This window comes from Hevea brasiliensis, chromosome 14 (genome assembly GCF_030052815.1).
Source record: "Hevea brasiliensis isolate MT/VB/25A 57/8 chromosome 14, ASM3005281v1, whole genome shotgun sequence".
Taxonomy (NCBI): Eukaryota; Viridiplantae; Streptophyta; class Magnoliopsida; order Malpighiales; family Euphorbiaceae; genus Hevea; species Hevea brasiliensis.
Genome location: NC_079506.1, coordinates 20,093,700 through 20,162,997, shown reverse-complemented (window position 1 = coordinate 20,162,997; position 69,298 = coordinate 20,093,700). Strand labels below are relative to the sequence as shown.

The following is a 69,298-nucleotide window of genomic DNA, read 5'->3' as shown; positions in this document are numbered from 1 at the left end:
CTTGAACAATAGTTTGTTCAAGAAAGAGGCAAAGGAAGGCAAATAGAGTTAAAATTGGAGAATTCTGACCAACCAACAGATCAGATGGATATAGATCCATCTAGTCAAACTACACCCATTGATGAATCATCTACAGCTGTTCCTCGTAGAACAACCAGGGTATCTCACCCACCAGTGAGATATGGTTTCCTTCATGAAGAAGAACAAGAGTTGTCTACTCATGAAGAAGTAGATCATGGAGATGATCCACTTACCTATGAAGAAGCTATATCAGATATAGACTCTTCAAAATGGATTGATGCTATGAAATCCGAGATTGATTCCATGTATAAGAATCAAGTTTGGGATCTTGTTGACCCACCTGAAGGTATTGTACCTATAGGGAACAAATGGGTTTTCAAGAAGGTATTGAATACACGGATTAACTCATTGTCAACTATTGACTTGCTATCAGGTGATTTGAGCTGGATTACAGGCCGACCTCGTTTATATCCAGCGTTCTTTAATAATCTTGCTGTCAATCCCTGCAACAAGAAAGTTCATCCACTGTGCTGTTACAAAAACAAATCAATGCCTTCCAATTATATGGCATAAAATCAAGTTGGTATACCGGTAATGGCAATTTGCTTTTATGCTTCGTTTCTAGCACCACGTCCAGAGTGGTTAAATTCTTATTATTGACGGCCTTTTTATCTACTCGGTGGTGTTCTGTAAGACAACAATCTTCAAAGCCAAGAGCAGCCACTAGATGGACTGGAGTGTTCCCTTTTTCATCTTTCTGATTGATTAGGTTGGCCAGGGAAGGTTTTTCAGTAATAAGTCGCATTCCTTTAAAATCGCCGCTTTCCACAAAGAAATGGAGAACATTCCGGCCTCTATTGTCAGTCGCAACAATCAAGCAGATCGACATAATTTTTTCCACTACTTTAAATGGCTATTGCCATTGAGAATCGCAAAATGAAGAGGTGTCTTTCCATAATTGTCGCCAATATAGGCAGTGATTTATTATCATCTTCCAAAGAACATTTCCACAATTGGAAGAAGATTGAAGTAGGAAGCATAATGCAGCAGAGTCCATCCTTCTTTGTCTTGGTCTCCAGTCGATCATTGTTTTTATCAGTATTTTTCTTGTCAAATCTGTAATAAGATTGAGCTTGATCAACCTAAATTAAAATAAGAAAAAGGGAAGCAAAAATAATTTAGGTATTTCTCTAGCTGTAGCGAAATGAACTCACTGCATCTGCATCTCCACTAATCACGGCCGTGCAAAGTCGTTTCTAGCTTTGGGCCCCGTGTATGCTTGGTGAGAGACATATCTCCAATATCTTAGAAGCAATGCTATTGCTCTCTCACCGCTGCAAGGTAAAGCGGGCTTTCTCGTGGCATTAGTTATGTTCGCAAATTCGTGGATTTTCTCCAATCAATATTTCCACCACTTGAGGATGATTATTTCTCACGACCTCATGTAAGGTGAGTCTTCATCTGTGCTAGTCTTCTTCAGCATCTTATCACTTGTTGATACCTCTTCGCCTCTATCAAGGTCTTCGTATTGAGCCTTCTTGATGCTATGACTAAGAAATTCGACTCTATGTGTGTGCCCGAACCTTGCTGCAATGTGCAGCGGAGTTTCGCCTCTGATATTTGGTTCAGCTAGGAGTGATGGACATTTGCTGATAACTAGTTTCACAAATTCAATGGATTCTTCCGTTTTATTTTGTACAGCTGTGATATAAACATGTAGGACTGTATTTTTGTTCAGGGTACGCAAAAGATCTAGAGGGCCTGTGTAATGTTGAACGGGTTGATTTGGCCTTCTGCTGCAGAATTGTACCATTTAGCATCCATGATAGTGATTATGTCTTTCCGTTCGGGCTGATCATTGATCTCAGACTCTAATTGGGTTTCGGGCAAAGCTTGGGAATCCGCCATATATGTATCTAGTTAGAGGTTGCTGGCAAAGCTGAGCAATGAAAAGTACTGAACAGAAAAATGCGTTTGAAGCTAGATTTTTGTAACACCCTTATCCCTATTGAAAAATCATTCTTCCCTTGCTTTACAGGACCATGGAGTCTAGCCGGTCGGAACATCTAAAACTATTAAGTTGATACTCAACATCTGTCTTACATCGCCTGCAAAACTGATGAGTTGGGGGCGTAAGCTTCTGGGGAAAAGTACAGTGAGTTGGCATTTACAATACACATCATGTAATAGAAGGAACTAGAGAACAAAAAGCTAAACGAATAAGTTCAACAACAAAATTTTTAGAACAAGCTGAATAAAGTCAATAATAAATTTCAACATACATACTAGCAAATTCTAAGATCTCCATATCAATCTCAAATTAAATTCTTCCTAGTCTCTAATCATTCCTCACATATGTAAACATATTAATAATTGGCTCTTGACATCCAAAAATATGCCAAGGTATCAAAATAGATATCAAAATTATATTCATACTATATTAACCTCGCAGTGGCTGCTTCACCTGTCTATGGGTAGCCCTTTCCTATTGCAATAATTAAACTATTGACAAACCTATAGTAGGAGCAAATATGCTAAATACAATTCAATATCTCATAGTGATACTAAGGCATATCATAGTTGTCAAGACCATAGACCATCAAACTTACCATCTCCAATAACATAATTATGCTGAATAAAAATTCACTGTTAACCAAACTAGCTAAATAATTAATCAATCATCAAATTAATCCACAATCTCATAATATTTCCCACAATTCCAAAATATTAAACCATATATGTTAAATTTTGATGTTATCTCTCCATAATATGATACTAATCTCATCGCCTTTTGCTATTTTTCTCTCTTTCTTATAACCTCTAACTTTCTCTCCCTAGACTTGCTAATATGCATGGAATAAATTGGAGTAAATAATGAACAATTATATTTTAAAACTAAGATGACTCGCAATGAGGAATCAAAATATCAAAATACAATAATGATAAAAAACAAATCATAGCTTTCAAAGATCAAGAATTAATTGAGAAGCAAATTCATGCTATATATTGTAAATATTATTCACATGTATTGCAAGATACCAACTTACATATGTCACTTTTCCATTCATATAAATCATAATATAAAAGCTCCTTTTAAACCATAACAATTTAGTAATAAAAAACAAACACAAACTTCACTTTTTATATTAAATATCTAATGAAAATTCAACAATATTTTCTCTTAAAATTAAACTAAATTTCATATCACAAACTCAAATCCACCATTCAAAAATTATATCAATATATCCATATTCCCACTTATATCTTCATATAAATATTATTCCCAACACTTTCTACTCAAATCAAAATCAAAATATTCTACAATGTATCCATAACACCAAAAATCTAGTTAAGCATATATAATTCTTTCTCAAAAACATTTCACAATTACATAAAAATTCAATAAACATTATATCCGATCTCATAATAATTTTAGTTCCATTAAAATCACTTATTTAATTTAACCCAACCATTAATATCCAATCTAGTAGCTTGAACATTCAAATTTGTATATAATGATCCAACCGTATGATAAATCCCAAATTTTAACCATATATTGAAGACATCCATATACAACATCAATAAAAATTTTAGTATCAATCACCGCTAAATCATGAGATATCAAAATATTCATCCAACCCTTCAAAATCTGAATTTTTCAGAAATCATTCTTACTCAGATAACTCACATAAAATAATTTATATCTCATAAATCAAAACTCTAAAATTCACCAAATTTTAACACAACAGCCCCAACATCCTATAGATCATCTCTACCAAATTTCATAATTTTCTAAATATTCTAACTATTTATTTTTCTCAAATTTCAGTAGCCAAAATTCAGAATTTTAATTGCAGACAGTCTATGTTCAATAATTTATTTTTCCAAATCCAACCGTTGAAAAATTACCAAAGTTTAATCATAACTTCTACACATATAGACCTTAAACATATACAAAAATTGACGGTGAAAGATGAACCAAAGTCACCTGAACGGAAGACAAAACTATTGCCCCTGCTCAACCTCTATTTCTGCTACTATTCACCTTTTTTTTTTCTCCCTTTTCTCTTTTTAATTTCTAGTATCCTAAACCAAAATCCTTCTTTTCCCCTTGTTGGTGTTGTTTCTTGCTAGAGAAACTCAAAAAAAATCCAGCCATCTTTCTCCCTCTTCCTTTCTCTTATTCTCCTTCCTTTCTTTTTTTCTTTTCCTTTCCTTTCCTTTCCCCTTTTCTTTCTCTTTCCTGATTCTTCTTTTTTATCCTTCCTTTCTTCTTCTTCTTCTTCTTCTTCTTCTTTTTTTTTTTTTTTTTTTTTTTTTATTTCTGGAGAAGGGCTGCCAGCTGTTCCTCTTTTTAAATAAATTTCATTTTGGTCCTTGAATTCTCCAAAAATCCTATTTTCCGCCTCAAAACTTCTAAAACTTTTCTTTCAAGTCCAAGTTCAAATTAAAAATTTCTCCCCAAAATTTTGTAAATTTTATTTCTATTTCTAATAACAATCATATTTAATATTTTCTCAAAAATTGAAGCATTACAATTTTTCTCTTCACTTGTAGCACACACTTGCCAGACAACTTCCTTCTTTAAGGAGCCTGAAAAGTGAGACAAATTTAGGTTTGGTAATGGGTTAATTTAATGTATTAAAATAATACAATTTTTATTTTAATAGTTAGTTTATTTTTAAGATTAATAACAAGTGATAATGATTTCACTAATTAATAGTTGAGTAATAATAATGGTGGTTGTTGGGTGGTGGTGTTGGTGGTAGTAATTAGTAGTGATAGGATGGTGATGATGATGATTGCAGTGGAGGTAGTTGTAGGACAGTGATGGCTAGGTGGTCATGGCAACAGTGATAATCAACCAGTGATTGTGTGTGGTAATGGTGTTGTTGTGGTGATGGCAAGGTAGAGACGGTGGTGATGGCAAAGTAAGGATAGTGGTCACTGCATCAATTTTTTTTTATCAAATAAAATAATTAAATATATAATGCAACGTAATGCCAAATGTAGCCTTGGCGCTTTAGCAACGATAAGGCCATAAATGAACTATTGTAATTTAGAGTTGGTATAACGTCCCTATATTTGGCTTTAAGTTGAAAATATAACGTAGGCGATTTCGTCCTGTTTTGCTTGAAATAAAGCGTCATTTTACGCCCAGCGCTCAGCCTTTGGTCAATCATGATATTTCTATTTTTTTTCATTTTCTTTCAATTCCAAAATTTGTCAATGATATTTCTATTTTCTTTCATTTTCTTTTAATTCTAAAATTTGTCAAATATTTTATGGGTCTTAAAAATTAAGAAATTTATACTAAAAATGCAAAAACTATTTTCCAAAAATTTAAGGATATTATACTTTTGAGTCTTGAACTTGCAAAGCTTTTAAATTTTAACCATTATAATCAAATAATTGGAATAGAGAGTTAATAGGCTTAGTTAATCTTATATATATATATATATATAAAGTTAATAAGAGATAAATATTGCTCTTACAACTTTTTAATCCTCATTAATAACATTTAGATATTATAAGAGAATAAGTTAATTTTTAACCTCCTTAATATTTAACTTTTTTTGAAGTTAAATGTTAACTTTATGAGACTAAATTAACAAAACTTAATAAATGGAGCAACATAATTCTTTGATTTAAGTTTATTTTATTAATCACTAATTATCAAACATTATTAAATGTTATACCATTTATTATTTTTTACCTCATTAATAATTACTTCTTTAATATTTACGGTAGTAACACTTAAAATTTCAATTTTTAACCTTATACCACATACTTTATCATATAGAAAGCATTTATAACTCAAAGAAATACCCCAATATTCACTATAACAAACGTTAAAATTGTCTGATAAGACCGTTCAGGTTGTCGTTGCACACCCTCAAGTTACTATCTACTTTGGTTACCTACCTCACCTAGCTTCCTTCATACAACTAATTCTCAAAAGGTCCTTGTCCCATCGTCTCTTATTCTACCTTAGGGACAATAAACAGACAAAGTCTATTCTAGATCCTACAACTCTGAGCTCCATGTTCAGGCCCTTAACATTGCATCAACTATGACCTGCTCTGAGTTCTGCACTTCTGGGTTTTATACCTAGACAAACATCCTCACTAATATGGTATTGTTCTAAGCTCTCTATTCTTACTCCTCTCTTTTTTTTTTTTTGCCCGTTTACCTTTCCTAGAACAACACTTTGCCTTCTCTATATCTTGACTCTATACTTCCTAATCTTATCTTAATTTGAGCCTTCAATTTGTTCTTCAGCCAACTCCTTTATCTTACCCAAAGCCGAGCTTTGATATTTTATTCTTTAGCTCTATTCTCTTTCTTAACCTAACTATCATGTCAGAAACTTATATCCCTTCACTGTCTCTATCAAGTCATCAAAACCTTGATGTTACTCAGAATTGGTCCTTTAACCACTCTAGCTAGTACTTCTACTAGCATTTATGTTATCTCTTCTGCTGTATTTGATCCAACTATTTTATCTTTCTCTTCTACTCTTCTTTTAAATATATACATATTCTATAATTTATCTATGCTAACTTCTGTCCTTATCCTTTCCTTTACTTAGAGTATACTTTTGTCTCGAGTAGTAAAAAGTTAAGGAGGAACTTAGGGAATAATAGTCATATATTCACTATGTGATTTTTGTTTTTGTCCATTAGACTACATACTATCCTCTATTACCTCGAGGAGGGGATCTATAGGGATTCTATTTTCCAATATCAACTCAATTAGCCAAAACTTAAGATACTAGGTACCATAACCTGTCATGCAATTCACAGACCTTTCATCCATCATGATTCGATCACTTATAGTTCCTATAATGGAACTTGTACCCTCTCCAGGATACCTGAGTAAATAACTCTTTACCACACTCTACAGTCCCATCTGAGATACTATTCCATAGGTCACCATCATCAGTAGTAACCTTCTATCTCTCCTGAAAGGATAAGACCATACCCTATATCACAACTGACTGCAAAAGAGATATTGCATCTGCCACCTTGCCACAACCATGTCAGGCTATCTGCTCTCGTATCATGCTGTAAACCCCTTAAAGTGTCATTTCACAGGCTATGAACATCATTCATAACATCTTGTCTTCTTTTAAGGAAGCAAAGTCATACTCTGTGCCTTGCTGTCATACAAAGAAGATACTATTTTTACTAAACTTTATGCAGAATGAATGAAAAAACTATCCAGGATCTCATACCAAAGACTAGATGTTCTCACTCTATGGGTGTTACCTTTATTTTGCAACTAAACTAAAACCTATAGTCTTATGGCAACTCCTGATATAACCCTAGCTCATGCTAGGGTAACTGAGTCACTGACTCTAGTTATCACCCAACTATGACCTTTGATATTCTAGCTCAAGAGTTTTAAACCCCTAACTAGGAGTTTCAAACTCTCTTGCAGAAATAGAACTCTATTTTGGCATAACTGTACCAAAACAGAGGCTGTTGCAAATAGCCTCATTATGGTGCACCACGGGGAAGCACGTAGCTCTACATAATAATCCCATATCGAAACTGTAATATGCAGCTTGCAGTACAAATATCAAGAATATTGCATAGTTACTACGATACATCCCAACACACTAGGTTTCCTAATCTTTTATCTTTCTTGAACCCACTAATATTATAAATTTATGCTGACTAGGCTATCTACTGATGACAGCTCGCAATGGTATCCTCACCCTTATTTAGGGTAACTATACTATCAAAACTCACCTTTATATACTCATAATGGGTGTTGTTGGTCGAAAAAGAAAGCCTAGAGGACAAAAAGAAAAAAGCTAGTGGTCTGAGCTACCATTGGCAAATCAACTCATCTCTTCTTTATAGTTTAATTTGTATTGAGTAAGAGTGAGTGTTACAACATTGAATTGCATTTAAGAGAGGTTGTACAAGCACCTATTGAAGCTTGAGAGAGAAAGTGCGTGTGATAGCACTTGTGAAGGTTTCAAGCTACCTTGGTAAAAGCTTGGTGTGGAAAAATTGTAAAGGGCTTTTGGTCTCTTGCCTTCAAAAGAGCAAATAGTGGAGAGAAGACTCAAAGAGGGTTCTTTGAGAGAGTGGATGTAGACTAGTTAAGCCGAACCACTATAAAAATCATTATGTTTGATCTCTCTAACCTTGACCTCCTTACTTTTGTGCAATTTAAATTTTTCTTGTTATACATGATATTGAATGTTGGTTGAATAGATTGAATTGATAAACTTGAGAATATATTGAATGACATGAGAAATTAGTTGTATATTGTATGATGCATGTTCTGTTAGATATTGCCATATACATTGATTGAGGCTTGAATTGCAACTTAAGAACTCATTGTTGAAACACATATCACTATCATTTTGTATAGAGAAGCATCTAGTTGAACAAAGCCACAATTTTTCATTAGGCTACAAGCAAGGGCCGAAAAATTGTTAAAGTCCAATTCACCCCCTCTTGGACTATTTTGGGACAACAGTTTTGAAGGCTGATCTTCTAGTTAAAATTGCTGTTCCTTCGTCAGGGCCATTGTTATTACTGTAACTGCCAGGCACAGTGTGACGCCCCTCACCCGTCTACAGTGTAGCCGAGCGATGAGTGCCACATTCGGTGCCGGAGCACCCTATCTTGTCTTGTCATGTCTATTGTAAATTTTAATGTCATTTAAATCAAGTAATTTATGTGTAGAATTTTTTTTTTTTTTCAGTATATATCTTATTTCTGTGGAGACCCGAACAGATCCTCCTCTGTTTTATTAGCATCTGGCGGGTTCCACTATCACGTGTTAACATATTCATAGTCATCTCACATATTCTCTTTTATCATATCATTCACAACTATTTATGAGATCTCAAAATGAAGTGCCATCTATTGCATTCATATGGAAATTCATAGATAATAAATTATAAGTTTTCATTTCAAGTCCAAAATAAAATACATCATAAACTAGTAATTACATCATGACTAGACATAATGAACCAAAATACTAGTCTACACATGGGCCCTACCAAAATACAAAAGACTGGTGAGGTGACTCTGATAGGTGGCAGATCTGGTCGAAACTCTGTTCGAATACTACTGTGGCGGCTGCTGATCTTCAGTACCTACGCGATGGAAAACCAACGCGCTAAGCATAACGCTTAGTGGTACATAATTTATAATAATAATAATAATTAAACAATTGAAATAATATTTACAAATCATAAATTCTGGGTCTTTTACATTTTTTTATTACACTTTGGAATCAATTAAAATTATTGGGGTCTTTCCTGTTTACTTATTGTATATTCAGTATTAATTAAATTATTATCAATGCCCAAGAAACCTATAACAAATTATAAAAGCTGGATACAAGGGAGTATACGGGTTAGACAGCCATATGTCTACCCTGTATACATCTATCAGGCACGAGGCCAGCTGTCGGGCACGAGACTACCGTCGAGCTTGTAAAGCCAGAAATAAAGTAGGCACAATGGCCAGTAAGTAGGCATATAGCCTGTAGAACAATCATATCAGACATATATTGTCAGTTCATGATTTGCTCTATAAGCAGTACTGCTATCTGTGGTCCCTAATTGGTATACCAATTTATCCAACTAAATAAATAAGTCTAGGTATACTATGGGCAATTAAATATTTTTAATTAATTTAGCACTATTCACTGTTACTATTTTTTTGCACTGTTCATTGGTACTATTAATTTCATATTAATAGGACATTAGTCCCAATTTACATATTCATATCATTTTTAATATTTAATTATCCTTATGAGTATTTTAATTTTCATATATAGCATTTTTCCCATGAACCTTTCTTTAGGTTCATGTTGATGTGTCATATTTATCTAGGAATTTGACTAGGTTAGGATGTCTATTTAGTCACAATTCCTTCATAATAATTGATCCTCTATGTTTAAACTTGAATTTCAGTTTTTGAATCACTGAATTTGGGGTTATAGAACTCAAGTTATGGTCAAAATACCATAACTGGTCCATTTGCCTCTAAGCTGTCCAGAATTTACAATTTCTGGTCAATAAACTTTAACCAGTCATTTGATCATTTTATTGTCATTTTTAGACTTAGGTTCCTTCACAAGATATGTTCCTCTATGTCTTAGGGACTCCCAGGTACAATTTCATAATTTTTCAAGCTTGGTATAGTGAGTTATGGTCAATGTATTAACCTGGACTCTCAGTCCTATAAGGGCAAAAATCAACTTCAGGGCAGTATGTTTGACCCTCTTTTTAGGGTCTTTACACTTAGAATTTGGCAAATGTGTCTAAATCAATATTGTATCCCTAAGTATCATGTTTCTACATCATATTGGCAAATCTCAAATGGAATTTCCTAGTGGGAGTTATGGCCAAATGAACACACAGGTATCAAATGGCATTCTGGGTTCAACTTAACATTTTCTAGATTTCAATTCCTAACTTTGGCTAATATTTTCCCTAGGATGCAATGGTTTCTAGAGCTTGGTCAAAACATAAAAATTGTTGTGCTATGTCTTATAAAACTTTTGGCACTAGTTTCACTCAATTTGCAGCTTTGGAGACCAAGTTATGGCATTTTTGCCAAAACTGGTCAAGCATACCAAAGGAACAGTATTTTGGTCATTTTCTGGGTTGGCAGTTTCAGTGACCCAAATTGTGCTAATAATTTGAATTGGTTAAAGGCAAAACTGAGTTAAGTGGTCTTCATAAAAAGTGTAGCCCTATGTCTAAACTTTCCATGGTTAAAATTTTAGGATTTTTGGACCAGTATAGAGAGAGTTATGACCAAATGAACACGTACTGTTCATTTGGTCATTTTCTGGGTTGGCAGTTTCAGTGACCCAACTTGTGCTAACAATTTGAATTGGTTAAAGGCAAAACTGGGTTAAGTGGTCTTCATGAAAAGTGTAGCCCTATGTCTAAACTTTCCATGGTTAAAATTTTAGGATTTTTGGACCAGTATAGAGAGAGTTATGACCAAATGAACACGTACTGTTCATTTGGTCATTTTCTGGGTTGGCAGTTTCAGTGACCCAACTTGTGCTAACAATTTGAATTTGTTAAAGGCAAAACTGGGTTAAGTAGTCTTCATGAAAAATGTAGCCCTATGTCTAAACTTTCCATGGTTAAAATTTTAGGATTTTTGGACCAGTATAGAGAGAGTTATGACCAAATGAACGCGTACTGTTCATTTGGTCATTTTCTGGGTTGGGTTGCAGGGAAATCCGAATTTGGACAGTATTTAGGTCAAGTTTTGGACAGAATTTGGGCATGGTTTCTTCATAGAAAATGGGATATTTTGGGTCTAGTTTCACCTCCAATTGGCCTCATACCAATTGGGGTCACACAATTTTATTTATGGCCTAAAATGTACACTGCCCTCAACAAACACAACCTGCAGAAAATTAACACTTCCAAAACTCAATCTCCTCCAACTTCCTTACTTCAATTTGCATGCAATACACTTCTATAAGCAAAAATCTCATCCCAATAGGTCAATTTCAACATTTTACACAAAGTCCTCAACATTTACACAAACCCTAATTTTCAAAGTTTCAAATTTACACAAACACTACACAATCAAACACCCAAACATTTAAACTTATTACACATTCTCATGGAACCATTTTTCATCACTTAAAAGCAATAAATTTCAAGTTCCATGGCTGCCAAAAATTCAAGGGTTCTTTCCTCTAGATTTTCTTTTTGTTTTAATGGTATTTATGCTTAGCTAAACATGCTTTTCATGTTTAATAAAGAGAAGAAGAGGGATTAGTGCACTAACCTCTTGTGACCCACTTCAAACTTTAATCTTTCTTCTTCTAATGGGTATCTAAAGCTTCCTTATGGTGTGAGCTAAATTTTTTTGTGAAGGGGTCTATGGGTTTTGGGGAGGAGAAAGCTTGGAAAATCAAGCTTTAAGAAGAACAAAAATGGAGGGAGGGAGACACTAAGGGAGACGGCAAGGAGGGAGAGAGAAGAGGAAGAAGAAGAGGGTTGGTGGGTTTTGTCTCTTGTGGGTATTTATATATATATTTATGTGTACTTTATTATTTTTAAATTTCATAAATCTATTTCCTTTCTTTTCTTTTCTTTCCTTTCTTTTCTTTTCTTTCCTTTTCTTTTCTTTTCTTTTCTTCTTCTTTCTCTTCTCATTTTTCAATTTCAAATTCATAAAATTAATTTATGTTAATTATTCTATTTCCAAATTTTAATTTGACATTTAAGTCAAAATTCACATCTAGGGGTGAAATGACCAAAATGCCTTGAATGGTGCATATCGGGTTATTTTTATTATTTTTGTACCAAATAAATAAATTCTCTAAATTTTATTTTATTTCTCAAAATTTTTCCTATATTTTTTTAATATTTATTTCATTAATTTATGCCTCCTCACTATAGTTTAAGTGTAGTTCCAGACATTTTTATTGTCCGTACAGACATTAGTCATCAGAACAGTAAAATGTACGGACTACCTTTGGTGAGGACGTTACAATTCTTCCCCTCTAAATAAAATTTCGTCCTCGAAATTTACACAGTGTAATTAATCGAGGGACCGCTATCTCCTTGTCTTTTCACCTTTTTGTGTTATAATACTTTACTTTTTTTTTTTTTTTTAGTCTGTCTTATTAATCCTAGTTCTACAATCTTATCCTTATCTCGATTTACTATTGGAAATACGTAGCTCTACACAATAGTCCCAAGTCGGTACTGTAATCTGCAGCTTACAGCACAAACATCAAGAGCATTGCATAGTTACCACGGTATATCCCAATAGACTATCTCTTTTTTTTTTTCAACCAGTTCTGTGCTCATCTTCTTTCATCTCACATACAGCCCCCTTCTCATTTCCATCTATTATCTTTAACACGATCCTTTTCGGTTGATAATCTATAATCATCTGGTGACCTAAAGGGTTGGTGACAAGTATGTCATCTTCTGACCCATCTATTGGTATCCTCTTTCAACAGGAGGTACAATGCATATATAGGGGTGAACATAATTAGGGTCTATCAATACATACTTAAAGGTATTATAATTAGAGAATGTACCTCTAACAACGTCTACTAGGTCTGGCTCCTCTCGAGCCATAGTGTACACACAGGGTGCTACTTCAACCTCGGGTTGTTCTATAGTCTCAGAAGCTCTCTGTGATGTACCAGCTATCTCTGGTCTCATTGGTCTTCTACCCCTCTGTACTGTGGGGGCAGACCTCTGAGTCTATGGTCGAGCTGTGGGAGCACTCCTCCGTGGGCAATCTCTCAAAAAATGCTCTGTGGACCCACATCTGAAACATCCACCCGTTAGCAATCTACACTTTCCTCTGTGGTTCTTCCCACAATGTGTACAAACTGGCATCGGGGTTGATCTCCGTGCTATAGGACCCGCAGAATTGCCAATTGATACACCCGTTTGACCTCCTCTCCTCAGGGTAAATTGGAACCTCTGCCTCTGTTCTCTGCTCTGAATCTGACCCTCAGACCCCCTGGGTCTCTTGCTCTCTGTAGCAATCGCATTTGGATCGGCAGTCCGCACCCTCTCTTGCCGCTTGTCCTCCCGAATCGCTCATCATTTTTAACTCTCTCTATTGGGGTCCTATATACTAGCTGGGGAGGTGGTGGCATAGCTCCAGTGACCTGACGGAGCAATTGAGCCATTTGCTCTAGGAAGGCCTATTGTGTCCTTACTAAAGTACCCAACGATGGTTCTGCTCTACTGCTATTGCGCCCCTGACTAAACGCAGGTGCAGGTGCGTGATTCTCTACTTCCTCCTCTATGGGTCCTGGAGGTCCGTGCTCTGAAGGATCAGATGCCATCGATCCTATAAAACATATAAAGAACAAATCTATATTAGTGTCACCTCGACTCTATCTAAAGGCCCATGCATGTCATGCAACTATTTCTTTCTATCTATCTAGGTCTAGGACCGCCTAAACCTCTGCTCTGATACCACTAAATGTGACGCCCCTCACCCGTCTACAGTGTAGCCGAGCGATGAGTGCCACATTCGGTGCCGGAGCACCCTATCTTGTCTTGTCATGTCTATTGTAAATTTTAATGTCATTTAAATCAAGTAATTTATGTGTAGAATTTTTTTTTTTTTTCAGTATATATCTTATTTCTGTGGAGACCCGAACAGATCCTCCTCTGTTTTATTAGCATCTGGCGGGTTCCATTATCACGTGTTAACATATTCATAGTCATCTCACATATTCTCTTTTATCATATCATTCACAACTATTTATGAGATCTCAAAATGAAGTGCCATCTATTGCATTCATATGGAAATTCATAGATAATAAATTATAAGTTTTCATTTCAAGTCCAAAATAAAATACATCATAAACTAGTAATTACATCATGACTAGAATTACATCATGACTAGACATAATGAACCAAAATACTAGTCTACACATGGGCCCTACCAAAATACAAAAGACTGGTGAGGTGACTCTGATAGGTGGCGATCCGGTGAAACTGCTCGAATACTACTGTGGCGGCTGCTGATCTTCAGTACCTACGCGATGGAAAACTAACGCGCTAAGCATAACGCTTAGTGGTGCATAATTTATAATAATAATAATAATTAAACAATTGAAATAATATTTACAAATCATAAATTCTGGGTCTTTTACATTTTTTTATTACACTTTGGAATCAATTAAAATTATTGGGGTCTTTCCTGTTTACTTATTGTATATTCAGTATTAATTAAATTATTATCAATGCCCAAGAAACCTATAACAAATTATAAAAGCTGGATACAAGGGAGTATACGGGTTAGACAGCCATATGTCTACCCTGTATACATCTGTCAGGCACGAGGCCAGCTGTCGGGCACGAGACCCGCTGTCAGGCTTGTAAAGCCAGAAATAAAGTAGGCACAATGGCCAGTAAGTAGGCATATAGCCTGTAGAACAATCATATCAGACATATATTGTCAGTTCATGATTTGCTCTATAAGCAGTACTGCTATCTGTGGTCCCTAATTGGTATACCAATTTATCCAACTAAATAAATAAGTCTAGGTATACTATGGGCAATTAAATATTTTTAATTAATTTAGCACTATTCACTATTACTATTTTTTTGCACTGTTCATTGATACTATTAATTTCATATTAATAGGACATTAGTCCCAATTTACATATTCATATCATTTTTAATATTTAATTATCCTTATGAGTATTTTAATTTTCATATATAGCATTTTTCCCATGAACCTTTCTTTAGGTTCATGTTGATGTGTCATATTTATCTAGGAATTTGACTAGGTTAGGATGTCTATTTAGTCACAATTCCTTCATAATAATTGCTCCTCTATGTTTAAACTTGAATTTCAGTTTTTGAATCACTGAATTTGGGGTTATAGAACTCAAGTTATGGTCAAAATACCATAACTGGTCCATTTGCCTCTAAGCTGTCCAGAATTTACAATTTCTGGTCAATAAACTTTAACCAGTCATTTGATCATTTTATTGTCATTTTTAGACTTAGGTTCATTCACAAGATATGTTCCTCTATGTCTTAGGGACTCCCAGGTACAATTTCATAATTTTTCAAGCTTGGTATAGTGAGTTATGGTCAATGTATTAACCTGGACTCTCAGTCCTATAAGGGCAAAAATCAACTTCAGGGCAGTATGTTTGACCCTCTTTTTAGGGTCTTTACACTTAGAATTTGGCAAAGGTGTCTAAATCAATATTGTATCCCTAAGTATCATGTTTCTACATCATATTGGCAAATCTCAAATGGAATTTCCTAGTGGGAGTTATGGCCAAATGAACACACAGGTATCAAATGGCATTCTGGGTTCAACTTAACATTTTCTAGATTTCAATTCCTAACTTTGGCTAATATTTTCCCTAGGATGCAATGGTTTCTAGAGCTTGGTCAAAACATAAAAATTGTTGTGCTATGTCTTATAAAACTTTTGGCACTAGTTTCACTCAATTTGCAGCTTTGGAGACCAAGTTATGGCATTTTTGCCAAAACTGGTCAAGCATACCAAAGGAACAGTATTTTGGTCATTTTCTGGGTTGGCAGTTTCAGTGACCCAAATTGTGCTAATAATTTGAATTGGTTAAAGGCAAAACTGGGTTAAGTGGTCTTCATGAAAAGTGTAGCCCTATGTCTAAACTTTCCATGGTTAAAATTTTAGGATTTTTGGACCAGTATAGAGAGAGTTATGACCAAATGAACACGTACTGTTCATTTGGTCATTTTCTGGGTTGGCAGTTTCAGTGACCCAACTTGTGCTAACAATTTGAATTGGTTAAAGGAAAAACTGGGTTAAGTGGTCTTCATGAAAAGTGTATCCCTATGTCTAAACTTTCCATGGTTAAAATTTTAGGATTTTTGGACCAGTATAGAGAGAGTTATGACCAAATGAACACGTATTGTTCATTTGGTCATTTTCTGGGTTGGCAGTTTCAGTGACCCAACTTGTGCTAACAATTTGAATTTGTTAAAGGCAAAACTGGGTTAAGTAGTCTTCATGAAAAATGTAGCCCTATGTCTAAAATTTCCATGGTTAAAATTTTAGGATTTTTGGACCAGTATAGAGAGAGTTATGACCAAATGAACGCGTACTGTTCATTTGGTCATTTTCTGGGTTGGGTTGCAGGGAAATCCGAATTTGGACAGTATTTAGGTCAAGTTTTGGACAGAATTTGGGCATGGTTTCTTCATGGAAAATGGGCTATTTTGGGTCTAGTTTCACCTCCAATTGGCCTCATACCAATTGGGGTCACACAATTTTATTTATGGCCTAAAATGTACACTGCCCTCAACAAACACAACCTGCAGAAAATTAACACTTCCAAAACTCAATCTCCTCCAACTTCCTTACTTCAATTTGCATGCAATACACTTCTATAAGCAACAATCTCATCCCAATAGGTCAATTTCAACATTTTACACAAAGTCCTCAACATTTACACAAACCCTAATTTTCAAAGTTTCAAATTTACACAAACACTACACAATCAAACACCCAAACATTTAAACTTATTACACATTCTCATGGAACCATTTTTCATCACTTAAAAGCAATAAATTTCAAGTTCCATGGCTGCCAAAAATTCAAGGGTTCTTTCCTCTAGATTTTCTTTTTGTTTTAATGGTACTTTTCATGTTTAATAAAGAGAAGAAGAGGGATTAGTGCACTAACCTCTTGTGACCCACTTCAAACTTTAATCTTTCTTCTTCTAATGGGTATCTAAAGCTTCCTTATGGTGTGTGGGCTAAATTTTTTTGTGAAGGGGTCTATGGGTTTTGGGGAGGAGAAAGCTTGGAAAATCAAGCTTTAAGAAGAACAAAAATGGAGGGAGGGAGACACTAAGGGAGACGGCAAGGAGGGAGAGAGAAGAGGAAGAAGAAGAGGGTTGGTGGGTTTTGTCTCTTGTGGGTATTTATATATATATTTATGTGTACTTTATTGTTTTTAAATTTCATAAATCTATTTCCTTTCTTTTCTTTTCTTTCCTTTCTTTTCTTTTCTTTTCTTCTTCTTTCTTTCTCATTTTTCAATTTCAAATTCATAAAATTAATTTATGTTAATTATTCTATTTCCAAATTTTAATTTGACATTTAAGTCAAAATTCACATCTAGGGGTGAAATGACCAAAATGCCTTTCATGGTGCATATCGGGTTATTTTTATTATTTTTGTACCAAATAAATAAATTCTCTAAATTTTATTTTATTTCTCAAAATTTTTCCTATATTTTTTTAATATTTATTTCATTAATTTATGCCTCCTCACTATAGTTTAAGTGTAGTTCCAGACATTTTTATTGTCCGTATAGACATTAGTCATCAGAACAGTAAAATGTACGGACTACCTTTGGTGAGGACGTTACACACAGTGAAACCTGCAGCAAAAGTTACTGTTGCTATGAGGGTCTCTACTATCTGATGGGATTCACTCGTTTTTTTGAATCTAGAGATTGACTTATCGTCAATTATTGACAAGCGCTCACGTGATCTCAACTGGATTAAAGGCCGACCTCGTTTATATCCAGCCCTCATTAGGTCGCTTGCTGTCCATCCCTGCAACATGAATGTGAACAATTTTTCATTTTGGGTCAGTGTTGCCAATGCAGTTTTAAGTTCAAGCTTAAAAAAATTTTTTTAAAAAATCAATGAAAATGAATGTCTACAATATTTGTGGGTGATGATATATGGGCATAAAATCAAGTTGGTGTACCGGTCATGGCAATTTGCTTTTATGCTTCGTTTCTAGCACCACGTCCAGACCAGTTAAATTTTCATTATTGACAGCCATTTTATCAACAAGGTGGTGTTCTGTAAGACAACAATCTTCAAAGCCAAAAGCAGCTACTAGATGGACCGGAGTGTTCCCTTCTTTTTCTTTCTGATTAATTAGGTTGGCCAGGGAAGGTTTTTCAGTAATAATTTGCACTCCTTTAAAACTGCCGCTTTCTACAGCAAAATGGAGAACATTCCGGCCTCTATTGTCAGCCAGGTCGCAGCAATCTGGGCAGTCCGACATAATTTTTTCCACCACCTTTAAATGGCTATCGCCGTTGAGAATCGCAAGATGAAGTGGTGTCTTTCCATCATTCTCGCTAATATAGGCAGCATATTTATTATCATCTTCTAGTAACATTTCCACAATTGGAAGAAGATTGAAGTAGGAAGCATAATGCAGCGGAGTCCATCCTTCTTCGTCTTGTTCTCTGGTCAGACTGCTGTTTTTATTCAATATTTTTCTTGTCAAATCTGTGATAAAATTGAAAAAGATGTCAACTTTTAAGGGTAAAAAAAAAGGAAAAGTGACACAGAAAATTAAATATTACAAGCTTTAAAAGCTTATGTTTCTTCCACTTAATAAATAAAAATATTTTTATTGGAAAGATATCTAATTTTATTTTATAATAATATAAAATATTATACTTACATTTTATAAAAAGAACTATATCTATCAATAATTATTATAATCATTTAGCCAATTCAATTAAAATTAAATTTTTATCATTCTCTCTATATACTAATAATAATATAATATCTATTATTTACCCATTTTAAAAAACCTAACACTATTCTTATAATAATATATTTAATATATAAAAAATAATTTATAACTACATTATTTTTAAACTATTTTTAATTATTAAAAAAAATAAATTTATTATAAATTACATCATTATTTAAGGGTATAAACTAAATTTGCACGCATTAATAGACTAAAAACACTAAATAGATATTATTTAAAATATTTTTAGATAATAATAAGAATAATAATTGCAACATTATAATAAAAGAATACTAATGTGAAACAAAATCTTACTATTTTAAAGTTGCATTTATAAGAAAAAAAAATGCAAGAATAATTGCTGAAATATATCAATGATTTTTTGTTATTATATTTTCTTGTAATTAAGAAGACAAAAGTCTAATATTTTATTAATATAATGTTAGTTTATAAAATAGATATTATTTTTAATAAAATAAATTCATCTTAAAATTAATTTAATAATAATAAATAAAATCTAAATTTAATAATTAAATAATCAAATGATTAGAAAACAAATAAAATTAACAGAAAAAAAATTAATAAAACTTAATTTGAATTCATATACAAACACTTAAGTGGATTAAAAAATAAATTAATAAATAAAATTTAAATTTTAATGAATAAAGTAAAGCACCTAATAATTCCTCAAAAAAAAGCAGTTCCCTTAGTGAAATAATTTATGAATTCATGGTTTGAATAGTCATGTAATAAATTTCAACATTTGCAAACTTTTTATCATAATAATTTTATTTCAATTTTTAAAGAAATTAAAATTTAATTAGAATATAATCAGATGGTCCAAAAAAGACATTGAAAACAAATAGCACACAATAAAAATTTAGCCTGTACAAAGAAGCAATATAGTATTTTTACTGTTCTTAGTAATAATAAAAGTGTGATTTATTTTTTTAGTGATGTATAATAATTGGCGGGGCCGTAAAAAATAATAATAATAATAATAACTCAGAAATAAGCAAATAAGTTTTTAATTTGATGAAATTTGTAAAATTAATGAGCTTGATAGACCTAAATTAAAATAAGAAAGAAGGAAGAGAAAATGATTTTTGGGTATTTCTCTGACTGACGGGGGAATGAACTGTACCTGCATCTCCGCTTATCACAGCTTCGTGCAAAGCCGTTCTACCATCGGGACCAGTGTATGCCGGTGAGAGACATATCTCCAATATCTTAGAAGCAATGATATTGTTCTCTCTCACCGCTGCAAGGTAAAGCGGGCTTTCTCCGGCGGCATTAGCTATGTTCGCAAATTCAGGATTTTTTCTAATCAATATTTCCACCACCTCAAGATGATTATTTCTCACAGCCTCATGCAAGGCTCTTCTTTATCCGGGCTTGTCGTCTTCAGCATCTGATCACTTGTTGACGCCTCTGCACCTCTCTCAATGTCTTCTTGAGCATTCTTGATGCTATCGATAAGACATTCCACTATATTTTTACGCCCAAACCTTGCTGCAATGTGCAGTGGAGTTTCACCTCTGATATTGGGCTCAACTAGCAGCGATGGACACTTGCTGATAACTAGTTTCACAAATTCAATGGATTCTTCCGTTTCATTTTGTATTGATGTGATGTAAACATGTCGGATTGTACTTTTGTTTGGGTACGCAAAAGATCTAGCGGCTCTGTGTAATCTTTGAATTTGTTGATTTGGCCTTCAGCTGCAGCATTGTACCATTTAGCATCCATGAAAGTGATGATGTGTTTTTGCTTGGGCTGATCATTGATCTCAGATGCTAATTGGGTTTCGGGCAATACTTGGGAATCCGCCATATATGTAGCAAGGTAGCAAAGTTGAGCAAATGGAAAACAGTGAGCGGGAAAAAGCTTTTGCAGTGAGATTTTTCTTTTCGCTCGCTCGTAGCACACGCATGCCAGACACTTCTATTTATAAGGAGACTGGAGAGTGGAGACATATTTAGGTTGTGTTTGGTTGGTTGAGTTAATTTAATGCATTTTTTTCCTTATTAGGGAGTTTAAATTCATAATTTTTTATTTATATAAGAGTATTGTGTGTATATATCGTCCCACTAATAAAATTTTCTGAATTCAAATTGATCATCCATCTAATTAAGTTTATTTATTTAATTAAACAATTATCAATCAATGCATGTTAACTAAATATCATTAAATTTATTCATTAAAAATATTAATTAGACTCATGGACTTTATACCAAAGCTCTATTGTCTCCTGGTGGTCTGGTGGGGTTGTGATGTTGATGCCAGATCCAGTTCGGTTCCAACCATTGTCAGATTAATGTTAATCCAATTTTAATACTGGAATTATTCAATAGTTTGACAGTTCAAATCAAATTTAACCCTCAATTTAAGGCTAATAATAATAATAATAAGATAAAAAAAAAAAAAGTCGTTGTGCAGAATACTCGCCACATTAAGTATATAAAAGAAAAAATACAAGAACTAAGTAGTTAATTTCATTAAAATTAAGGGACTAAATAATAATTTTTCCAAAACTATTTAACTTCTAAATTCTTCTGCAATCACCTTCTTGTTCCATCCCTTCGATAACTTCTTCTACATGCTGGTTGAAATCTAAATGGATGATGGAGTTGGACTAGACCGACTCTCAATAAATAAATGGGAAATTCTTGTCTAAACTGGGTTCATCATATGCTCAAGATACAATCATGTGAGATCTATATATTTAATAAATTAATCTCACCATATTTTTTATATATTGGGTCCATAGTATATTGGGTCTACGTAAGAAAAATCCTTAATAAATAAACAATAAATTATACATTCATAAATTTTAAATACATTAATTTCCATCTTAATTTTACATATTTTTCTAATTATACACTGCTCTTTAATTGTACAACAGTCCAAGTATTAATCAGTTAATCTAGATAGAAACCTTGAGCACGCAGAAATACAATAAGCCCAAACAACTTCCGATGACACAAATGGTGGCCCCAAGACCTGATGAGGAACTTGGCATCACTGCATACACACCTGTCATGAATGCCACCACCATTAATTCCATAGCAATTAAAGTGAAGTGAGCAGCCGCAGCGAATAGATTAAAGTACTTTCTCTTGGATGTTTGCAATGTCAATAAGAAGTGGATAAGCACAACAGAAATGGAGAGGGCAAACGCAAGGGTATCAGTTATAAGGAAAGTTTTGAAGGCTGATCTTCTACTTAAAATTGCTGTTCCTTCGTCGGGGCCATCGTGATCACTGTAACCGCCAGGTAAGGTGAAACCTGCCGCAAAAGTTATCGTTGCTATGAGGGTGGCTACTATCTGATGCGATTGACTGGTTTTCTCGAGTTCAGTGATGAACTCATTGTCGAGTCTTGACATGTTATCACGTTCTGCGAGCTGGATAATTGAAGGCCGACCAGGTTTATAGCCAACCTTCTTTAGTTTTCTTTTTGTCCATCCCTGCAACATGAATTCATTAACTGTGTTGTTCCAAAACAAATCAATGCTTACCAATAGAAATGAATAATTTTTCATTTTGGCAGTGTTTTCTATGAGATTTCAAGTTAAAATTTCAATCAAAGCTAAATTGAAAATAATAATAATAATAATAATAATAATAATAATAATAATAATAATAATAATAATGCCTACAATTTGTGGGATGATGTAAAGGCATAAAATTAACTCGGCGTACCAGAAATGGCATATTGCTTTCATCCTTCGTTTTTACCACTACGTCCAGAGCGGTTAAATTTTCATTGTTGATGGCCTTTTTATCAACTAGGTGGTGCTCTGTAAGACAACACTCTTCAAAGCCATAAGTAGCAAGCAGATGGGCCGGAGTGTTCCCATCTTTATCTTTCTGATTTATTAGGTTAGCCAGGAAAGGTTTTTCAGTAATAGTTTTCAATCCTTCAAAACTCTTGCTTTCCACAGCAAAATGGAGAACATTTCGGCCTCTATTGTCAACCAGGTCGCAGCAATCTGGGTAGTCTGACATAATTTTTTCCACCACCTTTAAATGGCTTTTGCAGTGGAAAATCGCAACATGAAGAGGTGTTTTTCCGCTTTTATCGCCAATATAGGCAGCAGATTTACCATCTTTTAGTAATAACACTTCCACAATTTGAAGAAGATTGAAGTAGGAAGCATAATGCAGCGGAGTCCATCCTTCTTCGTCTTGTTCTTTGGTCAGACTACTGTTTTTTTCAAGTATTTTTCCTATCAAATCTGCAATAAACTTGAAATAAATATCAACTTTTCAAGAAATACAAAAACAAATTTCAAAGCGGTATAATTACTTAATAATGGCTAATATATCGGACCGCGAAACACTCAAATTGATTATTATGATCCTTAAACTCAATCCGCAAGTTGCTTGTACCACTAAAATTTTGAAAAAATTTTTGAAGTTGAATTCAAATAGCTTGATTTATTTACAACCATGTACTTCTAAAAAAACCAAAACTCTTTGTGCGAGTGATTTTGGAGAAACAAAAATTGGCGGACAAAGAAAGAAAAGACGTTAGCAGCTTTTATTCGCTCTAGGTTTTGGGGTGTTTAGTTCATCTTTTGGCTATAGCTAATAGTTGATAGACACTCAAACAGATGAATTAAAGTGTTTAGCAAGCTTAAAAAATTAGAGCTGATAAGTAACTGATATGATACCCTTCAGTTTCAGTTTGTATAAACTCTAAAAATAAAATTATTTCTCATCAGTTGAAAGCTAATTTGATTTTTTTTTTATTTACACCATATTATTCTTTTTCATATAACTCAAAAATTAATATTATTAATGTTATTTACTTTTTTTTTTCATTTACAATCTTAACATCTTAATTAGCATATTGTAATTTTGTTAAAATATTTTCTCTGAAGAACATAAAATATAAAATACTTATTTATTATGAAAAAATACAATTTTTTTCTAAAAACTTAAAATTATAAGATTTTCTTTCTTCATCAATTATAAAATTACTTTATTATTTTATAACTACATTTTTAAAATTATTTGATTATTTTTTTAAAGAATTTAATTATTTTCTTATATCAAAAATAAAATAAATAATATGATATAATAAATCAATATTATATTTTTATTTTAATAATATAATAAATAATATAATATAATAAATTTATAGTTTTATATTCATTTCAGTAATAAAATAAATTATATGATACATGTCTTTATTAGTCATTTTACATATCAATAGCAACAGTTAAATGTAGTTTTACCAAACACTTAACATAAATCAGCTATCATTAGTTATTAACTACCAGCTATCAGCTATCAACTAATAGTAATATCTATTAGTTAACAATTATCTATCTATCTATCAGTTAACAGTTATCAGCTGTATTCAAATAAACCCTTAGGGTTGTTTAGTTTTCTTAAAGGTAAATTTATTATTTAACCCTGATGTTTTATGATTAATAACACTTGAGTCTTTATATTTTAGAAATTAAACTATTTAGTTCCCTAGTTTTGCTTTTATAACACACTTAAGATCCTTCCGTCCATTTTAGACATTAACATTTGAGATAAATTACTATTTAATCTTCAGATATTACAATTATTTATAGTTTCATTCCTTAGATTTACAATTATTTACAATTTCATTCATCAGTTTCATCTCTTCATCTCCCTCGCCATCTCTCTACCTACCCCATTTTTGTCTCTTTCCCTCTCTCTATCTCTCTCCATTTTCCATCTCTCTCTCTCTCTCATACATTTATGGCTCTATTCTCCCTCTCCATTTTTATACCTGCATGAAGGAGATAGACAAACAGTAAAGGAGATAGAGAGAGAAACATGGAGAGAAAGAGAAAAGAGCTAAGAGGAGGGAGAGATGAATAAGTGAGAGAGGAGGGCAAAGAGAGAAATAAGGGAGAGACAAAAATGGAAGAGAGACGGAGAGAGATATATAAACGGGAGAGAGAAGAAATGAGAGAGAGAGAGATACAGAGAGAGGAAGAGAGATACAAAAATGAAGGAGAGAGGCAGAGACATAAATGTGTGAGAGAGGGAGAGAAAGATGGAACTAAGGGATGAAATTGTAAATAACTATAAAAGTAAGGGATAAAATTGTAAATAATTATAAAACTAAGGGATAAAATTGCACATAGGGAAGAAAAATGGTTTTTGTGTATTTCACAACTGAGCGGAAATGAAGCGTACCTTCATCTTTACTTGTAACGGCTTCGTGCAAAGCTGTTTTACCATTGGGACCGCTGTATGCTGGTGAGGGACATATCTCCAATATCTTAGAGGCAATGATATTGTTCTCTCTCACCGCTGCAAGGTACAGCGGGCTTTCTCGGGCGGCATTAGCTATGTTCGCAAATTCAGGATTTTCTCTAATCAATATTTCCACCACTTGAGGATGATTATTTCTCACTGCCTCATGTAAGGCTGTGTCTTCATCTGTGCTTGTCTTCTTCAGCATCTTAGCACTCGTTGACGCCTCTGCGCCTCTCTCAAGGTCTTCGTATTGAGCCTTCTTGATGCTATGAATAAGAAATTCAACTATATTTTTGTGCCCGAACCTTGCTGCAATGTGCAGCGGAGTTTCGCCTTTGATGTTGGGCTCAGATAGCAGCGATGGACATTTGCTGATAACTAGTTTTACAAATTCAATGGATTCTTCCGTTTCCTTTTTTACTGCTGTGATGTAAACATGTAGGACTGTATTTTTGTTTGGGGTGCGCAAAAGATCTAGAGGCTCTGTGTAATCCTTGAATTTGTCAATTTGGCCTTCAGCTGCAGCATTATACCATTCAGCATCCATGAAAGTGATGATGTCTTTTTGTTTGGGCTGGTAATTGGTCTCAGATACTAATTGGGTTTCGTGCAAAGCTTGGGAATCCTCCATATGTGTAGCTAGCTAGAGGTCGCTAGCAAAGTTGAGCAGTGAAAATTAGTGAGCAAGAAAAAATCCTTTGCAGTGAGATTTTAGGTTTTTCTCTGCACTTGCAACACGCACTTGCCAGACACTTCATTTATAAGGATCCTGGAGAGTGGAGACAAATTTCTGTTGTGTTTGGTTTGATGGGTTAATTTAATGCATTACATTTATAAGGCTCAATACGAATTTAGATATTTGGACAATTTTGCTTACAAATAATTTATTATGAATTTAACTCCCAACTAAAAACGGATAGGCCAGACATTAGTCACAACAAATCCACCCCTCGGGGCTAGTGCAATGTCCCATCACCTCATATTTATTTTATAAATACAAATATATAAATTTTATATATTTTATAAAATAAATTTATTATTTATTTTATATATATATATATATATATATATATATATTAAATGCATAATAAATGCATTCTAAATAATATTTAATGTTGTCATGTTTTATTAGAGTTATCCTGAGAATGAGATATAATAGAGGCAGGTATTATTATAATTTTACATATTTTAAAATATTATTTAAAGATTTTTTTTATTTACTTTAATTAAATTAGAATTGAAGAGATTATATTTTCTATCAATTTCAATATATATTACTGTATATGTCAAACCTGATATGAAACTATTTTAGAGGGAAATAAAATAAAGAAAAAAATTATACTGAGAGAAAATAAAAGTTTAGAAAAAAAATTATTTTCCTCCTTTTATTTGAATATTAGAAAAAAAGAAAATTATTTTATAAATAATGAAAACTTCATTTTATTCTTTTATTTTTAAATATATTTTACTTTCAAACAAAGGCCTACTAATGTCTTTAAAACCTGAATCACTCTATTCAAATCCAAATCCGATTAATGTTTTTAAAACCTGAATCTATCCTAAAACTTTATTAAAATTTATTTTTAACTACCAGAACCTATCACAAATCCTATTATTATTATTATCAAAAAAATATTCAAATCTATTTAATTTTATATATTTTAATTAAAAATCTTCATAAAATTTATTTTTATTAATAACTTATATTTTAAAAAATTAATAATTTCATAAAATATTTTAATTTTATTTTATATAAAATAAAATATATAAAAATTTATAAATATTATCATAAAAAAATATATAATTTATATTTAATTAAATATTTATAAATAAATTCAGATAACAAATACTTTATATATAAAATTTAAATCTAATTTAAATTTACCATAAATATTAAATTTTAAACTCAAATTCATCTTAAAATCCACAATATATTATTAAAATTAATCTTATTAAAACGCAGCCAGATTAAATACCTATAAATAATCCGTTGCCATTCATTCCTGCTGACAGTTACACTTAAAAGTGTACAATAATTGTAGTGAAGCTTACTATAATGCTCACGACTGAAAGTAGACATAAGCAAGTGACGTATGAGCAGACGTAGAAACAGCTACTGATTTGATAAGGATAAATTATTTACACTATATTGAAAGATGTATAAAATTTTTAAATAATAAGTTATTTAAGATATGATTTTTTTTTAAGAATATAAAATTTTTAAAAATTTTACTTTTTTAATTTATTAAATTAAAGAATTCAAAAAATTTTAATAATTTATTTTTTATTATTTTACATTACTTAAAAAAATTTCTCTACACTTTATTTAATATACTTTATTTTTACTTAAAAAAAAAAGTGTTGATGAGTCCTCATCCTCAGAGGTCCCAGCATGGGAGTGAGTGCTAGTGAGGCACTTAAAAAAAAAATGTGAGTGCTAGTGAGGCACTTAAAAAAAAAATAGTGCTGATGAGTCCTCATCCTCCGGGGTCCCAGCATGGGCAGTGAGTGCTAGTGAGGCACTTAAAAAAAAAATAGTGCTGATGAGTCCTCATCCTCGGGGGTCCCAGCATGGGCAGTGAGTGCTAGTGAGGCATTGACTTCTAAAAAATTGCACAGGAAGTATATTTGTTTTCATTGATTATTTATTTATTTATTTTTATCTCATATTGTCTCTGTCATGTAAAAGAGGAAAATACATTAAGGATGAACACTGAGTAATTGATTACAATCGATGAAATTTAATTGTTTTAGTAAAAATAAAATTAATTTAATTTAATTTTTAATTTAATTATCTTTAATTTGATAATTAAATTAATTGAAATAATCAATTTTTTATTAATTTATTAATATATTAATTATAATTTTATTAGCAATATATTAGTTATAGTTATTATTTTTATGAATTATAATAATAATAATAGTAATCAACTCGTAAATATTCTTTAATAATCATATTTATTATTTTTTATAAATAAAAAAGATTATAAATATATTTTATTTTTAATTAATTAATTAATTAATAATATAAAATATATTTTTTTTTTCAGCTAATTCGGTTATAACTGATAACATAATCCCATTAAAATTCTTTATTATATATGCTTAGTTCCAAGTGTTTTGAGTAATCCTATATATATGGACTGATTTACTTAAAGAAATTGCAATTATATATGCTATACCACTCAGCCTCTTCATTGGTCCATGTTCAGGTCTCTGCTTTGAAACACTATGTGACCTCGCCATAGCCTTAAAAGATATGAATATTAGTCATATAATTAGGGCAATTCCCATATTGCCTAAAAAAATTTATCTATACACACAATCATTCTCTCTTGGTAGGTGTAATAGGAGCATTAAGAATTTGTGATATAGTATTATAATAGGATTATAATAGGATTTTTAGCATAAGTTACTATTAAAAGAATATCAAAATTTTAATTTGTGATAAAGTAATACTAAAAATTAAAATTATTTTTAAATTTAGTGACGGATAAATGGTTGCTTAAAGAAAATTAGTGACGAATTAATATGGATTAATTAGTAATAGATCTTCGTAGCTAATAAAATAGTTAATTTAAATTAATATAATAATTAGGTTAATGATCATTTGAAATATTTTATTAAATTCATGGGAATTAATGAAATAGAGAAATTATTATTATATAAATTTAAAAAATGTTTTCGATTGTTAAAAAAAAAGAAAGTTGATCTCTTACTAAAGTTAATAAGAAGTCATATAATTACGTTTAAAATTCAATTATAATAAATACTCTATTTATGATATAATTCTTTTGATTAATAAATTAATCGAATATATTTTCACCATCTATTTTTATAAAGTTCAAATCGCACATGTAATTGAATAGTGTTTAAAAGTTAAGAAAATTAATTGATATCATTTGCCAATTATGTGATTATTGTCTAAATTTAAATATAAAAATTTTAATTGAATGATTTTAAATATTGGGAGAAATTCTCATTTAAAATTAAAGAGCTTAATTAAATGAACTTTTGGAAAAATAAATAATTTTTTTTTTGTGTATGTACAAACATATATACGTACGGAAAAAATAATATTTTGTAAAATTTATATTTTATATTTGAAAATTAAAAGATAAAAGATATTATTACTTAAATAAATTTGGTATTATGGTAATGATAAGTTAAATTTAATTGATTATTGGAAATTAATATGTTTTAGTCAAACAAGTACACTCTTAAAATTAAAAAAATAAATAAATAAAGCCTTAAACTAGTAAGTTAAGAGTATATTTTACTTTTAATTAAAGTTGATTTATTATTTTTATGTTAAATATTAACTTTCGAAAGCTATTGACATTGATAATTTAATAATTATGTGAGCATTTTTTCAATTCTAAAAAAAACGCATAGATAAAATAGTTAGAGTTTTATTATAATTAGTATATTATATATATAAGAGATTGTCATCATCATCCATCAATTTATGATATTTTTATTGGAGATAATACTTAACGCTACCAGAAACCAAAAAAAAAAATCACAAACGTCGAAATCATTTATCCATGGCCGTAATGCTCACCACCACCAAATGTGACCTCCACGATTTGGACAGCTACAGCGCCCCCCACCATCCAATCAAATTCCTTCAAATTTTATATCATTTATCCCGTTGATATTTTCTCATCTTCCAGATCCATTCCAGTTTTGCTACGTTGTAACTCACTCACACGCATGTTGACACGTTCTGCATGAACTCACCGTCCATTTCAAATATATATATATATATTTTATACTGTGTATTTCTTGTCATTTTGAATATATATTACTGTGTATTTCAAACCTGATATAAAACTATTTTAAAGGGGAAAAGAAATTAAATATATATATATATATATATATATATATATAAATAAAAGGAGAAAAAATAAAAAATAAGAAAAAATTTTAAGAAATTATTTTCTTATAAGGTATTAAATTTCTTTTTATGTAAAATTGAATTTACTCAATTTACGCGTGTCAAAAATATGTATGGCCTTTCCTCACATGTGAACTGAATTATAGGTATGTTAGAAAAGCGTATGATCTCATTGTGAAATAAATATGCATTGGTCTCAGAATAATTGACGGAAGAGAAAGAACCTAATCTCAAAACTGAATATTAACTTCAGACAGATCATTTGATGTTGATGCAGTGAAGAATCCCTTGCTTCCACTCTTCTTCTATCTTTAATTTGCCTTTCCTGTGTCCTGCGTCCCCGTCCCCTTCTTTCTATTTCTTTATTATGGAATTAATATTTGTGCTTTGCCCTTCAATAATAGAGATTACCAAATTATTTGTTTGTCTGATTACAATTCTTTTATACAGAGAATGTTTGAGGTTGTGATTAAACTTACTTTTTGAAAAATGTTTTTTATAAAAATATTTTTTATTGTTTAGTTGTAGTAAACTAATTATAAATATGAATGCCATATATGTATAAGTATTTTAATATTTTAATAAAATTGTGAAAGTCTAGAAAGTGACTTTCCTTTTTATTTTTCTTAAAAATGATTTAATTTTTATTTTGATCATAAAATATTTTCCATTTACTCATTTTATGAGTTTCCTAAACACAAATACTAAAAAATGAGTAAAATATTTGTTTAAAAAATTATTTTTCACAAAAACAAATGGATGCTTGATTAAGTAAAACACAAAATATGAAATTGCTTGGTATCCTAATCCTCTTACAAGCATAATTGCAACTCATGGCCAGAGATTTCTTCACAACAAAGGATCCTATTTCCTCGTTTATTTTTTAAATTGCCTTAAAGCAACAATACATTTTTCAAACCGATCAATTTTGATTTTTGATTATTTTTTAATTTAGCCTTGATTTTCAAGTTATTTGATCTAATTTTGACTTTGATTTGAACCTAATAACCATTAATCAATGAAATTAAATAATTTATATATATGTATAATTAAATATAATTCATAAATTCCCCATAAAAATAAATCAATTTAAAAATCGATTCAGTTCGATTTGAATTTATAAAATTAATATTCAATTTGGTTTGATTTTACTGATTTTTCTCTTCAAAATCGAATCAAACCGAAATTTTTATAATATAAAATCGACCAGAAACCGATTAAAATTTAAAATCAAACCAATTGAACCGAATTGATTCGGTTCGATTTAATTTTTCAGTTTGAACTGAAATCTGCTCACCTGTGATGCCCCTTACCCGTCTATTGTATAGCTGAGCAAGAAGTGCCACATTTGATGCCGGAGCACCCTATCTTGTCTTGTCATGTCTATTGTAAATTTTAATGTCATTTAAATCAGGTAATTTATGTGTAGAATTTTTTTTTTATACCTTATTTCTATGGAGACCCAGACAGAGTCTTTCTTGTTTTATTAGCATCCGGCGGGTTTTCACTAATCACCTGTTAACATGTCCATATTCATTTCACACATTTCCATATCATATTCTCTTTTATCATATCATTCACAACTATTTATGAGATCTCAAAATGAAGTATCATCTATTGCATTCATATGAAAATTTATAGATAATAAATTACAAATTTTCATTTCAATCTCAAGTTTAATTACAAGTCCAAAATGAAATACATCATGACTAGACATAATGAACCAAAATACTAGTCGATACATGAGCCCCACCAAAATACAAAAGACTGATGAGGTGACTCTGGTCGGTGGCAAATCTGATCGGAACTCTATTCGAACACTACTGTGGCGGCTGCTGATCTTCAGTATCTACGCGATGGAAAACCAACGCGCTAAGCATAAGGCTTAGTGGTGCATAATTTATAATAATAATAACTAAACAATTGAATTAATATCTGCAAATCATAATTTCTAGGTCTTTTACATTTTTATTGCCCTTTGCAAATAATTAACATTATCGGGATCTTTTATGATTACTTATTATATTTTAAGTCTTAATTAATTTTTATTAGTGCCCAAAAAACCTATAACAGATTATAAAAGCTGGATGTACGGGTGTATACTGGTTAGACAGCCATATATCTATGTCTATCAGGCACGAGGCCAGCTATCAAGCACAAGACCCGCTGTCAAGCTTGTAAAGCCAGAAATAAAGTAGGCACAATGGCCAGTAAGTAGGCATATAGCCTATAGAATAATCATACCAGACATAAATTGTCAGTTCATGATTTTCTCTGTAGGCAGTACTGTTATCTGTAGTCCCTAATTGATATACCAATTTATCCAAACTAAATAAAAAAATCTATGTATACTATGGGCAATTAAACATTTTTAATTATTTTAGAACTATTCACTGTTAATATTTTCTGGTGCTGTTCAGTGGTACCATTAATTTCATATAATAGGATATTAGTCTCAATTTACATATTCATATCATTTTTAATATTTAATTAGTCTTATGAGTATTTTAATCACCATGTATAGCATTTTTCACATGAACCTTTCTTTAGGTTCATTTTGATGTGTTATTTTTATTTAGGAATTTGACTAGGTTAGGGTGTCTATTTGGTCACACTTCCTTCATAACAAATACTCCTCTATGTTTAAACTTGAATTTCAGTTTTTGAATCACTGAATTTGGGGTTATAGAACTCAAGTTATGGTCAAAATACCATAACTGCTCCCTTTGCCTCTAAGCTATCCAGAATTTACAATTCCTGGTCAATAAACTTTGACCAGTCATTTGATCATTTTATGGTCATTTTTAAACTTAGGTTCCTTCACAAAATATGTTCCTCTATGTCTTAGGGACTCCCAGGTACAATTTCATAATTTTTCAAGCTTAGTATAGTGAGTTATGGTCAATGTATTGACCTGGACTATTAATCTTATAAAGGCAATAGTCAAATTTCAGGACAGTATGTTTGATCCTCTTTTTAGGGTCTTTACACTTAGAATTTGGCAAAGGTGTCTAAATCAATATTGTAACCCTAAGTAGCATGTTTCCATATCATATTGGCACATCTCAAATGGAATTTCTTAGTGGGGAGTTATGGCCAAATGAACACATGGGTATCAAATGGCATTCTGGGTTCAACTTAACATTTTCCAGATTTTAATTCCTAACTTTGGCTAATATTTTCCCTAGGATGCAATTGTGTCTAGAGCTTGGTCAAAACATAACAATTGTTGTGCTATGTCTTATAAAACTTTTGACACTAGTTTCACTCAATTTGCAGCTTTGGAGACCAAGTTATGGCATTTTTGCCAAAACTGGTGAAGCATACTAAAGGAGCAGTATTTTGGACAATTTCTGGGTTGGCAGTTTTAGTGACCCAAGTTTTGCTAATAATTTGACTTAGTTAAAGGCAAAACTGGGTCAAGTAGTCTTCATGAAAAGTATAGCCCTATGTCTAAGCTTTCCATTGATGTAAATTTTAGGTCATTTGGACTAGTATAGAGAGAGTTATAACCAAATGAACACGTTCATTTGGTCATTTTCTGGGTTTTAGTGTTTGGTCATCCGGGTTTGGGCAAAGAATTGGTCATGATTTTGACAAAATTTGGGCAGGGTTCCTTCTTGAAAAATGAAGGTTTGGATGTCCCAAAACACCTCTAATTGGACTCAAACCAATTGGGGCAACCCGAAGGGAGATATGGCAATAAAAAGCTACTGGATTCAACAATAACACAACCTGCAGAAAATTCACACTCCCAATTTCAATCTCCTCCTTCCAAACTCCAAATAAGCATATATGGCACTTCTATAAGTATCAATCTCAACTCAATTAGGTCAAATTCATGCATTTACACAAGGTTCTCAATCACTTACACAAACCCCAGTTTCCAAAGTTTCAAATTTACACAAACCCTACACAATCAACTCCCAACATTCCAACTCATCATCATTCTCATGAACCATTTTTTTTCACTACTTAAAAGTAACAAACTTCAAGTTCCATGGCTGCCCAAAAATCAAGGGTTCTTTCTTTCAAATTTTCTTTTCATTTTCATGATATTTATACTTGGCTAAATATGCTTTTCATGTTTAATAAAGAGAAGAAGAGGGATTAGTGCACTAACCTTACTTGAGCTTCCCTAACTTCAATTTTCTTGCTTTCAATGGGTGTCTATAGCTTCCTTAGGGTGTGGGGAGTATTTTTTATGAAGGGTGCTATGAGTTTTGGTGTGTGAAAGCTTGAATATCAATGGAGGAAATGGGGGACAAGGGTGCTAGCCATGTAGAGGAAGAGAGAGAGAAAGAGTGGAGAAGAAGATAGAGTTGGTGGCTTTTGTCTTCTAATGGGTATATATATATATATATATATATATTCTATTGTGTACTTTAAATTTTAAAATTTCCATAAGCTTTTTCTTTTCTTTTCTTTTCCTTTCGTTTCTTTTCTTTTCCAAATTCAAATTTATAAATTTAATTTATGTTAATTATTTTATTTTCTAATTTTAATTTGACATTTAGGTCAAAATTCACCTTTGGGGGTGAAATGATCAAAATGCCCTTCATGGTGCTCATCGGGTTATTTTTATTACTTTATATCAATTAATAAATTCTCTAAATTTTTCCTATATTTTTTTAATATTATTTCATTAATTTATGCCTCTTCAATATAATTTAAGTGTAGTTCCAGACATCCTGAATGTCCGAACATACATTAGTCGTCGGAACAATAAAATGTACGGACTACCTACAGTGAGGGTGTTACAATTCTTTCCCTCTAAATAAAATTTTGTCCTCGAAATTTACACAATGTAAATAATTGAGGGACCGCTATCTCCTTATCTTTTTGCCTTTTTGTGTTATAATACTTTACTTTTTCTTTAGTCTGTCTTATTAATCCTAGTTCTACAATCTTATCCTTATCTCGATTTACCATTGGAAATACGTAGCTCTACACAATAGTCTACAGCACAAACATCAAGAGCATTGCATAGTTACTATGGTATATCCCAATAGACAAACTCTTTTTTTTTTTTTATCCTCAACCAATTCTGTACTCATCTTCTTTCATCTCATATACAGCCTCCTTCTCATTTCCATCTATTATCTTTGATACGATCCTTTTTGGTTGATAATATACCATAACCTTATAGTTCAAAGGGTTGGTGACAAGCATGTCATCTTCTAACTCATCTCTCGGTATCCTCTTTTAATAGGAGGTACAATGTATATATAGGGGTGAATATAATTAGGGTCTATCAATACATACTTAAAGATATTATAATTAAGAAATGTACCTTTGATAACGTCTATAGCGTACACACGGGGTGGTACTCTAGCCCGGGCCGTTCTTTAGTCTCAGAAGCCCTCTGTGATGTACCAGCTGTCTCAGGCCTCACAGGTCTTCTACCCCTCTGTGCTACCGGGGTAGTCCTCTCTGTCTATGGTAGTGCAGTGGGAGCACTCCCCTGTGGACAACTTCATATGAAATGATCCGTAGACCCACATTTGAAACATTCACCAGTCAACAGTCGACACTCCCCTCGGTGTATTCTGCCACAGTGGGTACATTCTGGCACTGAAATTGATTCTTTTGTTACTGTACCCGAGGAACTAGTTATAGATACTTTAGACTGGCTCCTCTGGCCTTGTGTCTGGCTCTGTGAACCCTTATGCTTCTTACTACTAGTAGCTGGTGCACTTAATTGGCCCTGTCCAGGACCTCTCTTACGCTGTCTGTCCCTCCTGGACTGCTCCTTATTTCTGACTCTCTCCACATTCAGAGCTGACGCTACTAATATGGAGAAATCTGTGAAGTGGTGAGATGTAACTATCAGTCGGATGTTGTCATTCAGTCCATCCTCAAACCTTCTGCACTTATCAACCTCTGTAGGCATTAGCTCTAATGCATATCCACTAAGTCTCACGAATTCTCACTCATTTTCGGAGACTGTAAGTTTTTCATAGTAAATTCTTAAAGGAAAAATAGAATTATTCGTGAAAATAATTCAGTCAAACTAATAATAGATAAAAAAAAAACTTGTTAAAAATATAATAACATTAATTTCCATCAATATTTTACAATTTATTCCAATTATACACCATTCTTTAATTGTAAAACAGTTCAAATATTAAAATCAATTATATTCAATCACACAATGCAGCCTTGAGCACCCAGTAACACAATAAGGCCAAACAACTTCCTATAACACAAATGGTAGTCCCAAGACCTGATGAGGAATGTGGCATTACTGCATACACACCTGCCATGAATGCCACCGCCATTAAAGTCATAGCAAGAACAGTGAAAAGAAATGCCCAAAGGAATAGAAAATAGAACTTTCTATTGGTTGGTTGCACTGCCAAAATGAAGTGGATAAGCACAACAAAAATGGAGAGGGCCAAGGCAATGGTATCGGTTACAAGGAACGTTTTGAAGGCTGATTTTCTAGTTAAAACTGCTGTTCCTTCGTCAAGGCCATCTTCATCACTGTAACCACCAGGTAAGGTGAAACCTGCGGCAAAAGTTACTGTTGCAATGAGAGTGGCCACTATCTGATGGGATTCACTCACTTTCTGGTGGGAAGACATTAACTCATTGTCGATTATTGGTGTCTTATCAACCGTTGCCTGACCGATTGAATGCCGACCTCGTTTATATCCAGCCTTCTTTAGGTGTTTTACTGTAGATCCCTGTAACATGAAAGTTCATTCACTATTTTTTTCCCAAAACAAATCAATGCCTATACCAATCAAAGTGAATAATTTTTCATTTTGGCTCGTTGCTCCAGCTGTATATGAGGTTTCAAAGTTCAATGTAAAAATAGGACTATCATTACCTACAATTTGCGAGATTAAGTTGATTTACCAGAAATAGCGCATAGCTTTTATCCTTTGTTGCCATCACCATGTCCAGAGCTATTAAATTTGCTTTGTTGACAGTCATTTTATCAACGACGCGGTGTCGTATAAGAGAACTAGCATCTAAACCATGAGTAGCAAGTAGATGGACCGGAGTGTTCCCATCTTCATCTTCCTGATTAATTAGGTTAGCGAGGAAAGGTTTTTCAGTAATAGTTTTCACTCCTTCAAAACTCCCGCTTTCCACAGCAAAATGGAGAACATTTCGGCCTCTATTGTCAACCAGGTCGCAACAATCTGGGCAGTCTGACATAATTTTTTTCACCACCTTAAAATTGTTGGTTCGTTAAGAAGCGCTACATGAAGAGGTGTCTTTCCATCTTTGTCGCTAATTTAGGCAGCAGATTTATCATACTCTAGTAACATATCCACAATTGAAAGATGATTGGCATAGGAAGCATAATGAAGCGGAGTCCATCCTTCTTTGTCTTGTTCTTTGGCCAAATTGCTCTTTTGTTTCAGTAGTTTTCCTGTCAGATCTGCAATAAAATTGACATAGATATCAAGATCAAGGGCAAAACACACAAAATAAATATTATTAGCCAAGAGAAATTTGTCCATCGGTATTACTTGAATGGCTTGTTAATGTCTCGGAACAAAGGATGTGCAGAATTTTGAATCTAGTTGAACAATTATATCAAATCAATCAGAACTTTATAGAGCCAAATTTGTTATAAGTAAATTGGATATAAAAAGCCAAACATTTAAGATGGCATAATTATGATTAAAATTTAAAATTTATTTCAAAAAATTTAAATTTTGCTCACAAAACTTTATAAAATTAGAATTCAAGGATTATATTATAATTTACCCATAAGTTTCTAAATTCAACCTCTTAAGTATGTATAATTGCACCCAATATCAATTGTTTGGACTTTATTATTTAAGATTAAAACGTTTGACCATAATAATGAAAAAGTATAAATGTTTGGATTTATTATCCAGTTAGCTCATAAAATAAATTAATGAGCTTGGTTCATGTACAAGTTGTTGGCTTAAATCATCATATATATATATACATATATATATATATATAACAAATTGAATTATAATAAAAATTTAAATTAAATTGAATAAACCACAGTTTTTAACATACCAAATCTAATTAAATTAGAACAAAAATAAAATCAAATTAAATCAAATTTGTTTGATTCAATTCGTCTCAATTTATCAACTTGTGCTCCATCTTGGATTTTTTTCGATTTATTTTAGATCTAATTTCAGTTATATTTCTTATTTTTAACTTTAATTTAAGACCTAATAATAATTAGTTAGAAAAAAAAAAAAAAAAAGAAAACCATTCAGTTCATTTTGGTTCTAACTATTTTTTCTCTAAAAATCAAACCAATTTCTTTAGGGAAAAAAAAAGACTTTTGGGTATTTCTCTAGGACCTAGGTGACAGCGGAAATGACGTGTACCTGCATCTGGACTTATCACAGCTTCGTGCAAAGCTGTTCTACCATTGGGACCGATGTATGCGGGAGAGGGACATATCTCCAATATCTTAGAAGCAATTTCTTTGTACTCTCTCACCGCTGCAAGGTAAAGCGGGCTTTCTCCGGCTGCATTAGCTATGTCCGCAAATTCTGGATTTGCTCTTAACAATGTTTCCACCACTTGAGGATGGTTATTTCTAACAGCCTCATGTAAGGCTGTGTTTTCATATGGGATTGTCCTCTTCAGCATCTTATCACTTGTTGACGCCTCTACACCTCTCTCAATGTCTTCTTGAGCATTCTTGATGTTATCAATAAGACATTCCACTATATTTTTACGCCCAAACCTTGCTGCAATGTGCAGTGGAGTTTCACCTCTGATATTGGGCTCAACTAGCAGCGATGGACACTTGCTGATAACTAGTTTCACAAATTCAATGGATTCTTCCGTTTCATTTTGTATTGATGCGATGTAAACATGTAGGATTGTACTTTTGTTTGGGGTACGCAAAAGATCTAGAGGCTCTGTGTAATCTTCGAATTTGTTGATTTGGCCTTCAGCTGCAGCATTGTACCATTTAGCATCCATGAAAGTGACGATGTGTTTTTGTTTGGGCCGATCATTGATCTCAGATGCTAATTGGGTTTCGGACAATGCTTGGGAATCCGCCATATATGTAGCAAGGTAGCAAAGTTGAGCAATGGAAAATAGTGAGCGGGAAAATGCTTTTGCAGTGAGATTTTCCTTTTCACTCGCTTGGAACACACATGCCAGACACTTCCATTTATAAGGAGACTGGAGAGTGGAGACATATTTAGGTTGTGTTCGGTTGGTTGAGTTAATTTAATGCATTTTCCTCATCAGGGAGTTTAAATTTATAATTTTTTATTTATATAAATGTATTGTGTGTATATATCGCCCCACTAATAAAATTTACTGAATTCAAATTGATCATCCATCTAATTAAGTTTATTTATTTAATTAAACAATTATCAATCAATGTATGTTAACTAAATTTCATTAAATTTATTCATTAAAAATATTAATTAGCCTCATGGACTTTATGCCAAAGCTCTGTCTGGTGGGGTTGTGATGTTGATGCCAGATCCAGTTCGGTTCCAACCATTATCAGATTAATGTTAATCCAATTAAATTTAATATTGGAATTATTCAATAGTTTGACAGTTCAAATCAAACTTAGCCCTTAATTTAAGGCTAATAATAAGAATAATAATAATTTATTTAAGACAAATTTTCTTGATGATTAATAATAATTTTTTTTTTTTTTTAATTTTGTTATGAATTAGATGGAATGTTATGGGATTTGTTTAGCTATCTGTGGAAGGATCGATAATGATAAATTAGATTTGGGCAACATGAAAAAGAAGAAAGTTAAAGGGATGTGTGAGAGATGAGTAAAGTTTATAATTAATTAACCAGCCAATCTATGAGGTTTGGAAGAGAGCATTACATTTTCTAAGGGAAAGAAGCAAAGTATTTTTCTTTTCCTTTTAATACAAAATAAAAGAAAGAAGCAACAAATAGAACAAATAAAAGAGCAAAGAAAATATGCAAAGATGGCTCTTTTCCCTTTGCCTCTTAGTGGAGCAACTTCCAAGGGGGAAATGTCGAGCATGATTCACTTAGACATCTATGAAAATTTAAGATGTGTAAAATACACTCTTTATTTTTTGGTGGGGTTGGATACTTGGTTGATTCTGGGGTGGAGGGTAAGTATTAATACTGAGGGAGCTTTATTCCAAAATAAACACAAGCGAATCTATATCCAGTACCCCTTATTTGGAATGTAAATTTTTATAAGAGTTCAATTTAATTGATATCTTTTTTATTAATTCTTATATTTGGAATGAAAGAATTCAATTCTTTTTAATTTAAAAAATATTTTATTTTAAAAGAAATAGAAATTAAGTATGATTTTATGAGAATTCAATTGAATTCTTTTCTTACAAATGATTTATTCCAAATGAAACTTTAAAGAAGACAGCTTGGAGACTTTACTCCTTTGTACACCTACGCCAAATAACCTCAAACTAATTCTTGGAGATTTTGGAAACTTTAAAGAAGACAGCTTGGAGACTTTACTCCTTTGTACACCTACGCCAAATAACCTCAAACTAATTCTTGGAGATTTTGGAATGGCCCATTGCTTCATTAATCTTATATATATATATATATATATATATATATTCTATTTAACCAATATTAATTATTAGCTATTGTCGGCCATTTGATCTGTTGTCCTGTTCTTTGGATCCACATGAGCACTTTGCTCGAGACTCTGTTAAAGGTGTATAATGCCTGAGCCTGTTTCTATCTTGTTCTCTGTCCCAATTGTAATGCCTTCTTTCTGAGCCATATGACTTTTTCTTGCTTTCTGTTGTTTAGTCTAGCCTTCCTTTCTTCTTTCGAGGGCTTGACGCTCATCATCAAGCCTGATATACTTCTATATCCTTTCTATCAATTATTGGTAACCGACCATCAGATTTTTGACAAGGGAATCCACGAATCTGGCATTCCTTAATTGCTTTTTAAGTGCTTCGCATGTTGTCTCGTGATTGAGACCTTCAACCTGTATAGCTTCAGTATTACACGGAGAAATGAATTTCTTAAAGACTCACCTTCCTGGACTTTTCTCATATCCAAGGAAAGTTTCTTTGGCGGAATGCAAGTGAAGAATTTTTCCTTGAAAGAGCTTGCTAGCTGCTCAAAATTTTCAATCGAGGCAATTGATACCATTTTTACGCTAAGCCTGTCAAAGTTATCAGAAAAACCTTGTACAAAATATAATTGTTAATATTTTGTAATTTCATGGTAGTTGTTTGCTGGTTTTACAACCTCGCAAGTGCACGGATCGCTAACAAGTAATAAAGTAGTGAGTAGAGTATCATCCTACGAGAAATTTAATTAGTAAGTATCAAATTACGCAGCAATTATGACTGTTTAGGCTATCGAATATAATGGGAGAGTGAATCTAATTTATTTTAAGCACTAAAGACTAGAAGAATAATGAACTTAAAATGAAACAATCTATTAAAACAATTCCAGAATTAATATTTCACACTTTAACCTTATTATGGATTCAGTTTTGTCTATTTATTGGATTGAGGATCGTTACTTTGATGGAAATTAATCCTAAGATATCGTAGGTCCTCTCGCAAGACATGTGTTTCAATTAGAGCTAAACCCTACTTTCGTTGGTAATTAGTCCTAATAAAAACCCTTTAAGATCTATGATCAATCATGAAATTCTACGAAGATCATCAGCCTATCTCTAGGTCAGATTTCCTAAGTTTAATACTCTGATTTTCCAATACCAATCTTCACGTTTCAGTTTTTCAATTAGTATCTTATATAATGTCTAAGTGGGTACCGACACATAGAATGCATTAAGAACAGAGAATAATAAATCAAAGAATAAAACTCAAATCCAATAAATGAAACTCAATATTTATCTATAATAATGATTACAAGCGTTACTCTCCTAATTCCAGAATAAAGAAACTACTCACTCATGGTGAGTTTAGCAGACATAGTAAAAGTAAAATAAAAGAACATAAAAACAGCCTAAAGAAATAGAACAAAAAAATCGAAAAGAATTTGCAGCTTTGAACTTGTGGGACTTCAGTTGAGGACTCCTCCTTGATGCTAATGCACTATTCTTCAAGACAGCTTGGAGAGAATGAAGATATATGTGAATGAAGATGTGTATGTGAAAATGCTAATGTTGAATCCTTTTCTATGTTTTCTGCTGCTTCTATTTATATTGAATGTCCTATAGTTAGGTTTTAGAGTCCCTAGGGCGTAAGGAGTCTGTTCTGAGTGTAAAAACTAGAGCTGTCATCTATTCAGGAAATTAGCTATCAGCTGACACGAGGCCCGTGTGTCACTACACGGCCTAGGCCCGTGTAACTTACTAGAGTTTGAAGGTTGCATCTTGTGTCAGAGCAGAAGGTTACATGGATCTCGACTATTTACACGGGTCCAATTACACAGCCTGTGTTCTATTTTTCTTCCAGGAACTCCACTATATTTTTACTTCCAAACCTTGCTGCAATGTGCAGTGGAGTTTCACCTCTGATATTGAGCTCAACTAGCAGCGACGGACACTTGGTGATAACTAGTTTCACAAATTCAATGGATTCTTCAGTTTCATTTTGTATTGATGTGATTTAAACATGTAGGATTTTACTTCTGTTTGGGATACGCAAAAGATCTAGCGGCTCAGTGTAATCTTTGAATTTGTTGATTTGGCCTTCAGCTGCAGCATTGTACCATTTAGCATCCATGAAAGTGATGATGTGTTTTTGTTTGGGCTGATCATTGATCTCAGATGCTAATTGGGTTTCGGGCAATACTTGGGAATCCGCCATATATGTAGCAAGGTAGCAAAGTTGAGCAATGGAAAATAGTGAGCGGGAAAAAGCTTTTGCCGTGAGATTTTTCTTTTCGCTCGCTCGTAGCACACGCATGCCAGACACTTCTATTTATAAGGAGACTAGAGAGTGGAGACATATTTAGGTTGTGTTTGGTTGGTTGAGTTAATTTAATGCATTTTCCTCATCAGGGAGTTTAAATTTATAATTTTTTATTTATATAAATGTATTGTGTGTATACATCGTCCCACTAATAAAATTTTCTGAATTCAAATTGATCATCCATCTAATTAAGTTTATTTATTTGATTAAACAATTATCAATCAATGCATGTTAACTAAATATCATTAAATTTATTCATTAAAAATATTAATTAGACTCATGGACTTTATACCAAAGCTCTATTGTCTCCAGGTGGTCTGGTGGGGTTGTGATGTTGATGCCAGATACAGTTCGGTTCCAACCATTGTCAGATTAATGTTAATCCAATTTTAATACTGGAATTATTCAATAGTTTGACAGTTCAAATCAGATTTAACCCTCAATTTAAGGCTAATAATAATAATAATAAGATAAAAAAAAAAGTCGTTGTGCAGAATACTCGCCACATTAAGAATACTCACTTCATTAATCTTGTTATTTTTTTTCTTTAACCACTATATCAATTATAAGCCATTGAGGCACAGAAATGTCTTCTATTATTGATCTCAATTTCTCATACCAAGATTGATTAGTAGTATATTTTACTATCTTTCACATGACCAATGAGGAGTTTAATCAATTGTAGCCCCAGGACCGATTGTTTGCTCCACATCTACATGCCATAGGTAATATAACATTGGAAAATATTTGTTAAACATTTCCCCATAGTTTGAAGAAGCACATCTCTTAGTTAAAAAAAAAAAAAAAAGCTTAAGTTTAGGAGGATTTGGTATGTACATACGAGTTTAATAATGAGTAATTATTACTCTTATAATTTTTAACCTTTTATTAATGTTATTTGAATATTTAAAGAGATTAGGTTAATTTTTCACATCATCAGTTTTTATACCTTCTTAAGAGATTAAATGTTAATCTTAAGAGATTAAGTTAATAATTACCCTCTTTAAATGTTAAAACTTACAAGGATAATATTTAATCCTTAGGGAGTGTTTGGTATGAGATTGATAAAGAATAATTGTTACCCTTATAATTTTTAACCCTTATTAATATTATTTGGATACTTAAAAAAAATAGGTTAACTTTTCACCTTATTAATATTTATGCCTTCTTAGAAGGTTAAATGTTAACCTTAAGGGTTAAAACTTATAAGAGTAACATTTAACTATTGATTTTTTAACCTTATACAAAATACATTTTTAATTTTTTAACCTTTTACTAAATACATTTTAATTAAGAAGATGAATATTTTGGAAAGGAATATATAATTGTGAATTAAATTGAGTTTGCAATGCCAATGTTAGTTTGGGTTGCTTTCGAAGCAATTTGCTCTTTCGTTACTTTAGCATAGGAAATTATTGTAAATTATGTTTTCTTAAAAAAATATAAAGTAATGACACTACAAATAAAGAGGATATAACTTTGTGTTTGGTTGAAAAATATAAAATGTCAAATTTAAATTTAATAAAATTATATTTTTTTAATTAATTAATAATAAATTTATATTGGACTCATAGATATGAAAAACATCTTATTTAAGTGTAGATTTAAAATGTTTTGTAAAATTGTATTATTTAAAATATATTTTAAAAGAACTCAAAATAAGTAAAATAATGTTATTTGAAATCAACAATTTATCAATATTTTATATTAAAATTAAATTTAAATTCCTTATTTCAAACTTTGGTATTTAAACACCACATAAAAATATTATAACTTACGAAATATTTGATTTTATAGGAAACTAAGTCTAAATAAGAAAAATTTTTCATTCCATTGATTCAACAATAGCGTCATTCTCAAATAACATAGTCCACTTTCGTTTGAGCTTAATTACTCCCGTGAGGTAAATTTTTTTTTTAACTTTTTTTTTAAATAATTTATATATGAAAAAATATTTTTTATAAAAATTATTTTGTGAAAAATGTTTTTTCATAAAAATATTTTTATTATTTGATTGTAGTAAACTAATTATAAGTGTGAATGTCGTATATGTATAAGTATTTTAATATTTTAATAAAATTGTGAAAGTCTAGAAAATGACTTCCTTTTTAATTTTTCTTAAAAATGGTTTAATTTTTCTTTTTATCAGAAAATATTTTCCATTTACTCATTTGATGAGTTTCCCGAACACAAATACTAAAAAATGAGTAAAATATTTGTTTAAAAAATTATTTTTCACAAAAACAAATGGATGCTTAAGTAAAACACAAAATATGAAATTGCTTGGTATCCTAATCCTCTTACAAGCATAATTGCAACTCATGGCCAGAGATTTCTTCACAACAAAGGATCCTATTTCCTCGTTTATTTTTTAAATTGCCTTAAAGCAACAATACATTTTTTTCCCCTCCAAGGCTTTGTATGATGATAAGCATTTTGATGTGGCGAATCCGCAAGTATATGGGTCGTATCAAGTAATAGAGTGATAAGTAAAGTATCATTCCCATGAGGAATTGTGTTTGAGTACTAGACTATGGTTATTTCGATTATTTAGACTAATGACAATTTGTAAAAACTAATTTTACTAAATGCAGCAATTTAAGTAGAAAATAAAGAAAATAGGTAATGGGTAATGTAAATAAAGTGTTAATCTAAACAAAAATTAACTAAATTAATAATGGGCAAGCAAAAACAAAGACTAATTAATTGTAAAATTGATTCCAAAGTTGGGGTTTATGAATTAAGTTTATTGGGATTTGTCTTGGGTCATCCAATTTTAAAAGAAAATAGAGTTTAAGGTGATTGATTCTAAAATCCTTTGATATCTTTTTCAAGCAAACCAAAGAGTATTTTAAGAAAATCAAACCTACTTTCGTACGATATTTGATTAACTTAAAACCCATTAAGTTTTGTAATCAATCAATGAATCCTCTTAAAACCCTAGTTTATTTCTAAATCTAGGGGATTTCAAGTTCTAATCCTTGATTATCTATAAATGATTTTCACCTTTCGGTCCTTCAATCAAAGATTAAAAACTAGACCCAATGGGATCCAACATTAGGTAAGTCATAAAGCACACAAAGAAAAGAATCAAAACTCATATTTATATAAATCTAAATAAAACCCAATCCAAATCCACAAATAGATTCAAAATAGTGCAACCCAACTCTGAAATCTTAGAAAAACTATTCTATCATGATAAAATTTACAAGAGGAAATGATAAAACTAGCAAAAGAAACATAAAAATAGACTAAGAAATAGAAAAGCCCAAGGGAAGGAGAGCCCAAAACTCTGAAAAATTGTAGGTTGACATCACTTGGCAGCAGCTCTCTAGCAGAAATGGCGTGCTCCTTCTCCTTCTTATTCTTTCTTGCGTTTTTTTTTTTCTTTTTCTTTTCTTCCCGTTTCCTCTTCTTCTCCTTTTGCAAAAGCTAGGAAATGATGAATTTATATGGTCTCAAAAAGTTGTCCTAAAAGTAAATAAGAGCCAAGGAGTGGATAAGAAATGAGGTATAAAATTATCCAAGTCAGCAGCACTATTCACGTTCTGGGCAGTCTGCTTAGGGTTCGGCTTAACCCTAAGCAGCTTCTTAGCAAATTTCAGCCTCTGGTCACACTGTCTGCTTAAGGTTAAGCAGACCTTCAGCAAATCTCGGCAGACTTAGAGTAAAATAGACTTTTCTGCTCATGCTTGACCTGTGCTGCACCTTAAGTACTGCCGCTTTACCCTAAGCATGACCTTAAGCAAAGTCTCAAGCAAATTTCGGCTAACTTGCTCTTTCAAAGTTTGATATCTTCAACTTTCCTCCATGCTTAAAGAATCCCAAATTTCTTCAAATCACTTCCTAATGCACTCATTGATCCTCGATTTGCCACAAAATCCTATCAAAAACAACAAAATTACAAAAATCAAATATAAAGTATCTAAAATTAACAAATAAACTAAAATAAAACTAAAAACATAAAATATACTAAAATATGAGGGCAAAATGGATGCAAAACTACCCTAAAATGCCTATATGAAATGAGTGTAACAAATTCCCCCAAACTCAAACCTTTGCTTGTCCTCAAGCAAATTAAAACAATTAATACAATTTGGGGTACCTTACCTTAAATTTATGAAAATTACTTATCCAAACTCTCAAGCTTACCTTTAGCCACCAACAAACCATATACCCACTTTCAAGATGCAAAGAATTCAATCCTTACCAAAGTTATCACCGCTTAGCCTTGGGTCAATTATTCATATCATCAAGCCCAAACCAATCAATCACAAAGAATAATCATGCTTAAATAGACTATAGGGTAATCCACAAACTAAAGTGTCTCAAATAATGATGAAAGTAAATGAATGGATTAATGATATCACAATCCCATAGGCAATTCTCCTATTCCAATCTCCACTAATGTAGCAAAACACCATCAAAAGATCAAAAGGACTTTCAAGGCTTATAATGGGGCTAAGGGGGGTAATAATGTGACTAACAAAGAAAGGATAAAGGTAACAAAATATGAGAATAATCAAATTATTAAAAGATCAAGACACACAAAATTTTTTTTCTCTTTTTTTTTTTTTTTTTTTCAAATGGGGGAAGGAACTTTACAACTATTCACCAATGCTAGCATATAATTTTGAAGCTTTTAGAGGGACTACATAAATAACATTGACTTCGAATTATAATTGTCCCTTTCAATTCACCCCCAAACTCATTTCTTTGTGTACTTGGGTGGTGAATTACTTTACATACCATAATTGAATTTGCTAGCTTTTTTTTTTTTTTTACTTTGAATCACTTCTCCCAACTAATTATTATTATTATTATTATTTTTAAGTGTATCTATCACTCAAAGAATTATTCTCATGGAGGGTAGGTAAGTGTTTGGGTTTATGGCTAGGCATTAATGTGGGTTTCAAAGAAATAAGAGGGATAAATGTAGGCTCAAATTGGTTTCAAAGGAAATTTTGAAGTGAGGTTGGCTAAGGCTAAAATATGGGTTTAAAATTCAAAGAATGCCTTGATCATTTCTTTTTCAAGTGCATGCTATGATTTCGCCTTGAAAGGTTTAGAAAGATTGTTTTAGGATTGGTGAGACATCAATTAGCTACTTCTCACCCTAGAGTTTTCTCTAGGCACTCAAAGTCAACGCAATTGATTGGGTGGCCCTTGGCTAAGAAGATATAAACTAAAGCAAGAATCTAATAACTTTGCACCTATCTAGAACTTTCAATCCATCAAACCCTTCTAAAAGTAAGCTCAATTGCTCTTCAAAGCAATTCTCAATCCTCTAAGGACAAGGTAAAAAAAATCATTTTTATGATATGCATGATCCTAAAATGAATGCATAAATCAAATTAAAACTAAGTGTAATCTATATGAAAACTATATGCAAATGTATGTATATGGGTATAGACGTGTGTGGTATATGTATAAGTGTATGGATTATCTATATATGGATGAATGAAATGCAATAAATGAATGAATGAAAATTTTAAAGATTTTGCAAAAATTTTGCCCTCACCCCCAAACTCAAATGAAACATTGTCCTCAATGTCTAAAATGAATGCAAAGATGGGCAAAATTGTGTAAACTAATCAATTAATGAAATTTATACAATTGGGGATTAAATCAATATAAGCTCAAGTATTTCAAAATTAGCTCAAAATGATATTAACAATGAAGCTTTAGAGAGAAAAATGTGAAAATGCATCCCAAATGTATGAATTTACACTGCTTAAGATGTTGCTTAACCTGTTGCGTAGGGTAAAGCGAAAGCATAAGCATTGGCATAAGCACTGGCAACATACCATAAGCATAAATAGTAGAAGGGTAAGCCGTTACCTCAAAATGATGTTAAACATATGCAGCTCAAAGAAAATTGTGCAGCTCATCAATGTCAACAAAGTTAGGATTGAAGAAAAGATAAAGTGCAAAAATAATGTGCAAGAAGATGAAAAAGTGTAAAGAAATAAGATCTAACAGTTAAATCAAGAATTAAACTAAAAAGCATTCATAGAATAACTATATCCATATCAGAAGATAAAATAAAATAAAGTAAACTAAAGGAAAGAAGTGCAAAGATAATCATAAAAACTAATTACCAAAGTATTACAACTATTACTAAAGTTTGAAGATTAAAATAAACAGATTACAAAGTGAACCTAAAACAGAAATTAAAATTGAATTGAAGAACTAAAACTAGTACGAAACTCATCACATCGCTCAAGCTCTGCTGTCAAGGCTTTGTTCTTTGCATCGTGGTCCGCCAGTGTCCCGCAAGAGGTTCATTGTGATCCAAGCTTGACGCTTCCAAATTTTCTGTGAGGTCTTTTATTTCTTGAAGCATGTCTTGGCCCCAATGATATAAATTGTTATAAGATTGGGCCAATTTGTTGTGGTTTATCGGGAGGGCTTCATAAAAATGGCGGAAGTTTTGGGCTTTTTTAAAATGTGGGGCAGATATCTGGTAATTTGGGCCATGCTTGGGGTTAAGCATAGGGTTCAGCAGAATTTGCATAGGACTCTGCTTAGTAAGCAACATCATCAGCAAATTTCGGCAGGTTTTGGGAAAAATTGTGATTTTATTTACCAAAAACAGTCCAAATGCTATGGAATGCTATCATGACCCTCAGCAATTACCAAATACACATTAATACCACCAAATTGAAAAATTTAAGCTCATCATCTCTCATAATCTTAGCAAGCATTGTAAATGTTCATTTAGCTTTTTGCATGCATGGTTCAAAGAAGGCACTAATTGTGATTACCTTTTTGCACACTTAATGAAATGGTCTTCTTTCTAAACTTATACCAAAAGCATATTTTCAGCAGCATTTGAGACAGGTTTTAGACATTCAAAAATTGCAGAAAAGATATAGAAATTGACTTCTTAAGCAGCATGAACAGTAGCGTGAACAGTAACAAAAACTAACAGACTACAAAAACTAGCAGTAACTCAAACAAAAACATGCAAATTCTAACAGACTACAAAAACTATATATACAATAAAAGGTAAAATTTAACAAACACTATTTTTGCACTTCAATAAAGCTCACATCAGTCCTAAATATCAAAATTGATCCTCATCCAAGTTGTATTTCACAGAATTTACACAAGACACAAAATTAAACATGTGCTATCAAGTAGATTGCAATATCAGCAATTTAGCACAAGTTTAAAGGTGTTACTGTTCACAGGTACTGCATAAAGTGCAGAATTTTGCTTTATACTTGTTCCTTCTCAATTCTTCATTTCTTTGCTGCAAGTCTCAGTTTGCCCAATCTTCATGAATGATCTACAAAAGATAAACAAATATCACTTTTGAGTTTTATGAGGGTAAAAACTAAAATGAAATGAAATGGAAATTAATAAACTATAAAAGGATACGCTTGGGCTGCCTCCCAAGAAGCGCTTATGTAAGGTCATTAGCTTGACCCCTTCAAATATGCTAATCAAAAAGCGGCTTCCTTCCATAATAATTATCATATAATATGAAATATGGGTCTTGATGTAAAGTGCCCTCAAGATTGGCCAGATTTGAAGCAAATTTGCATGTAGCATGAACAACACTTGGAGTTGAACACATGCTTGGGTTGAAGAAAGCTTTAGCTCATGGGGGATATAAAATGATGAAGGAGGTATCCATGAGAGATAAGGGTCTTCTGATGGTGTATGTGAAAGATCCATCAATGAGCTCAAGTTGATGGTTTTATCAATTTCCTCAACCACCAACTTCTTTTCTGACTCATTTCCATATAAGCCCTCTTCCAATGACTCTCCAAGGATAAAAAAGTTGTTTTCTTCAACTTTAAGTTCTATTTCTTCTTTAAGTAACTCATTTTCTTGTGGAAACTCTATTGGTAACTCATCTTCAAGGGATTTTTCTTTTTCTGATTGAGGCTCCACTTCTTCTGCAGATTCAAATTCCCATGAAGCATTATCATAGGTTAACCCATTGTCTCCAGCTTGAGTATTTTGTTCCTCCTCATAAACTCCATTCATCATCTTAATTGATAGCTCATTTTTTTTCATTGATGTTTCAAGATCATCCAATTTAGCTACCATCTCTTTAAGTTTCATTCCTTGGTCTTCTTGAATCTTCAATAATTGGTTAAAGAGATTTTCAAATTTATCTTCTGCCTCTTCATGTCCCACTCCCTTCTCTTCTTCAAACTCAAATGATTGGTGTGAAATATTGGGTTGTTTGTGGTATGGGGGATATTGGTGACTCCAACCCTGTAGTGAAGGGTCCCAATGCCAATGGTAATCAAAATTCGCCATGTCATTCAACAAGTGAATGACATCCTCATGACCTCTTTGAAGAACATGATCACCAGTTGCCCAAGCTCCATAATCTACCCAATTTCTTGTCGCTTCATCCAAACCATCATAGAAACAAAGAATTAGAGACTGATTTGAAAGTTTGTGGTTGAAAAATCTCTCTACCATATCATTAAATCTTCCCCAAGCAGCATAAAAGGGCTCCAAGTGCAGTTGAGCAAAACTTGTGAAGACTTGTACATGAAACATTTTGAAATACCTCACAAGATAAGCAAATGGAAACAAAATTAGAAAGAAAAATTCAAAAAGAAAAACACAAAGTAAAGTAATAATAAAAGAAAATGTCTAAATTAACCAAACAACCAAATCATCTAATATCAAACAACAATTTCCCGGCAACGGCGCCAAAAACTTGATGTGGCGAATCCGCAAGTATACGGGTTGTATCAAGTACTAGAGTGATAAGTAAAGTATCGTTCCCACGAGGAATTGTGTTTGAGTACTAGACTATGGTTATTTCGATTATTTAGACTAATGACAATTTGTAAAAACTAATTTTACTAAATGCAGCAATTTAAGTAGAAAATAAAGAAAATAGGTAATGGGTAATGTAAATAAAGTGTTAATCTAAGCAAAAATTAACTAAATTAATAATGGGCAAGCAAAAACAAAGACTAATTAATTGTAAAATTGATTCCAAAGCTGGGGTTTATGAATTAAGTCTATTGGGATTTGTCTTGGGTCATCCAATTTTAAAAGAAAATAGAGTTTGAAGGTGATTGATTCTAAAATCCTTTGATATCTTTTTCAAGCAAACCAAAGAGTATTTTAAGAAAATCAAACCTACTTTCGTACGATATTTGATTAACTTAAAACCCATTAAGTTTTGTAATCAATCAATGAATCCTCTTAAAACCCTAGTTTATTTCTAAATCTAGGGGATTTCAAGTTCTAATCCTTGATTATCTATCAATGATTTTCACCTTTCGGTCCTTCAATCAAAGATTAAAAACTAGACCCAATGGGATCCAACATTAGGTAAGTCATAAAGCACACAAAGAAAAGAATCAAAACTCATATTTATATAAATCTAAATAAAACCCAATCCAAATCCACAAATAGATTCAAAATAGTGCAACCCAACTCTGAAATCTTAGAAAAACTATTCTATCATGATAAAATTTACAAGAGGAAATGATAAAACTAGCAAAAGAAACATAAAAATAGACTAAGAAATAGAAAAACCCAGGGGAAGGAGAGCCCAAAACTCTGAAAAACTGCAGGTTGACATCACTTGGCAGCAGCTCTCTAGCAGAAATGGCGTGCTCCTTCTCCTTCTTATTCTTTCTTGCGTTTTTTTTTTTCTTTTTCTTTTCTTCCCGTTTCCTCTTCTTCTCCTTTTGCAAAAGCTAGGAAATGATGAATTTATAAGGTCTCAAAAAGTTGTCCTAAAAGTAAATAAGAGCAAAGGAGTGGATAAGAAATGAGGTATAAAATTATCCAAGTCAGCAGCACTATTCACATTCTGGGCAGTCTGCTTAGGGTTCGGCTTAACCCTAAGCAGCTTCTTAGCAAATTTCAGCCTCTGGTCACACTGTCTGCTTAAGGTTAAGCAGACCTTCAGCAAATCTCGGCAGACTTAGAGTAAAATAGACTTTTCTGCTCATGCTTGACCTGTGCTGCACCTTAAGTACTGCCGCTTTACCCTAAGCATGACCTTAAGCAAAGTCTCAAGCAAATTTCGACTAACTTGCTCTTTCAAAGTTTGATATCTTTAACTTTCCTCCATGCTTAAAGAATCCCAAATTTCTTCAAATCACTTCCTAATGCACTCATTGATCCTCGATTTGCCACAAAATCCTATCAAAAACAACAAAATTACAAAAATCAAATATAAAGTATCTAAAATTAACAAATAAACTAAAATAAAGCTAAAAACATAAAATATACTAAAATATAAGGGCAAAATGGATGCAAAACTACCCTAAAATGCCTATATGAAATGAGTGTAACACATTTCTCAATTTAGGGGTGAGTATTCGGTTCAAACCGAACCGAACCGAACCGAATCAAACCTAACAGAATTAAATTATAAAAATTGAATTACATATTTTAGAAACTAAACCAAACAGAAATAGATGAAAAACCGAATCGAACCGAATCGCTCTATTTTAATTTGGTTCGGTCCAAACCGATCTATTTTGATTTTTGATTATTTTTTAAACTTGTGAGATGACTTGTTTACAAATTTATTTATATTGATTGTTATATTTTCTAATGTTGTAAATATATTATTTTTGTTTATGCTTATTTAATAAAATAACATATTACTATTATAAATTATTATATGATTTTTATTTCATATATTTAAACGAAACTAACTAATTTCTTTTGAAAAATATATTAATTAATTTCTATATTTTTGCATCGTTTACTCTTTAATCTCTCTAATCATTTTAAGCATTGGTTTAAATTTTATTTAATCATTGTAATTTGAAAAACACACCTATATATTCCATTTGTTTTCTAAGTCTTAAACTATTTAATTCACATAATGGTAAATTCTCTCTTTTAAATATATTGACTAATAGAAAATTTGATTTAAAATGGAAAGAGGGACTAAAGAGTAGACAAAATAAAAATTTAATGACTAATTAATGTATTTTTCAAAATAAGGGACTAAGTAATTAGTATCGTAAAATAGAGGGACTAAATAGTTTTTGTAAAATAAATATAGTTATTTATAATTTAAATTTAATTTTATATAAAAGTCAGTTATTTTTATGAGTAAATTAAAGTTAAACCTTTTGATGTAATTTTATAATTTTTCAATATATTATTATTATTATTATTATTATTATTATTATTATTATTATTATTATTATTATATAAAATTATTAACTATAAAAAATATTTGGAAGAATTATTATTTAGTCTATATATTTTAATGAAACTAACTACTTGGTTCTCATATTTTGAAAAATACATTAGTATTAGTTTCTGTATGTTTTTATCCACTTAATTACTCTTAATTAATTCCTTTTGTGACGCCCCTTACCCGTCTATTGTATAGCAGAGCAAGAAGTGCCACATTCGGTGCCGGAGCACCCTATCTTGTCTTGTCATGTCTATTGTAAATTTTAATGTCATTTAAGTCAGGTAATTTATGTGTAGAATTTTTTTTTATATATCTTATTTCTGTGAATACCCGAACAGATCCTCCTCTGTTTTATTAGCATCTGGTGGGTTCCACTATCACCTGTTAACATATTCATAGTCATCTCATATATTTCCATATCATATTCTCTTTTATCATATCATACACAACTATTTATGAGATCTCAAAATGAAGTATCATCTATTGCATTCATATGGAAATTCATAAATAACAAATTACAAATTTTCATTTCAAGTCCAAAATGAAATACATCATAAACTAGTAATTACATCATGACTAAACATAATGAACCAAAATACTAGTCTATACATGGGCCCTACCAAAATATAAAAGACCGATGAGGTGACTCTGGACAATGGCAGATCTGGTCAGAGCTCACGCTGCACTACCAGTGCCGCTTTGCCGCTTCTTGGACCGATCTCCGCTTACACGATGGAAAACCAACGCGCTAAACATAACGCTTAGTGGTGCATAATTTATAATAACAATAATTTAACATATGAAATAATATCTGCAACTCATAATTTCTGGGTCTTTTATATTTTTATTGCTCTTTGGAAATAATTAACATTATCGGAATCTTTTATAATTACTTATTGTATTTTAAGTCTTAATTATTTTTTTTTATCAGTGCCCAACAAACCTATAACAAATTATAAAAGCTGGATGCACGGGTGTATACTGGTTAGACAGCCATATGTCTATCCAAAGATATCGTCATCGTGCACGAGACCAAATTGCCGCACGAGGCCATTGTCGGGCTTGTAAAGCAAGAAATAAAGTAGGCACAATGGCCAGTAAGTAGGCATATAGCCTGTAGAACAATCATACCAGACATATATTGTTAGTTAATGATTTTCTCGGTAGGCAGTACTGCTATCTGTAGTCCCTAATTGGTATACCAATTTATCCAAACTAAATAAATAAGTCAAGGTATACTATGGGCAATTAAATATTTTTAATTAATTTAGCACTATTCACTATTACTATTTTCTAGTACTGTTCATTGGTACCATTAATTTCATATTAATAGGACATTAGTCCTAATTTACATATTCATATCATTTTTAATATTTAATTTTCCTTATGAGTATTTTAATTATCCTATATAGCATTTTTCCCATGAACCTTTCTTTAGGTTCATGTTGATGTGTTATCTTTATCTAGGAATTTGACTAGGTTAGGATGTCTATTTAGTCACACTTCCTTCATAACAGTTGCTCCTCTATGTTTAAACTTGAATTTCAATTTTTGAATCACTAAATTTGGGGTTATAGAACTCAAGTTATGGTTAAAATACCAAAGGAATAGTATTTTGGGACAATTTCTGGGTTGACAGTTTTAGTAACTAAATTTGTGCTAACAATTTGATTTGGTTAAAGGCAAAACTGGGTCAAGTGGTCCTCATGAAGAGTGTAGCCCTATATCTAAGCTTTCCATTGATGAAAGTTTAGGTCATTTGGACCAGTACAGAGAGAGTTATGACAAAATGAACACGTACTGTTCATTTGGTCATTTTCTGGGTTGGCAGTGTTTGGTCATCCATGTTTGGGCAGAGAATTGGTCATGATTTTGACAGAATTTGGGCAGAGTTTCTTGTTGAAAAATGAAGGTTTGGATGTCCCAAAACACCTCCAATTGGCCTCATACCAATTGGAGTCTCACATTGTCGGTTAGGGTTCAACAAACACACTTGACTCATTGAGTCCCAACCTGCAGAAAATTTGACACTCCCAAAATTCAATCTCCTCCTTCTCCAAACTCCAAATAAGCATACATATCACTTTTATTAGTATCAATCTCAGCACAATTAGGTCAAATTCAAAAATGTTATAAAATCCCCAATTTCAAGTGCACAACCCTAATTTCAAACATCAAATTCACATATATAACCATGAAATTAATTCCCACATATAATACCTTGTTAATTAACTTCCCTAGCTAAACTAAAACCAAATCTATTATTTTCATGGTTCCTCTAGGGCTGTGAATTCAAGGGTTTCTTTCCCAAATTTTTCTTTTTAATTTCATGTAAATTTTCACTTGGTTTAGCATGATTTTCATGCTTAAAGAAGAGATTAAGAGTTTTGAGCACTAACCTTTTTTTGTAACTTGTTAAACTTCACTTTCCTTGCTTCTTTTTGGTATCTGTAGCTTCCTTAGGGTGTGGGAAGTATTTTTAATGAAGAGTGTTTGGGTTTTGGTGAGTAAAAGCTTGAGAAATCAAGCTTGGAAGCTTGAATATCAATGGAGGACTTGAGGGGCCAAGGTGGGCGGCACAAGGGAGAGGGAGAGAGAGAAGAAGTGGAGGAAGAAGATGAAGGTGGTTGGGGGTTTGTCTTATGCGGCTTATATATTTATATTTTTATTGTACTTAATTTTGTTTTAAATTTTCATAAGGTTATTTTTCTTTTTTTGGCTTTTCTTCTTCTTTCCTAATTCAACTCATAATATTAATTTGTGTTAATTATTTTTATTCTCTAAATTTTATTTTTGTACTAATTTATAAATCATCTAAACTTTAATTTATTTTTCTCTAAATTTTTTCTATATTTTCTTAACATTTATTTCTTCAATTTATGCCTCCTCACCATAGTTTAGGTGTAGTTTCAGACATTTTGACTGTCCGAATATACATTAGTCGTCAGAACAATAAAATGTACGGACTACCAATGGTGAGGGCGTTACACCTTTGGTTATTTTAGGTGTTAGTTTGAATTTGATTTAGTCCATGCAATTTGAAATACATAACTCTATAGTCTCTCTATTTTCTATGCTTTGAAATCTTTGGTCCCCGTAATAATAATTTCTCTTTCTATTGAATATATTAACTAACAAAAAAACTTGATTTAAACTTGTTGGAGGGACTAAAAAGTACATAAAAGAAAAATACAAGAACTAAATCATATATTTTTCAAAATAAGGAAATTAAGTAGTTAATTTCATTAAAATTAAGAGACTAAATAATAATTTTTTCAAAACAATTTTACTTCTAAATTCTTCTACAATAACTTCTTCTACATGCTGGTTGAAATCTAAATGGATGCAGTTGGACTAGACCGACTCTCAATAAATAAATGAGAAATTCTTACCTAAACTGGGTTCATCATATATTTAAGATATAATCATATAAGATCTATATATTTAATAAATTAATCTCAGCATTCTTATATATTAGGTCCATAGTAAACTGGGTCTACGTAAGAAAAATCCTTAATAAATAAACAACAAATTATACATTCATAAATTTTAAATACATTAATTTCCATCTTAATTTTACATATTTTTCTAATTATACACTGCTCTTTAATTGTACAACAGTCCAAGTGTTAATCAGTTAATCATCAAAAGTAACCTTAAGCACGCAGAAATACAATAAGCCCAAACAACTTCCGATGACACAAATGGTGGCCCCAAGGCCTGATGAGGAACTTGGCATCACTGCATACACACCTGTCATGAATGCCACCACCATTAATGCCATAGCAATTAAAGTGAAGTAAGCAGCCGCAGCGAATAGATTAAAGTACTTTCTCTTGGATGGTTGCAATGTCAATAAGAAGTGGATAAGCACAACAGAAATGGAGAGGGCAAACGCAAGGGTATCAGTTATAAGGAAAGTTTTGAAGGCTGATCTTCTAGTTAAAATTGCTGTTCCTTTATCGGGGCCATCGTGATCACTGTAACAGCCAGGTAAGGTGAAACCTGCCGCAAAAGTTATCGTTGCTATGAGGGTGGCTACTATCTGATGCGATTGACTGGTTTTCTCGAGTTCAGTGATCAACTCATTGTCGAGTCTTGACATGTTATCACGTTCTACGAGCTGGATAATTGAAGGCCGACCTGGTTTATATCCAACCTTCTTTAGTTTTCTTTTCGTACATCCCTGCAACATGAATTCACTAACTGTGTTGTTCCAAAACAAATCAATGCTTACCAATAGAAATGAATAATTTTTCATTTTGGCACAGTGTTTTCTATGAGATTTCAAGTTAAAATTTCAATCAAAGCTCAATTGAAAATAATAATAATAATAACAATGCCTACAGTTTGTGGGATGATGTAAAGGCATAAAATTAAGTAGGCGTACCAGAAATGGCTCATCGCTCTCATCCTTTGTTTTTACCACTACGTCCAGAGCGGTTAAATTTTCATTGTTGATTGGCTTTTTATCAACTAGGTGGTGCTCTGTAAGACAACACTCTTCAAAGCCATAAGTAGCAAGCAGATGGGCCGGAGTGTTTCCATCTTTATCTTTCTGATTTATTAGGTTAGCCAGGAAAGGCTTTTCAGTAATAGTTTTCACTCCTTCAGTACTCTTGCTTTGCACAGCAAAATGGAGAACATTTCGGCCTCTATTGTCAACCAGGTCGCAGCAATCTGGGCAGTCTGACATAATTTTTTCCACCACCTTTAAATGGCTTTTGCCGTGGAAAATCGCAAAATGAAGAGGTGTTTTTCCGCTTTTATCGGCAATATAGGCAGCAGATTTACCATCTTTTAGTAATAACACTTCCACAATTTGAAGAAGATTGAAGTAGGAAGCATAATGCAGAGGAGTCCATCCTTCTTTGTCTTGTTCTTTGATCAGACTACTGTTTTTTTCAAGTATTTTTCCTATCAAATCTGCAATAAACTTGAAATAAATATCAACTTTTCAAGAAATAGAAAAACAAATTTCGAAGCGGTATAATTACTTAATAATGGCTAATATATCGGACCGCGAAGCACTCAAATTGATTATTATGATCCTTAAACTCAATCCGCAAGTTACTTGAACCACTAAAATTTTGAAAATATTTTTGAAGTTGAATTCAAATAGCTTGATTTATTTACAACCATAAACTTCTAAAAAAACCAAAACTCTTTGTGCTAGTGATTTTGGTGAAACAAAACTTGGCGGACAAAGAAAGAATAGACGTTAGCTGCTTTTATTCGCTGTAGGTTTTGGGGTGTTTAGTTCATCTTTCGGGTATAGCTAATAGTTAATAAATACTTAAATAGGTAAATTAAAGTGTTTAGCAAGTTTAAAAAATAGAACTGATAAGCAACTGATATGATATTCTTCAGTTCCAGTTTATATAAACTCTAAAAATAAAATTATTTCTCATCAACTGAAAGTTAATTTAATTTTTTTATTTAGACAATATTATTCTTTTCATGTAACTTAAAATTAATATTATTAATGTTATTTACCTTTATTTTTTTCATTAACAATCTTAACATCTTAATTAACATATTGTAATTTTGTTAAAATATTTTCTCTTAAGAACATAAAATATAAAATATTTATTTATTATGAAAAAATATAATTTTTTTCTAAAAACTTAAAATTATAAGATTTTCTTTCTTTATCAATTATAAAATTACTTTATTATTTTATAACTACATTTTTAAAATTATTTTATTATTTTTTTAAAGAATTTAATTATTTTCTTATCTCAAAAATAAAATAAATAATATGATATAATAAATTAATACTGTATTTTTATTTTAATAAAATAAAAAATAATATAATATATTAAATTAATAATTATATATTTATTTTAAAATAAAATAAATAATATAATATAATAAATTTATAATTTTATATTTATTTCAATAATAAAATAAATTATATGATACATGCCTTTATTAGTCATTTTACATATCAACAGTAATAATTAAATGTAATTTTACCAAACACTTAACATAAATCATCTATCATTAACTATTAACTACCAACTATCAATTAATAGTAATATCTATTAGTTAACATTTATCTATCTATCAGTTAACAGTTATCAGCTGTATTCAAATAAACTCTTAGGATTGTTTAGTTTTCTTAAAGATAAATTTATTATTTAATCCTAATATTTTAGGATTAATAACATTTGAATCTTTATATTTTAGAAATTAAACTATTTAGTTCCCTAATTTTTCTTTTATAACACACTTAAGATCCTTCCCTCCGTTTTAGACATTAATATTTGAGATAAATTACTATTTAATCTTTAGATATTACAATTATTTATAATTTCATTCCTTAGATTTACAATTATTTACAATTTCATTCATAGTTTCATCTCTTCATCTCCCTCGCCGTCTCTCTACCTACCCCATTTTTGTCTCTTTCCCTCTCTCTATCTCTATCCATTTTCCATCTCTCTCTCTCTCTCATACATTTATGGCTCTATTCTCCCTCTCCATTTTTATACCTGCACGAAGGAGATAGACAAATAGTAAAGGAGATAGAGAGAGAAACATGGAGAGAAAGAGAAAAGAGCTAAGAGGAGGGAGAGATGAATAAGGGAGAGAGGAGGGCAAAGAGAGAAATAAGGGAGAGACAAAAATGGAAGAGAGACGGAGAGAGAAATATAAATGGAAGAGAGATTGAAATGAGAGAGAGACAGATACAGAGAGAGGAAGAGAGATACAAAAATGAAGGAGAGAGGCACAGACATAAATGTGTGAGAGAGGGAGAGAGAGATGGAACTAAGGGATGAAATCTATAAAAGTAAGGGATAAAATTGTAAATAATTATAAAATTAAGGGATAAAATTGCAAATAGGGAAGAAAAATGATTTTTGTGCATTTCACAACTGAGCGGAAATGAAGCGTACCTTCATCTATACTTATAACAGCTTCGTGCAAAGCTGTTTTACCATTGGGACCGCTGTATGCCGGTGAGGGACATATCTCCAATATCTTAGAGGCAATGATATTGTTCTCTCTCACCGCTGCAAGGTGAAGCGGGCTTTCTCCGGCGGCATTAGCTATGTTTGCAAATTCAGGATTTTCTCCAATCAATATTTCCACCACTTGAAGATGATTATTTCTCACTGCCTCATGTAAGGCTGTGTCTTCATCTGTGCTTGTCTTCGTCAGCATCTTAGCACTTGTTGACGCCTCTGCGCCTCTCTCAAGGTCTTCGTATTGAGCCTTCTTGATGCTATGAATAAGAAATTCAACTATATTTTTGTGCCCGAACCTTGCTGCAATGTGCAGCGGAGTTTCGCCTTTGATGTTGGGCTCAGATAGCAGCGATGGACATTTGCTGATAACTAGTTTAACAAATTCAATGGAATCTTCCGTTTCCTTTTTTACTGCTGTGATGTAAACATGTAGGACTGTATTTTTGTTTGGGGTACGCAAAAGATCTAGAGGCTCTGTGTAATCCTTGAATTTGTCAATTTGGCCTTCAGCTGCAGCATTATACCATTCAGCATCCATGAAAGTGATGATGTCTTTTTGTTTGGGCTGGTAATTGGTCTCAGATACTAATTGGGTTTCGTGCAAAGCTTGGGAATCCTCCATATGTGTAGCTAGCTAGAGTTCGCTAGCAAAGTTGAGCAGTGAAAATTAGTGAGCAAGAAAAAAGCCTTTGCAGTGAGATTTTAGGTTTTTCTCTTCACTTGCAACACGCACTTGCCAGACACTTCATTTATAAGGATCCTGGAGAGTGGAGACAAATTTCTGTTGTGTTTGGTTTGATGGGTTAATTTAATACATTAAATACAAATTTAGATATTTGGAAATCTTTGCCTGCAAATAATTTATTATGAATTTAAAACGGGGAGGCCAGATATTAGTCATACCAGATCCACTCGTATAGGCTAGGGCAATGTCCCATCACCTCTCGTCACCTCCGCTTCCCTACGTCATATTATTTCAAAAGATATAATATGACTCTCCCATATTACTATATATATATTACTCAGTATATGTACATAGTAATGTGCATTTCTTGTCAATTTCAATACATATTACCCTGTATTTCAAACCTGATATGAAATTATTTTAGAGAGTAAGAAAATAAAGAAAAAAATTTTATGGAGAGAAAATAAAGGTTAAGAAAAAAATTATTTTCCTTTATTTATATTTAAAAAAAGAAATTAATTTTATAAATAATAAAAACTTCATTTTATTCTTTTATTTTTAAATATATTTTACTTCCAAGGCCTGCTGGTGGTTGGAGTGTGCAATAATTGTAGCCAAGCTTACTTTAATGCTCACCACTGAAAGCAGACATAAGCATGTGACGTATGAGCAGACATAGAAAGAGATTCTGAGTTGATGAGGATAAATTATTTACACTATATTTAAAAATATTAATTTTAAAATAATAAGTTATTTAGAGTATATTTTTTAAAGAATATAAAATTTTTTTAAAATTTCACTTTTTTTTATTTAGTAAATTAACGAGTCAGAAAAATTTTAAGAACTTATTATTAGGTTGGTGGTGCTAAGTTTGTGCACGATTTTTTAGAAATTGAATTGAACTAAAAAATTATATTGAAGTTATAAGAATTATATCGAATAGAAGTTATTTCAATACTTTGATTTGATTTTAATTTTTTTAATAAGAATCAAACTGAAACTGTATCGAAACCAAACCAAAATGATACCAATCATAATCAAATTGAGAACTAAATTTATACATATATTTTTTTATATTTTTTTAAATATATTTTATACTTTCAATATATATATATATATATATATATATATATATATATATATATATATATATATATATATATATTCTTAATTATATTTATATCTTATAATTAAATATTATATGATTAATAAATAATTAAAATGTATATTATATGATATATTTATATTATTATATTATATTATATATTTAATCTTAAATTATATATGTACATTATAGTTAAAAATTATATAGTTTAGAAATAGTTAAAAGTTATATTATGTGATATATTATATATTAATAATTTCATTCAAAACTTAAACGTTAATTTAAGTGTAACTTTTTTAAAAAATAATTATATAAAATTATTTTAAGAATCGAGAATCGAATCAGAACCGTATCAAACTGAATTAAAATCAAAGAACCGAGAACCGTACTGAACTGAAACCAAAACAATGAAGAATCGAACTGAAAATGTATTGAAATTTTGATTTGATTCTGATTTATAGGTAAATTTTGAATCGAATCAGAACTGAACACTCCTAATTGTTGCAACTTTTGCATGATTGGGAGCAAGTTTTGTCACCGAGTAGTAGCAATCACCAAGTAGCTGCGCCTTTCACTTTAGGTTCGCTGGTTAACATCTTCCATGGGTCGTGTTAAATGCAATTTGGATACAGGTGGGTTTTAGCAATCTCAGCAAACCAATTTTAGTGCAATCTTTTGGGATTCAAATGGATCATTCCTCATAGGTATGTCAAGTTTTCAATACGGTGTTCTTACTCCAAAAATTGTAGAAGTTGTTGAGATAAGAAAACCTTCTTGTTAAAAAATTCAAATATGAGAAATGTGAATATTGAGATGGATTCTAGAAAAGTTGTTATTGCTATCCATTTCATTGAGGAAGATTTTTCTAAATTTAGTCAAATTTTATATAATCGCAAGAATTTACTTTTACAGAATCTAGTTGGATTTTGATTTGAATTCGGGGTCCTGGGCAGTGAGCCCGAGGCAAAGCCTTGCAAAAGTTGCACGTGAAGTATATTTGTGTTCATTGATTTTTTTTTTTTTTCATTTCCTCACAATTATTTATATTATCTTTATTATGTAAAAGGAAAAAATCCATTAAGAATATATATTATTTAGTTATAATTAAATAATGAATAAAATATTTAAAAATCAATAATTTTAATAAAAATAAATTTGATTTGATTATCTTTTATTTAGTAATTGAATTAATTAAAATAATAAAATTTTTATTAATTAAGTAATATATTAATTATAATTTTCTTAATAACTTATTAGCTATAATTATTTTTTATATTTTTAAATATTCTAACTTGTAATTATTCTTTAATAAATATTAAATAATATTTAATATTTTTTATAAATAAAAAGTATTATAAATATATTTAATTAATAATTAATTAATTAATAATAATATAAAATATATATTTTATTTCTTCGATTTAGTTTTGGTTTAATTTTGATTTTCTCTCATTTCAATTTAATTAATAATTTTAGAGTTAATTAGTAATTTGATTAGTTAAAAATTCAGTTCAGTTAATCAAATACTCACTCCTAATACCTTTAAGCTCGATTCAATTCAAAATATATTTTCTAAAATGTATACTTTTCAAAAAGTACATTTTTAAGAAATTTTTTTCTTATAAAGTATTGTATAAATATATTTAATATATAAATTATTTTTTTTAAATAAATTTACTCTTAAATTATAAAAAATAATAATATTTATAATATTTTTTAAAGTGTAACAATTAACAAATTGATAAATTACTCATACACCTTGTAGAGACACAATAGAGTGATTAACATTGATTTTTCCATTAATTTCAAGTAAAAGCAAGAAAATCAAATATTGTCCAATTCGCCTACTTAGACACATTATTGGGACAATATATATATATATATATATGATCTTATTAATATTTAAACTTTCATTTTCAAATCATTAATATTTGTGGTCCCTTATATGAAACTTTATAATGTCTACCTACTCTATTTCTGTCCACTACTTTCTCAGCTTCTCTATTAAAACAAATTCGTAATTAAATCCTTCGTCAACTTTAATCCCTGGTTTATAATGTTCATCTTTAATGTTCAGCCTTTTTCTTTTAAAAAGTAAGGAAATTTGGCAATGATTTGTCCTTTATTTGGATATTCAAGATATGAAAATCTTGAAAATTTATTTAATATTATAAAATGATAGCGATGTATTATTTTATTTAAAAAGAGTGAAAAGCATAATCTATCATTACTTTTTTCGATATTAGAGACTTAAATTAATTAAAATAGATACCTTCCGTCCCTACAGCAAATATAAATTTCAACGGTTAGTATTAAATTTTAGAAGTTAGAATAAAGATGTCTTTAAATATAAAAGGAAAATTTATAACTTAGTCCCTTGATTTTGTCGCTAATAATAATTTTATCTCAGAGTTTTGAAATTTAACTATTTAGTCTCTAATAAATGCTTATATTAAAATTCAAAGTACTTCCATTCACAAAAATTCAAATTAATCATTAGTCAATAAAACATCCCATGGTCTTTGGAGAGAGACATTTTTTTAATCACCAAAATACCCTTATAGCTATATAGAGAAAACCCAATTAGAATTTCTTCCTTCACAAACCCATTGGCTGCACAATCTCTCCCATTTTCTACTTGACGATACTGATGATCTTATTTAGCTTCAACAAAAGTCTCCACCTTGTCATCTTATCATCTCTTCTTCTCATCTTCTATCTCCATTTCTATTTGTGTTAAGTTATTGTTAGGTTATTTGGGTTCAAGAATGGCTACATCAAGTGGATCAATTGGTGTTTGGGATGGGAGATCGAGGAATGTCAACTGCAAATGTGGTAAGAAAGCCAACATAAGAATTTCAGAATCACTAGAAAACCCTAACAAACCCTATTACTATTGTATAGATAATAGACATGGTATATTTTGTGGGTGGTGGGAGCCAGTAACTTCTTTGACTGCCACTATTATTGGTGAAAGCCATAATATCGAGTTAAGGTGTCAAATAATTTAAGGTTGCTAGAGGAACTAAAGCTTGAAATTTAGAAGCAAAAGGAAGGTTACATATTGATGCAATGTAAACTGGAGAGAATTGAAGTAATTTTAGGCCATTTGAAAATGATTATTGTTATGTTGATCCTTGTAATGGTGATGGTTGGATTAAAGGGTATTTAATTGTTACGACTCAACCTATGGGCCGGACCGACACTAGGACCTAGGCCAGCTTAAAGCCCTCGAGACCTGTATTAAGCCTACCTATTTCTTAACCCAATCCTAAGGTCCATATTGAGCTCAATTTCAAGAAATCAACTGGACAAAATCCAGCCATGACATGGACCATCCAACGGGGAGTTTTTGACTCACCCGATCTGTAAGCACAATATATATATATATATATATATATATATATATATATATATATATATATATATATATATATATATATATATATATCAATTTGGAGAGCTCAGGTCACCCATCAATCATCCACAACCCAAAATAAAATCAATGGGAGCTCAGCTCCCTCATCCATCATAGATATCCAACCACCCAATTACACATACATAAAGTTTAATGAGTTATAATCCCAAATATTAATAAATATTACAGTCTAGTTAAATACTATGGTCCTACACATGCGGAGATCTAGAAGTTATATTAAACGGTACAAAACGTAAAATTAATAATAAGTAGACCAGCGAAGAATGAAAGCAGGTTAGTCAACTCTCCTGTAACCTAGAAAAAATAGTGAACAGGAGTGAGCGTTCAACTCATAGAGTAAATATTTATTTTACTTACAATTTTTATAACTATCTAATTCTTATGCATCCTTGAAAATGAAATGCATCATTTTCATATAAGTCAAATAAATCATATTAATTCACATCAAATATAATCTGGAGCACTCACGCACCCATGTCAAATTCATACTCGCACACACATATATGGGGAGCTGATCCCCCTATCCAGCTCTTTTAATCCAAGGCCTGCCAACGAGATCACCTCGAGCCAGACTTTCGCTTAATAATCTATATGGGGGGGTTAGCGAGATCAACTCAAAGCCGTACACACCCTGACTTTCTCAAAAAGGACCAAGCCCAAAGCAAGACTAGCTCAAGACGATTTGCCCGTCTTACCCATATCTACATATACCACACACACGCGCACTCACACACACAACTCTAGATTATCAAACATCGCAACCAAACAAACACCATCAAGTATAAATACAAAATAGGGCATGCCTAATATTTACTACATAGATATAGGTAAAAGTGATGCATGAGCATACAAAAAAATATAATAATATTGAAATTATAAATAAAATAAATATCTATTCACAACACTTGTATAAGCTACTGCGGTGTGTGGGCGGAGAAGAAGGCTGTCTCGGCTCACCTAAACAATATTTCAAAATTTATTAATAGACCACTTGAAACAAAACTACAGAGAATCAAAAGACAGCCCTAACATTTTGTAGAAAATTCAACAAAATTCCTCCTATACCTAGGACCTACCCTTCTTGCAAAAATATTCAAATAACACTTCTAATTTCTAAATTTCCGGCCATCACAACTCATCAATAACATATGACCCCTCCTGGGCCCTCTAACTCAGGCAAATCTCATATAATTTAACAATTCAATTATAAAGTTTAAAACGGATATTTTACAGAAGTCATTCAAGCTAGCTCTAAAAATTCTAAAATTTTTGTCTCGCGATCCTTAGCAATATTATAGAGCTAATGCAAAAATGAATTATAATTTCTTAGCTACCCATGAATGTTTTATAGAATTTAATTCTAAACCCAGCACTATAAAATTGAAGAAACTCGAAGTTCGAGTTTACCTATGTCAATTCTAACGCTTGGAACACGTCCGAAGTGTCTGAAATGGTGGGATAGACTATAATTTTGACCCGGTTCCAAAGTGATTCCGGCAGCTTATCTGCTCAGCCCGAAATTGCAGATCCAGGCGACGGTCAAATTGCCACAAAATTAAAGTACCTATGCAAAGCCCACAACACCAAGGGTTAGACTAAAATATTTATATTTACATATAAAATAATTATTTAATAATTATGAGTATTACATTAATATTGTATTTGTATAGTTTTGTTTGTAATAGTGATGGTGAATGTGGGATTTTGGTTGAAAATGGGTGTGCTAAAGCTTTTGTGTGCTTTGTCAATAATGTTGAATTGTAATGAACTATTGGTAATGGTAAACCAGTTGTATTTGATAAAAATACATGTAATTGTTCAATGACTTAAAATGTGATGGATTAAATTATTGTAATAATTTGTATGACGAGGATGTAATAATATATATGTTTGAAATTTGAGGCACTAAGTGGTATAAAGAAAATACAAAAATTTGATAGAATTTGGCCACAATTGCAAACATAACTTGTGAATCTATTAACAAGTTTGATTCCTAAATGGCTACAAATTGGTAAATAAATAATCAAAATGATAGTAAACTAACAAATTATATTAAGAAACTTTTGAATTGCATTGATAAATATCTAAAATAAATATATAATTCCTTGATCATGTAAATGAATGTGACAACACACTCATTCTACTGATCAAGTTCTAATAAGCCCATGTACGGCCATAATTGTAAACATATTAACAACCATAAGAAATTTACAACCAATATAATCCCCAAAAGACTACACAAAAAAAGAAAAAGTAACCTATTGGTTGCACATCCATCTAACCCAAATTGATGCACACAAAAACACAAAAAGAAACTATTGGTTGCACATTTTATCCAAACCTAAAAAGCAGTTAATACTAAAAAAAATTTTTTTTTTGTTTTTTTGGTCTCCCATTTCCTATGGCAAAGACTGTGGAACATCAATATCTGGTGATTGGACTTCAGGAGGAATAGTTGACTAGGGGATATCATCTCCAATTTCTTGTGAGACGCTAATAACATGTGACTCTGGGACACCATTTGCACTTGTTGCCTGTTGTGACTGATTGCTTTTGCCCTTTCTCTTTCTTCCACTAGCATTCTAATGAACGTTAGAGAAATTATTAGCATAAATAAATCATTTTCTTTTTTAAAATAGTAAAATAAAAATGTTATTGTACTTACTGCTATAGGTGCATATTGGCATGTCCTTTTGTTATGACCAACTTGTTGCACCTTCCACAAATGATAATAGCATTCCTTTTTCTCTTTAGAGCAAGAGCAAGTTCCCCTTCCTCTCTCCTTCTAGCTTTCCTAGGTCTGCCAGGTTGCCTTTTCAGTGGCTAAGGGTCTAAGGCTGGAAAATCATTATCTAGTTCCAAGTAGCTTTGTGGAATTGGATGAATTACTCCTTTATATACC

The 69,298-nt window shown here is 31.6% G+C and overlaps 4 protein-coding genes and 1 long non-coding RNA gene across 6 annotated transcripts; all 5 read right to left on the bottom strand.

Moving 5' to 3' along the window:
* Positions 1–8,910: 8,910 nt before the first annotated feature.
* On the bottom strand, positions 8,911–13,454 carry LOC110661086 (uncharacterized). Its single transcript, XR_009143548.1, has 2 exons — positions 13,087–13,454; positions 8,911–9,145 (listed from the first exon to the last, which is right to left on the bottom strand). It is a non-coding gene; the product is annotated as an uncharacterized LOC110661086 (long non-coding RNA).
* A 4,793-nt stretch (positions 13,455–18,247) lies between these two features.
* LOC131172871 (uncharacterized) lies at positions 18,248–20,866 on the bottom strand. Its single transcript, XM_058134407.1, has 4 exons — positions 20,701–20,866; positions 20,398–20,614; positions 20,178–20,356; positions 18,248–18,780 (listed from the first exon to the last, which is right to left on the bottom strand). Exons 1-4 carry the CDS (start codon positions 20,864–20,866, stop codon positions 18,248–18,250), a joined length of 1,095 nt encoding a protein of 364 aa, XP_057990390.1.
* Positions 20,867–21,813: 947 nt separating this feature from the next.
* On the bottom strand, positions 21,814–25,996 carry LOC131172870 (ankyrin repeat-containing protein At5g02620-like). Its single transcript, XM_058134406.1, has 3 exons — positions 25,199–25,996; positions 22,738–23,283; positions 21,814–22,502 (listed from the first exon to the last, which is right to left on the bottom strand). Exons 1-3 carry the CDS (start codon positions 25,913–25,915, stop codon positions 21,960–21,962), a joined length of 1,806 nt encoding a protein of 601 aa, XP_057990389.1. The 5' UTR covers positions 25,916–25,996; the 3' UTR covers positions 21,814–21,959.
* A 10,224-nt stretch (positions 25,997–36,220) lies between these two features.
* LOC110645281 (protein ACCELERATED CELL DEATH 6) lies at positions 36,221–38,809 on the bottom strand. 2 transcript variants are annotated; one of them, XR_009143384.1, is made up of 3 exons: positions 38,521–38,809; positions 37,049–37,580; positions 36,221–36,873 (listed from the first exon to the last, which is right to left on the bottom strand). XR_009143384.1 is itself a non-coding variant. In XM_058135006.1 (2 exons), the coding sequence occupies exons 1-2, from the start codon at positions 37,352–37,354 to the stop codon at positions 36,328–36,330; spliced, it is 852 nt and encodes a 283-aa protein (XP_057990989.1). In that variant the 5' UTR covers positions 37,355–37,390; the 3' UTR covers positions 36,221–36,327. The 2 variants fall into 2 exon arrangements, 1 of the variants encoding a protein (XP_057990989.1); XM_058135006.1 differs by lacking the exon at positions 38,521–38,809 and having other exon boundaries at positions 37,049–37,390.
* Positions 38,810–57,830: 19,021 nt separating this feature from the next.
* Positions 57,831–61,789, bottom strand: LOC110652990 (ankyrin repeat-containing protein At5g02620-like). Its single transcript, XM_058134405.1, has 3 exons — positions 61,096–61,789; positions 58,584–59,119; positions 57,831–58,379 (listed from the first exon to the last, which is right to left on the bottom strand). Exons 1-3 carry the CDS (start codon positions 61,787–61,789, stop codon positions 57,831–57,833), a joined length of 1,779 nt encoding a protein of 592 aa, XP_057990388.1.
* Positions 61,790–69,298: the final 7,509 nt, after the last annotated feature.

What these genes read in the sequence shown, in the direction of transcription:
- LOC131172871 (XM_058134407.1), bottom strand. Translation starts at nt 20,866, where the DNA reads ATGGCGGATTCCCAAGTATTGCCCGAAACCCAATTAGCATCTGAGATC. An exon ending in GAAGAGCCTTGCATGAGGCT is followed by an intron (nt 20,357 to 20,397) that starts GTGAGAAATAAT and finishes AATATTGATTAG; the next exon opens with AAAAAATCCTGAATTTGCGA. An exon ending in TGTGATAAGCGGAGATGCAG is followed by an intron (nt 18,781 to 20,177) that starts GTACAGTTCATT and finishes ATTTTATCACAG; the next exon opens with ATTTGACAAGAAAAATATTG.
- LOC131172870 (XM_058134406.1), bottom strand. Translation starts at nt 25,915, where the DNA reads ATGGAGGATTCCCAAGCTTTGCACGAAACCCAATTAGTATCTGAGACC. An exon ending in CGCTTCATTTCCGCTCAGTT is followed by an intron (nt 23,284 to 25,198) that starts GTGAAATACACA and finishes ATTTATTTCAAG; the next exon opens with TTTATTGCAGATTTGATAGG. An exon ending in AAAGCAATATGCCATTTCTG is followed by an intron (nt 22,503 to 22,737) that starts GTACGCCGAGTT and finishes TTCATGTTGCAG; the next exon opens with GGATGGACAAAAAGAAAACT.
- LOC110645281 (XM_058135006.1), bottom strand. Translation starts at nt 37,354, where the DNA reads ATGTCAGACTGCCCAGATTGTTGCGACCTGGTTGACAATAGAGGCCGA. An exon ending in AAAGCTATGCGCTATTTCTG is followed by an intron (nt 36,874 to 37,048) that starts GTAAATCAACTT and finishes TTCATGTTACAG; the next exon opens with GGATCTACAGTAAAACACCT.
- LOC110652990 (XM_058134405.1), bottom strand. Translation starts at nt 61,789, where the DNA reads ATGGAGGATTCCCAAGCTTTGCACGAAACCCAATTAGTATCTGAGACC. An exon ending in TGTTATAAGTATAGATGAAG is followed by an intron (nt 59,120 to 61,095) that starts GTACGCTTCATT and finishes AGTTTATTGCAG; the next exon opens with ATTTGATAGGAAAAATACTT. An exon ending in AGAGCGATGAGCCATTTCTG is followed by an intron (nt 58,380 to 58,583) that starts GTACGCCTACTT and finishes TTCATGTTGCAG; the next exon opens with GGATGTACGAAAAGAAAACT.